We start from the raw sequence: 72,089 nt of genomic DNA, 5'->3' as shown, positions 1-72,089 counted from the left end.
GTCAGTAAAACAAACATAACTTTATCATATGGTTCGTTTCGGGTCTGTGAGTAATATTAAGTAAGCTTTCCATGGATTAACTACACATATAATTCGTGTTGGATTAAGTAATTCAATGTGGTATAAAAAAATTGTATATCCTAGCAGATCACTGTTGTGTTTCTATGATTCTGGACCTAATACTAATGTTGCAAAAAAATTCTGAAATTCTCTATCTAGATTCGGAAGCTAAGAGTATATATCGTGTCTAAGTTATTTTCAACTTTACTAGATTACGAAGCTGCTTGCTTTTTTAATAGGGGTTGGTGGTTGCTCAGTTTTTGACCATGCTAGTGAATTAGTGTGTAGTGTAGTATTTTACTGGTAGTTCTACTTCACTAATATACAGATGACTTCTACTTAGTGGCAATTGTGTCTTTCTGCCCCCTTCTGTTCATCTGTGTTCTTCTTAGGAGTGTCATGTAACATAAATGCTGAGGTGGAGAAGAGAGAAATCATAAGAAAATGTTTGTCTTCTCTTATTTAAGAGATGATCTCTTAGCATAATATGTGTCGCCACGTTTCTAGGATTATCTAGCTATTGTAGATAAGCCTAAAAGATAACCCATTGTAGATTTTATTATCATATCTAAATAAGACTGTCTTATCAATCATTGTACATGCTCTAAGATGTTCTTGCCCAAATTTTTATCAGATTGATAACTGTTCTAAATTTTTTAGTTAAAGTATCTTTTCGACCTTGGAGAAAACTAGATTGATAGTCTAGTTAGACGAATAAGCATTGAGATGAACTATGGCACGGAGCCCGTTGTGCTGGATAGCACCTGGACATGTCCACGTTATTCAGTATTCTCCCGGCTGGAGCGGTTGGACAGTGCAAACTATGGCCATGTTGGAAGACAACATGGTGTGATGGAGGACGTTCGTTCTATACTATTTACGATAAGTATGTGTGATTATCTGATTGAGGATTCGGCGGTAGATATGACACTATTGGAACATCCTTGTGGTGGTCTGATGAAGAAACCGAGAAGTTTGTATTCAATTGATAATCAGTTATTACATTTTCCCTCAAAAATCAACTTCCAGTTTCAGTGGCTAATTAAGTAGGTATTGCATAACAAATGTATGAAGCTAGTTCACACAGTTATTTGTTAGTGTGGTAAAACATAGTATGGCTGCTCGATTCAACACTGGCATTCTTGATTTACATAGTGACCGTGCATTTTTTTTCTTCTAGTCGATCCTATGTCCATGAAGTTCTTTAATTCAGATGTTACCGTACTTCGAGACCAAATCCATATGTTACTGGTGCCTTGGAGTTCGTAGCATCTGAGGTCCCTTTCAAAAGAAATTCCTAACGTTACAATGGTACTGAAATATGCTCGTATTTGTATTATCTCTAGCAGATTGTGATATGGCATTTCTGGGTCAGCTTAGTCTTCCAACTCCCGTCAGTATGATATATGCAGGATTATTAAGCTATGTCACAACTGTTCACGGTCTACAGTTTAACTTTAGACTTCTACATAGTATTTGTCTCCCAAAGATAGTACTTCTTTCGCCCCACAATATAAGAGCATTTTTTACACTACACTAGTGTAAGAAATGCTCTTATATTATGGAAAGGAGGGAGTACCAATTTACTCTCGGAATTTCGGGTTGATTCATGGTGCTAAATTATGTGTAACTTTTCATTACAACAATAGTGGAGAGGACATGTTTGGTAATGTTTCACGTGTCAGCTTGGGCACAAACAGGCCACGAAATTAAAAGTTTAATACTGTCAAGAGAACAAAATAAAAAATTAAAAGTTTAAGGTGATGACAGTGTTGTGGGCTACGCCGCATAGCCTGGGCGATCATTAAATGCCCAGTCCTTGGAGTGCGCCACAATGGCCGCCTGCCCTTGCGAAACGTGTATCGGATACTTGGGGCTTCGGTTGCTAATGTCATCATTGCTGACGCTCATTCCCTGCCTGGCGATCTTCTGTGGCTTACAACGTCGTTGTGGTTGTGTACGTCTTTGTGTAGTAAATAATGATTAGTGGTAAAGAAACATCTCTAAGTTATGATTTGTACGGTTTTCCCAAATGGGCCCATTTGCCATTTACTAGGGATACCCCCCCATTTCCAATACTCTATCATGGCCCTGGGCTAAAGAGTTTAAGGGCGAGAGTGAGACCTACCAAGATGAATTTGTGTCAGCTTGGGTGTCGCATACCTTTGTTCAGGAAGAAAACCTTGCCGATAGGTGGGTCACGAAAGTAGTGGGGCAAAGGAAGCCTAAACTAGGGAATTTTTCATTTTGTATTGAGCATTTTGCTAGACTTACCTCTTAAGATTTAGCAAAACAATTGGATAGTCATTAAGACTTACCAAGACTACATCTGGATCCACCCATGGCTTTTCACACTGTCACATAAGATAACATGTTTGTCGCCGTTGGATCAAGTGAGTGTGGATGAAATGATGAAGCGGAACCAGCACATCTGAAGTTACACCAATTAATGAGAATTTAATTAGGTGCTTCATATATATCACCACACCCATGCAACTGGCACCAGCCTCCGGCATTCACTCATTCTAGTAACGCCACCTTGTCGTCTTCTTATCTTCTTTGCTTAACTAAGGAAGCAAAGTAAGACCAATCCAGACGCAACTGCTCATCTGAGTACTAACAAGGTGAAACGCCACCTTGTGTTCTTCCTCTCCTATTTGCTTAACCAAAGAAGCAAAGTCATACCAAAGCAGACACAACTGCTCTTCAGGGTACTATTTCTTCATCGAGGAAGGTGAGAAACTTCATTGACCAAACTAGTTGCATCGCTCTATTTGATGAATTTTTATTTGGTTTCTTTCTCCGTCTATTTTGGGGTTTCTCCTCCATATAACACACACTAAAATCCACCTCCCCCGTCTTTGTTTCCAAATCAGTCGGAATAGATTCACTTCACCATTCGGATGCTACCATAGCTATCTATCCTCATTGATCTTCCTCCAAGTATTCCACGGTAATATGTCTATATGCCCAATTTCCTTACTTGTTTCTTTGTCTAAGTATACTGATTGTGGGAATGCACTAGTGGTTTTTAAATGTCGTTAAAAGACAACTGAGACAACATACATTTCCTAAATTTATTATTTTGACTGCACCAAATATTTTTCTTAAATTTGAGTAAAATTCAACCAAAGTCTGAGGTAGTTTGATCATTCTTTGGACTCTATTTTACTCTGATCAAATTCATGTCCCACAAAAAATATTTAACCAAAGTACAGACAAAAAATGTATGTATAATTTTGATTTGGTAAGTTTCATTGGAAATGAGAACCCAATCTTCACTTTTTTATCGCTCCCAGACTCTACTTCATAGGTATACATATCCTAGGATTGTTACATCAAAAAGTTTAACTGAGCTCCACCATCACATACTAACATTCATCTCTTTTTAGTTGGACATCAATCAAGGATCCAAGGAATCCATGGCCATGAATGATAGCAACTATGCAACTATCCTTGACGATTTGCCCGAGGCAATCATCATCGATGAGGTACTCCTTAGATTACCAGCAAAGGATGTTCTCCGGTGCCGCATGGTCCGCAAGTCATGGTGTCACGCCACCTCCACCAAAGACTTCCTCGTTGCGCACCACAAGCGCCAACCCTCGCTTCCAGTCATCAAACAAATCAAGTACATCAACAACCACTATATTTTTGCCTTATGTGACTCTAGTACCATTGCTGCAAGAAGCAAGCTTTGTTGTCTACCCATCTTCCGGTACCCTATCCCACACCTTGATAATGGAAGATTTTTTATCTATGCTATCTGTGATGGCCTCATCATTGTGCCTGTCTGTGAAGAGATGGGACTCTTCGATGTTTGCAATCCAACTACTCGTCAGCATGCTCCCCTACGGTTGCTTCGGGGACACATGCTACCAAATAGATCCGTTCAGATATCCGCATTGTACCAACATCACCCATCGGGAGAATACCGGGTGCTCTACTCGATATGGACAAGAAATGAGGTTCTTCAAAATTGCACAATTGATTTTTGTGTCCTCACAGTGGGATCCAATAAGCCCAGGCCCATCGGACAACCCCCAGTAGAATATAAGTTATTGAATCTACTCACATGTTCTTCGAATGCCCCAGTACTACACCGGGGTAACCTACATTGGAAGTTGGGAACATACTCATACTATGATGCTGGCAACATAATGGTGTTTGACACTACAGCCGAGGCATTCCGGTGGATGCTCGGTCCCACCCATACCTACATTTCAAAGTCATTGTTGGAGATGGATAGTGCTCTTGGTATGTGTTGTAGTCAGAATTTCATTGTCACAGATATTTATGTTATCCAGGACTATGAGGCTGAAGTTTGGGACTTCATGTATCGGATTAACATATCAGAATTGGAGGATTCACCGCCAATCGATTACCGCATAAGATGTGTTGAAAAGATTGCTATGCTCAATGAGCGTGAGTTACTGATCGAGCTATTGGGTGGGAGTGTTCTACACTGCGACATTGATGGCAAGTTTCTAGGAATTATTGAATGTGATGAAGGTGAAAAAAACAGCATGCATATTACGACATTTCGCTTTCGGGAGAACATTATTCCACTTCCATTCTTTGAGATGCAAGATGGATTTGGGAAGAACATGTAAGATATGCGTTATTCCGCATGGACATAGAATATATTCTTGAATTGTTGTATTTTGGTATCTAGAGGTGAGGTTCTGCTATGGTAGGACTGGACATTTTGGATGTTATTTGTATCATCAACTTCTATCATTTTCATATGCTAAATGTTACAAACTAAGATTTTATGCAACTATTGCAGTTTTTGCCCATTTAATTTCATCATGGCCTACTGTGTTGTTTGAACCTGACTCTAGCAGAATTAGAATCATAGATGAACAAATAGAAATGCATGTATAACTGTAATCCACGCTTTCTAACTCCATATGTGCTTCTGAATATAGTGCTAGCATGTATCATCTTGGATGAACCCTTGCTTTTCTACAAATTCGGCTAATTTGTGATGAATTCACACTTCTTTGTAATTAGGTCACTAATCCTCTATTCTGTTCCTTTTACCATCTTTTCATGATGAAGATAATAAACCTCCGGAAATAGAGCTAAAATAGCGTGAAACATGGCATGTTTCATGTGGCATGGCTGAACATCGGGGCAAAATTTACTAATGTATGTTAGTAAACTAAAAACACTACCAATTTATTGCGCTATACTAGATGACTACTTGGAATGAGAATAATTGAATGAGGCCATCTAGGAGATACTCCTACGCTTGCCGGTCAGTGACAGGTCTGCTACCGCATCCTTCGAAACTCATTCTACTGTGTTGTCTGGATGACATGGCTCCGTGTGACCTCCACTCACAACTTCCTTCTCGCTCACCACCATCACCATCGGTCGCCCCTCCACATCATCAAACACTTTTCGGACGATGGAGCTACATCAGATGACCCTTGTCTCATCGCCTTGTACGGTTCCAGGAGCAATCGCAACCCGTCTGATTTCTACATCCTGACATTTGGATCCGGCAAGCCGAGACAATTCATGGGAAGGCCACCCAAGTCGTAGCCACCTTTCATTGAACAGGCGGTGCTGAAGGGGCTACCTTGTTCCACTTCCACCGACGGTGCACTGGTCCTCTATCATGGAAGCCTATTCTGAGACATTTGGCGTTATCAGTGACACTACACCATGCGATTGACCGACAAATGTTGTTTGAGGGCAATGAACTGCTATGTGCATGGCGGCAAATTTTGTATGTAAGCAGCCATACTTCTGTTGTCATATTTGGTGCTTATTATGCAGTATTTCAGTGTCAGGTTAACATTCTAGATTATATGAAGTACACGTGTGCTATGGAACTATTCTACTCCATCCAATCCAAGTTAATTGACACTACTTTAGTACAAACATCATCTAGTTTGTACTATAGGTAGCTTGGATGGCTGGCACAAAATGCATGTAACATTCAGTGCTTCAAAGGAAAAGCAAGACTGGTTCGGACTGTCTGTGAGACATGATGCTTTGAAATGATCGCAATGCAAAAGAACGCAATTTTTCATTACATGAAGGAGGGGGGAATGGGTATCTTTACAACGTACTCATTTAGGCTCGTCAGTCAAAGAACCACAAGCCTTCCAGTGTGTACCTGCTTCTTCAACGCTTTTGTATGGATGTTCCATTTCACGAACTCGGACTCCGGCCCACTCGATGCTCCCCGCCATAGTGGTCTTCCAGCATGGGATGGTGGCATCCTTTCGCTTGTTCAGCAGGCCGGTGCATTGATTGACATGATGGCGACTAGCTGACAACAGATGCTTTGCCCCTCTTGTCTTCGATCTGAATCTGCGACATGGATTTCCAATTGCAATGAACTTTAAGAGAGTATTTATAAAACCAAAAATGTGGCCGAGCTACTACTTGCAATTTAATTGTGATACAAATTGGTATAAAATTGGAAGAGATAGCAAATATACAATGACAAGAGGCCCATAGGTCTGACCTAAGCAAGGTAAAACAACTAGCATGGAGTAGAGAAACTGGCCTAGTTCAGGAATGGACAAATATCAATGGCCAAAACACGTGGATGAAACCCCACGTCGATGAAAGCGAGTTTTGAATAATGAAGCTGCCAACATCTCAACAGTTCGGATGCTCTGACAAGTTAACAGAGTGAAGCATACTCAAATTGTGCGATTGATTTTTCAAGGTTCTTTACTTCTTTTTTATAAAACCACTCTGTCTAACAAATAAAAAAATTGGAGGACACAGTCATGTAGTAGGATAGGATCATGTATATAAACATGTCTGGTACTCTGGTTTTGATATGATTTTAAGATGTACTCTAGTCAGGTTCTTCATACAGGGAATAAGAGTCGCAGAAAAATTGTAACTTTTCACACCATGGTTTGTTAGCTCCTTGATTCAAATTATACAAGATAAACAACAACATCAATCGAAATGTGGAAGAAATACAAAGAACAAGGAAAAAATGCTGAAGAACAACATGATTAAAAATGTGAATTGCACCAAATAAGCAAAACTCCTACCAAAATAAAGTCATGTCTAGCAAAAATGATATGCCAAAAGTATAAAATCAGGTGTAGAACCCGATTGACCCGAAGGAAATATTACAGTCTAATTTGATGTGCAAAAACTAATTGATTACATGACCATCATAGTTCGTAAACAAAAGAAGAAGAATAAAAACTGAACCTTGGGGGCGTTCTTGCTGACAGCAAACACAGACTTATACATGACTAGAAACCAATATCATCAACAGAGAACGAAGATCGCTCACTCATGTTACAATGCATTGTAACTTGAAAGCCATGGACAAATACATCCCCTAACAGACTAGCTCAGACTTGTTATCAGGAAGCACCACCACAGTTGATAAACCATGGAACAATTAGGTTTCATCCACACCACCATTACCTTCCTGTAGGAAGAAGACATGTCGCCTTGCAGCTCCCCTCTCCCCTCCCTTTTCCCCCGTGCAGCGGCACCGCGCCCATCGAGGCACCCCCGCTAGCCGCCTCCACCCCCCCCCCCCTCGAGCAAGACCCCCCTCCCGCCGCCGCCGCTAGGGGCGTGATATGTTTCCAACATATCTATAATTTATAAAGTATTCATGCCATGTTTACAATGATTTTATATGGTTTTGGTGCACTTTTATATGATTTTTATCAACTAAACTATTAACTTAGTGCCTAGTGTCAGTTCATGTTTTTTGCATGTTTCTATGTTTCAATAAAAAACATACCAAACAAAGTCCAAACGCGATAAAAATTTATGGTTGTTTATTTTGGAACATAAGAGACCCCCGAAGCTTCGAGGAAGGACCAGAAGACCCACGAGGATGGCACAAGCTCACACGATGCTCCCTCCCCCCTAGGGAGTGCCATGCAAGCTTGTGGGCTCCTCGGGACTCCTTTTGGCATGATTCGAATGTTGCCTTATAAATTGAGGAACCCCCAGAAAGAAACCTAGAATTTTTATGTCGCTGCCACAAGTCTCGGTTCCCAAGCGATCTCTTCTGAGGGCCTTCTCTAGCAAGCTGGTGGAGGGGGAAACCATCACTCGAGGCCATCTTCATCATCCCGGCAGTATCCATGATGAGGAGGAAGTAGTTCACCCTCGGGACTGAGGGTATGCACCAGTACCTATGTGTTTGATCTCTCTCTCCCGGGATCTTGATAGGGTACGATCTTGATGTACCATGAGCTTTGTTAATATAGTTGGATCATATGGTGTTCTTCCCTCTCTATTTTTGTTGTGATGAATTGAGCCTTGCCCTTTGAGGTTTCATTATTATCAGATGTATGTCTTGCATGTGGATACCCATGGTGACAATGGGGTATTCTATTGAGTCACTTGATGTATGTTTTGGTAATCAACTTGCGGATTCCCGAGGTGACATCGGGGTAATCTAGGCACATAGGATGATACATGTTTTCATCCTACTTTCTCTGATAGAAACTTTGGGGTAATCTTTGAAGTTCTTTGTGTTGGACTGAATATTATGAATCTGAAATTATCTGGTGTACATTGAATAATTGACTCACAGATACTTGTGGTGACATTGGATTATATAGGTGACATTAGAGTTGAATTATGCGTATCATATGGTGTTATTGTAGTACGATCTCTAGGGCTATTTTTGACACTTATAGAGATGGCTCAATAAATTGATCGGAAATATAAATTTGAGGTTCGCTACCTACAACAATTTAATCTTATGTTCTCCGCTATTGATAAGAACTTTGGAGTGATTCTTTGTCGCACGTTGAGGGATTGTTATATGATTCAATTATGTTAGCACTGTTGAGAGATTGCACTGGTGAAAGTACGACCCATAGGCCTTGTTTCCAAGTATTGCAATACCATTTGTGCTCACTTTTATTACTTGCTATCTTGCTGTTTTTATTATTTCAGGTTACAGAAAACTATATCTACTATGCATAATACATTTTTATCACCATGTCTTCGCCGAAATACTAGTGCACTTATATAATTGACAACTATATTCGGTGTGTTGGGGACACAAGACGCTCCTTGTATTTTGATTGCAGGATTGTTTGATGGAGCCCATCTTCATCCTACACCTCCCACGGATTGATGAATCTTAGGTCATCCACTTGAGGGAAATTTGCATTGTTGTCAGGACCCCGATCCTAAGTCACATCGATCCAGCATGTAACACATCATATCACTTTGCGGCCTCACGCACGGTACTCCCACGGGTGCCACCTTACCTGGCCCGGGACCGTTTGCGCCTTTTGGCTCACGTATATGATAGTGTCGCTAGCATCCATATGACAGAGAACCGGGCCGGCATGGCTAGTCGTGAACCCAAAGCGGCGCTAACCCATGAGGACAGGCATACATGAATCACATCGAGCATGTCGGTCATCAACGTATTTATCCGGGCTGTAGCGCTAGGCTAACAGGACTCCGGTAACCCGGGCTGTAGCAGGCTAGGCAGGACTCCGGATAACAGCGCGTGACATTTCCCAGAAGGGACAGACACCGGAACGACGTGAAACACATGCCGGCCAGTCAAGTGTTCCGAGCAGTAGTGCTGGGCTAGCAGGACTCCGGTGAACCGGGCTGTAGCGGACTACTATCGCTCAGAAGCACTAGACTACATTTCCCCATATGATAGGCTGCCAAGGATAAACAACTAGATAGTCGGATCCCACACAGACCAAGCATTTCAATCATACACACAATATGCTCGATATGTGTAAATACAACATGGCATCACAACAAGACTCTACGACTCAAAGTATTTATTCATTAGGCTCCGAAGAGCCAGATATTACAAACATGGGTCTCATGACCCAACATTCAGAGCATACAAGTCAAAGCACATGCGGAAGCTTAACATGTCTGAGTACAGACATCTACAAATGAAAAAGGCTGAGAAGCCTGACTATCTACCAGATCCTGCCGATGCACAAGATCGTAGCTGAGGTATCAAGCTAAACGTCGAAGTCCACACGGAACTACTAGCGAGACTGACGTCTCTCTGCAAAAACATAAAATAGGCAAACGTGAGTACAAATGTACCCAGCAAGACTTACATCAGAACTATCTACATATGCATCGGTATCAATAAAGGGGTGGTGGAGTTTGACTGCAGCAAGCCAGCTTTGACTCAGTGGCTATCCTGAACTACGACTGCAAGTAACTCTTTTGAGGTGGCGCACACGAGTCCACATATTCACCATATCAATACACCACTATGGATCCGCTCTCGTCTCCCTACGAGAAGGCCATCCATAGCACTCACGCTTATCTTGCGCATTTTAGAGTATCCACTTTCACTTGTCTATGAACTATGCAAGGGGTCCAAGTTTCCATATCCGAGGAATCCGGCTATTCGAATAGATAATGATAACCCTGCAGGGGTGTACTTCTTCACACACGCTCTCGCCACTTACCGCCCTGTACACGTCATGTACCTCGGCAACCTTCAAGCGGAAGCCGGGCGAGGGAGTCGGCCACGACCTGACTAACCAACAAGTCTCTAGTCCAGGTTTATCGCCTATTCGGGTTCCATCCGCAAGGAGATCCGGCCGAGGTGTCGCTCACGGCCCCAAACGATGTGTACAGGGTTCCAAGCCCACCAACCGGGCGATGCTTGGTTTACCCGGCCACGGTGCCTAGTCTGTCCCAAGCCCACCTGTACCGGGTGCCACTTGGTAGACTACTAACACTACCTACAAACACCAGAAACTAGTTGCAAGTCCTAGACAGAGATCAGGTTGATTAATAAGTCGAGAGAGCTTGGAGTGCCCGGAGCCCAATGTGTGGTAGTAACTGTTCATGGATCACAAACACAGAACTCAGTTCCTGAGGACGGCTGCAATGAGACAACCCACCATGTACTCCTACATGGCCTCTCACCGCTACCTTTACCAAATCGTGTTCACACACTTAGCTCACACACAGTAGGACATGTTCATCACCATTCCAATTCATTCCCGATGAATCAGACCCGACTCAACTCTAAGCAGTAGCAGGCATGACAAACAAGCATGAATGAGTAGGCACATCAGGGCTCAAACAACTCCTACTCATGCTAGTGGGTTTCATCTATTTACTGTGGAATGACAGGTCATGCAAAGGATAAAGGGGTTCAGCTACCGCAGCAAGTAACAAATGAATCGTTGTTGTCCTAATGCAATAAAAGGGAGCAGGAGCGAGAGAGTGGGATCTTATCAGAATGAACAAGGGGGTTTTGCTTGCCTGGCACTTCTGAAGATAATATAGCTCTTCATCGGTGTCATCGATCACATCGTCGGAAACATCGTCGACTGAGAGGGGACAATTACCGGCAACTGAGAAAGAAACACAATCAATGCAATGCAACAATATGATGCATGATCATGACATGGCAATATGCTGTGATTTGAGCTAATGAATCTAGCTATGATTTAAATGAAGTTGGTTTGAATACATGATTCAAAATCCAACTCCATATATGATTATTTAAATGCCCTTTATTTGTCTTGTCCAAAACAGAGGACAAACATTGTTCAAACATGCATGAAAATGGTACAGATGGATTCCTTGAATTTTTCTAATAATTTTTCATATATAAATTATTTCATTCTGAGCTATAGATTAATTTCTATGATTTTTTGAAGTTTACACTATTTTCTGGAATTTCCTATATAAGAATAAATCCAAAAAAAGGTTTACTGCGTCAGCCTGGCGTCAGTGTGACGTCAGCAAGTCAACTGCGGCTGACCAAGTCAAATCTGACCAGTGGGGTCCACTGGTCAGTCAAACTGTGCTGTCTGTGTCACCGACAGGTGGGGCCGGGTCAACAACCACGTCAGCAGGTCAACGCTGACCTGTGGGGTCGGTCAACAGGTGACGTGGCGGGTCAAAGCATTAGCTTAATTAAAGCAGGGAATAACCCTGTGGTTAATTATGACGTGGTGCCCGGCTGTTTGTGAATCCTGGCTTAATTAGCAGGGTCATTAGTGGCTAATGATGGGCCACGTCGACATCGCCGGAGTTCGGCCGCCGGCGACCAAACCCGACGACGGAGACGCTGCGGGAAGGCGCTACAGGGGACGGTTTCGAGCGCGGTTTGCGGCTATGGGTTGCTGGCAGTGAGGCGCATCCAGTGGTGGTGGCGAGTGGAGCTGGGGTGGTCTGTGGCGGCGGCGGCGGTAAGTTGGGCGGCGGCCGGAGTTCGGAACACACGGGTGCGGGGTTTCAGCGCGAGCTTAGAGCAACGGTGTGGCGCGTTCGCTTCCTGGGGACGCGTTGAGCATGTTGGTGATGCTAGGGCGAGCGTGAGAGCGCACGAGCATGGAGCTCGTCGGCCATGGCGGCGGCCGGAGCTCGGAGCTCGCGGGCAAGGGTGCTACGGCACGGAAAAGAGCAAAACGAGGGAGGGGGAAGGGAAAGGAGCTCACGGTGAACTGGATGGCGTCGTCGGCGAGGTCGGGGAAGCACCCAAAAGAGCGGGGCGGCGATGGGGATCTCCGGCGTCCGGGGTTGAAGAAGAAGACGGGGGGAAGCACTCGGGGCTTCCGGCGTCACGTGGGTTGGTGGAGACGAAGAGGAAGGCGCGGCGGTTCCTCTGGAGGCTTCGGCGAGGCGAGGGGTGGACGATGGCCGCGGTGGTGCTCGTCGGTGCTCTCGGGTGGTCGGTGGTCGATCGCGGGAGGGAGAGACAGAGGAGGAGGAGGGGGTCCAGAGAGAGAGAGCGGTCAGGGGGGTGTCGTGGCGCTCGGGGCCGTCTCCAGCAGCGAGCAGGTAAGCAGGAGGTGGCCATGCGCGTGCCGGCGTGCGGTGGGCACACGCCCTCGCGTCCTTCTGTCAAAAGGAGGACGACGACTGGCAGATGGCTGCGTGGGCTGGGCTTCACAGTAACTGGGCCGAGGTAGGCTACAGGTAAGTTTGTGTTCTGTTTTATTTCCTTCTATTTTTTTGTTTTATTTAATCTCTTTTGCCACTGTTTTTAAATAGAACAAATACAAAACCAGTGACAAAAATCCCCTGAATATTTATATGTTGCACAGTGGAGTTATCCAAAAGCACATAAACTCATTCAGAGTTATTTGAAATTATATTCCATATGTTAAGAATATAAGTCCAAATCCAAATAAAATATTGATTTAAAATCAGAGCCCAAATAATTCCTTAGAAATGTTCCAAAATTTTGGTTTGATTTATAACTCTTTCCAAAATTCTCAGAACTATTTCTAGGGTATTTTGGATTCACTGATTACAATTTTAGGGTTCTTGCCCCTTTATTAAAGTGATTTATGAGGCTTTCAGCTTTCCCCAATTCAACTTTCAAAAATTTAAACATGATGCAAGCAAGGTGCAAACACTAGGCAGCGGTAGAAGCTAGGGATGTGACAATTGTCCTCCAAAACTCTATGCTTAGAGGCCCAACAGAGTCTACAAGAATAAAGGTGTGTTGTTGATTCTTGCTATGATAAATTGTTTGATTACAAAATCCCTATGCATAGAAAGTGGGGTTAGGCTTAAATTTGCTAGTCATATGCTTCATTGCTCCCTTTAAGTTTCAATTCTTTACTGTTTATATGTGTTCACATGATTTAACCTACTATATTAATCAGGTTTTCTATCTTAAATATCAATAAAGTGTCAAACAAATCTTTTATGATGATTTAGATGATTGTTGAATTGATGTTGTGCAGAAACAGAAACTTTTTGCGTTTCGTGTTAGAATTGTTATTCGGTACTGTAATATGATCAATTGCTGAATTTTTTACAAAGTATTGGGATACAAATTTTTTACGCCATTCTAATTTTTCAATAGCTTATATTGTCGGATATAAATTGTAGAAATGATAGAATAAAGTAAGAATTATCTGAGAACAATTATGAATCTGTTCTTGACAATACCAAAATGAATGATTTATTTTTATTATACTAAGCATCTCATGAAGTTCCGTTAAGGTTTATGTGATTGAAGTTTTCAAGTTTTGAGTGAGATATCGATATGAGGAGAATTGCAGTGGCGCACAGGGGTGACTAACCTAGGACGGGCCATTTGCCACTTCATAGTGGTAGCCGTGTTGTGCTAGCCGCTGCAACTGACAACTCCTCGTGTTAGAATTGCAACGCCATCCTTAAAGAAATATATAGTAGCGGCGAAAGTTAAACAACAGTCCACGACAAAATCAGTGTCAACAGTCAAACCAAGCACTTCTTGCAAGTGAGCGAAGCCACCAGAATTTCTGGGATTTCGTACATAACATAGCAGTTCGGCCTATATAAACATAAGCTGAAACATATTTCAATCATTTTCTAAATATTAAATGTGTTTTTCTTTTTTTAGTTAATATTTTCTGAAATGCAAACATTTTCATACTTCATAGCAAAAATTTCAAACTGAAACCATTTTTTGTATTCGCAAACAATTTTCAAAAAATGAACAAAATCAAAATGCAACATTTTTTCGGAATTACAAGGAATTTCTAGAAAATGCAAAAACCTTTTAGAAAAAAAATTGGAACAAAAATATGAAAGCTTGAACATTTTTCAAAATTACAAGCAAATTTTGCAAGATGCAAACACTTTTTGAATTACTAACAACATTATTTTTTAATTTGGGATCAAATTTTGGAAAGCATGAACATTTTGATGATGTGAAATTTTTCCAAAAGCGGGAACATTTTGTGAAATTCCTGAATTCTTTTCGAATTTGTGAACTATAATTAAAAACTATTAAAAACGGAATTCCTCAAATATTTTTTCAATTTGTGGACCAAATTTAAAAACGAACATTTCTGAAATTTGGTAAGCTAGAATAATTTTTGAAATTTCCAAACAAAATGAATTTCGAAAGCAGAAACATTATCTGAATTTGGGAACAAAAAATAAAAATACGCGCACATTTTGGAATATCAAACAAAATTTCAGAATATGAACATTTTTTGAATTTTTTTAAAATATGATATTCTAAATTATTTTTAGTTTTCTACTTTTTGTAAAAGAAGCGCACAACCCTTGAAATTTTAACTTTTTTGGAACTTCTGAGCAAAATTTCAAAGAGGAACAATTTTTAAAAATGAATAAAATTTGGAACATGCAAAAAAAATAAAAATTACGACCATTTGTTGATAAAAAAACTAATAAATAGAAAAGAAAAAGAGAAACACCAAAGAAAGGAAAAAAGAGAAGCAGCAACAGAAAACAGAAAAACAAATAAAGAAAAAATGAAAAATTGGGCGAAAAGAAAAAATGTAACAGAAAAAAATATAAAAGAAAAACCGAAAAATGAGAAAAACGGTTCAGAAACCATCTAGATGATTTCCAAAACATAAAACCCAGCTTTTTTAACCGGCTGAAACCTTCCAAGGTTCCAAATCCCTCGCTGCAGATGGCCCGGCCCGTGTTGATTGATCGGTTCCATTGCGCATGAGCGGCACCCCGACAATTTGACGCAAAATGCATCAAATAGGTTTTCCAGCCTATACAGCGTGCTGGTTGCCCGCGACGACCTGGTGCCCACACCCTCGCGCACTGGGCGTTCGTATGCCTCGGCCAATTTTCCTTTCTTTCCTTTCGTTTGGTCTTTCTTGTTCCTTTTCTTTTTTCTTATTTCCTTTCTGTTTTCCTTCTTTATGTTTTCCCTTTCTTTTGCAAATTTTTTCAAATCTGAGAAAAAAAATATGTTCATCGAATTTTAAAATGTTCATCAATGTAAAAAAGTGTTCATTGATTTCATTTTTATCGCATTTCAAAATGTTCATAAAACATCAAAATTTGTTCATTGAATTAAAGAAATGTTCATAAAATTTGATATTAGCTCATTCATTTGAAAAAATGTTTGTGAAATTAGAATTTTGTTAACTTAATTCAAAATGTATTCATCTATTTTTCAACAAAATGTTCTTGAATACAAATTTTGTTCATGAAATTCTAGAAATGTTCATCAAATTCAAAATGTGTTCATCAAGTACAAAAAATGTTAATCATTATAAAAAAGTTCCCATAAAGAAATTGTTAGTCAAAATATTAAAATGTTATTCTTTTGAAATCACGAACATTTTTTGAATTGAATAATTGTTCTTGAATTCGAAACATTTTTTTTAATCCATGTACGCTTTTTTAAAGTCATTTTTTTCAAAATCTTAAGAAAAAAACAGGGGGCACCTCGCGCCCACATGGGTTGGCCCAGAAGGTGCGGGAGGGGGTGCGTCTGCGCCCGGTCCTTGGCATGCAGGTCGCCAAATAGGAGCACCCTTTTTTCTTACTTATTTCTTTTTCTTCACAGCTATATGGTTTGGGCCAAAATCTGAGGGTCCCTAGGGGAAAGATGGTTTGACTAGCTTTCTCGTGATTCTTAAGTGACCCAAGGCTTCCTGAAAAATGTTTTAGAGCATCTCTATCAAGACCACGATGTGCATCCAATTTGTGTACGACACTGACGATCACATCGTCCATGCAAAGCACCATCGTGCAGCACATCGAGCTCTAGTCTTCGATGGTGCCGAGGTGCGCAAATGTGGCAGCAGTGTCGTGATGAGCGGCGAGGAGACGTCAGTGATGAGTTGGCATGGTGCAAAGGCCCCCGGAGCTCCCTAGATCGGAAGGTGGCCGGCGCGTTGCATGACCGCGGTTACCTGGTATTCCATGGTCGATGCATGCGGTGGAGCGAGGCAGGGCAGCAGCGTTGGAGACATGCATGTGGCCATCTTCGTCCGACGACTTGCATGCGTGCTTGCGCTGTCCCAACGCGGCCTTGTCGTCAAAAATCAACGGAGTTGGGAGCGCCTTCAGCATGGTGTTCTCAAACTCGAGTTGCGGCGAGGAGAGAGCTTCCGGTGCAAGAGAAGAAAACATCTACCAGGTCTCGCTCCGGTGTGACTTGACGTGGCGGCAGAGGCGGTATAGCTTGGCACTGCAGGATAAATCTAATTATAACTGGGCAGATTTAGGGGGGAGAGCCTTTCCCTTGGCAGTTTCAAAAGAATATAACTAAGCATAATGTTCAATTCTACAAATTCTTGGTAAATTAAAGAGAATGATAGACAGAGAACAACTCATACAGTTGTCCTATGGCGTTGGTGGTATACCTGGCCATTTGTCGGGCCGGGCCTACCAAAGCCCGATGCAAAAAACCCAGGCCCGAGCCCGGCCCAGCCGTCCGGCCTAAAAATCGGGCCCGAGCCCGGCCCATGATGCTAAAAGCCCGTCAGGCCTCGGGCCGTGAGCCGGGCCTCTTCGTTAATGCATGAATTTGACGGGCTCGGGCCCGGCCCGGCTGCCGGACTTGAAATCTATGCCCGAGCCCGGCCTGTGGACAAGGTCGGGCCGGGCCAGGTCGGGCTTTTTCGGGCCGGGCCGGGCTTCCCATGGCCAGGTCTAGTCGGTGGCCCTTGTCGCCGTCACACGCCGAGTCGCAGCCTAATTGCATCCGACACTCCGTGATATTCTTCCCTACCGGCAGTGGGTGCTCCACGTCTTGTAGAGTGCGTTTGGTGGCATTCTCAATCTAGCATGGTCGTTTTTCTTTGATACATGCTGACTGTAGACATCCAGAGTACATGCACTTGCTATCGTTTGGTAGCAATGTAAGTGTTGAGACATGTTGAGCTGAGACTTTATTTGGCAGCCTAAATCTGTTTAGACATGCCGAACATTTTTGAATTCCGAATAATTTTTTTGAATGGTGAATAAACTTTTTGAACATTGTTTGAAATTTTAAACCAATTTTTGGAATTTTAAAAAATTCTGTAGATATAAACAAATTTAGAAAATCTGAACTTTTTTAAATATTTTAAACAAATTTTGAAAAGCTGAACATGTTTCATATTCTGAACATTTTTTGAAATTTTCTATTTTTTTAGAATTTTGATTTTTTTTGAAAATTTAATTAAAATTTCAACTTCTATGCACTTTTTGTAAATTTAAAAAAAAATCATGTTCTGAATACTTTTTGAAAATTTATAGAATATTTGAAAATCTTAATATTTTTTGAATTTCTGAAAAAAATGGAAATATAAAGAAAATCTGAACTTTTTATAAAAATGACCTTTTGTAGCCTTAAGTATTTTTGAAATTTTAAACAAATTTGAAATTTTTAAAATTTATTTGAAACACTTCGCTCGTGTATACTGACCAGCCAACGGTTGTTGGGATGTTCTCTACACATGCATGCTAGGAGTTAGGTTGAGCTCGTGCATGCTGAGAAGGCCTCGGGCAAAGTACTAAACATCTAATAGTTGCCCTCATGCACCCTGCCAAACACACCTGTATAGATGAAGAGGCGCAACTATAGTGAATGTGATCGATCATTCTGGCTTATGATTTGACGAGAATACCCTGGCCAACTATGGCCCGAGAAAGAAATTGATAAATGGCCTATAGTCGCTCGTTGATGCGAGTAAGGAAACACACTCCGAGATTAAGGAGTCTTTCGGGTTTTTTTTTTCAGCACAGTTCTTCGTTTCCGACTGTTTCAACGATTTTTCTCACTCTGAGAGCTCGCTATAGTGCACGTACACGGAGTTATCAAGCATGGGCACATGCCGAGGGTACATGTATGGTAAAATTGCCTCTGGCTATCACCAACCGCCATGTGCCCTCACGGACCGACAACTTCAACTTTGCCGCAACATCATCAACGATCACCATTCTGGCGTATCGGTCAAGACCGCTATAAGCATGTTCGATGATTCCGTCGACACCAGGGAGCGAAGACATATACAAGAGAGAAAACGATCCTGAGAATATGGCCAACATGACAAGTTTGACACTGCCTACATGTCAAGTGTGCTTGAATTGACTGCCGCCAACGACCAGCCTTAGATGCATCACCGAAGACACCACCCCCACCCCGCCACCGTCAACTCTCCTCACCAGTCATATCACGACAACCCAGGTGCTCCAGTCTAGATGCCAAATATCCAAAATGATGCTTCCACCGCAGAAAATGATGCTAAGGGGAGCAATACTACACCTACGAAAGGTTAGGTAAGGAGTTTACGTAAATGATGATGTGTAATACTGTGATTGGGGATAGGGGAGAGGATGGGCCCCATCACGATGAAATTGAGGGCAGGGCAAGAGAATTTGTTGGAAGGTTACATAGGTGTCCACTAAGGATTACATAGGTGTAGTATTATTGCGCCGCTACCGTGGATCTGACAAGTCGGATAGTTAAGTTCTGGAGATGGGTTAGAGCAAGTACAATACTGAGCTTATAGCCCGCCCACATGTCATTTTTGCCTATATGAAAGAGAGAGTCATTCAAAAATAACGGCTGAGGGCTCTCATACAAGAACCTAGTTATATGCGTAGATGCAATAAATATGAAGGGAGTGATAGAGAGAAGATAAAAAAATACTCTCTCCATATAACATGGCAACGTCATGTAGCCAGCAATTGGCTGGGAAATACCCTTTGGCTCCCGCATGTATATACACCCTATATGGGGTATTTTTTTAATAATTAAACAAAAAGTCAAAAATAGTTCAAAAGTATTTTTAGATTAATCTTGACTTACTTGCACACTAGTATATAAATGTTCACAAAAAAACCAACGTTGACTTCACAGCGAAAAAGACAAAATTTATTTGCTACGTATTATAGGTCACTATTCATGCTATTTTGACCGAACATTTGTCTTTTTTGAAAAGAAGTGAAAAAGAAATTTTCTTTTCGTGAAACGTTTCTCACTAGTACAATGAAAGGTCATGTTTATTTCAAAAATATTTTCAATTTTTTTGACTTTTTGTTGAACTGCTAAATTCTTTTTTCATATAGGAAACATATGTACTCGGAAACCAAACGTTTTTCTCCGCAATTGGCTATACTATTAACCATGCTCGCTCTTAGAAATGCCCTTACCACTCTCTTCGAGGCTGGGAGATGGCCTCCCTGTTGATCCTCGAAAGAAAACCTTGGATTTCCGGCGTAATTAAAGCTAGGGGGGAGGAACAGAGCTTTGGTCCCTGATGCCCTCTTTTCTCTGCCATGCCCTCTTTTGCTGCCGTTGAATCATTGCAACTTCGAGATGCTCCGAAGGATTACATGCAGAGGAGTATGAAAGGTTAGCAAAACTTTGTAGTATTTGGCACGAACCAAATACAGTAACACACAAATTATTTGGCATAGGCTGAACCAAACAGACCCATATATATTTCATCATCATGTACGTATACACAAACTGAACACACTGATACACTTGTCACCATAGCTCTAGATCCATGGAAACCGTCCATGCACCGACGGCCACTGCCGATCTTCATCACTTGCGGCGCGACCCGACCCTGGAGAGCGCGGTCATCCGCTTGAGCACCCTGGAGATCTTGGACAGGCTCGGCTTGCCGCCGCCCAGGTTCATCTTCCTCGTCGAGAACTTGAGCGCCTGCAGGCAGCACAGCTGCCGCACCGGCCCGTCGTCCTCCTCGTCTTCTTCCTCCTCCTCCTCGTCGACAACGGATTCTTCTTTCGCCTTGCTGCCGCCGCCGCCTCGGGGCTTGGTGTCGCCGGCGACGGCGCTGCTGCTGCCGCCCCCGGTCTCGTACGCCTCCCAGAGCATGTCCATGTCGTCCGCGCACGCCCCGGCCACGGCGCCGTCGCGGCAGACCTTGAGCTGGATCCGCTCCTCGTACAGCTTGCACGCCAGCGTCCGCTTCCACTCCTTCCCCTTGGACGGCGACCCCTCGCCCGTGCCGGCGAGGCTCTCCGACGAGGTCCGCGTGTGCACGCGCCGCGCGATGGACGTCGACCTCAGGGGGCTCTTCCCGCCGTCCGCATGCTCTGACGCAGGCTGCTGCACATCTTCTTGGTGGTCTTGTCCGTCAGGCTGCGCATCTTCTTCGGCCTGCACGTCGTCGCTCCTCTGTTCTTGCGGCGGGTCTTCTTCGGGCTCACCAATAATGGAGGCGATTTCTTCAGCTTGCTGCAGGTCTATGATGCATTCTTCCGCCACCTTCGACTGCGCCGATTCTTCCTTGACATCTACAAGCTCCTCCTCTGGTAATTGCTTCCGGTCAGATTCTTCTTGAGCGAGCTGGTCTTGACTCTGTTTTTGGTCCCAAGATTCAGTCTCCAATGGCATGGCTTCCTCCACGACCTTGAATGATCCCTTCTCGAAAAAGATTTCCACCGGATTATCCTCGATTTCATCAAGAACTCCCTTCAAATTCCCACATTCCCATTGCCTTATTCGCTGAGAAATCGAAGAATGTGGCTTGCCGACCCGCTCAGGTTTCTTCGTCTCCATTGCTGACAGAGGAACAGGGTCACACTCCAACCTCTTCTCCTCAACCGAATCACTGCTGAATCCCTTTCTCTCTGGCAAGCTTACACTCTGTACATTGTTGATGGATTTCTCCCGCTCTTCCATCTCTGGTACTGGCATGAATGTCTCACCTGGAACTGGAAAGCAATGCTCGGAAGAAGACGATAAAGATTCCGGAGCCTTCTTCAGATCCTCGCAGACCACATTTTTCTCCTGAATTTCATCCTTGAAGCTGAAGATATCCTCTTCATAAAAATCCCCAGTGCTCAGGTAGCAGATCTCTTCTCCAGAGAGACTCTGCAATGGCAGCCCAACGGCGAACACCTCCCGGGCGGCAGGCAAGAAGCTCTCCCTCTCCTGCTCCAGAAGAAAGCAAGAAGCACCACCAGCGTCACGCACCTCACCCACGAACACGACCTCGCCGACGCCGGCCGGGCCGAGCACGAAGGAGCAGAGCTGGCCGAGCAGCCCGAGCCCGCCGTCGGGCCGCAGCCCGGCGCAGAGCGCGGCGACGGCGACGCCGCAGGTGCTGCCGAGGCACCGCGCCCCGGCCCGCCCCGGCGCGACGTACGGGGCGGCGGTGAGGAGCACGACGAGGAGGAGCGCCGTGGAGAGCAGCAGCGGGCAGAAGAAGGCGGCGAGCGCGAGCAGGCCGCGGTGGAAGAAGAGCGCGTAGGCGGCGTGCAGCGGGTGGGCCGCCAGGAACGCCGCCGCGCCCAGCAGGTCGTGGAGCACGCAGAACGCCAGCGCGCTGCCGGCGTCGATCCGCGCCATTGTCGCCTTCCTCCTCCTCGATCTCCGCCGCCCTCGCGCGCGTGGGTGGGTGGGGCTTGTCGTCTCCTGGCTGGCTCGCTGGCTCGCTGGCTACCGACGCGACGCCATTGCGTTCCGCCTTGGATGCTCTGTTGTTGGCAGCTAATAAAGCGGAGGCTCGGACCGGAGCGGGGGCGGTGCTCGCCGACGCTGACATGGTTGGTCAACAAGCTCTGCATGCACGTAGGAGTACGTCCACCTACGCGCTGCAGTACGAGCGCATTTCGTCAAGGGTGTCCTTACGAGGTCGGTAAACCCATCCCTCTGGAGTGATCACACTGCCGAAGTACACTGCTTGAAACACGGCGAAAACAGATCAATGCAAACCCGTGGACAAATATATATTGATTGTGTTTTTAAAGGAGGATAGCCCTATCTCCGCATCCATATATTATTAATTATCTGATAATAAATCGTCAATGCCCAACCAATTGCTTCATAATTTAATTTAGAAAGTCTTAGGTCAATCAAATCGAAGGCGAGATCATGGGTTTCCATCCGGAGAATTTGTATACTTGTTGTTGAAGCCACCATTGTCGGCAACCTCTCTAGCACCTCGCGCCTTCTTGTTAGACAGATCCTGGCGTTGGGTGAGCCCAAGGCCCGCTGTCCCACCGGAGAAAACGCCGGAAGTGGGTTTAGGACCTCGCCCTCTTTGCACCCAAGCATTTCAGGATTCCTGTCATCGGCAAAGGGAGGGAGGGTGGACAAAGGATCCACCATTGCAGGCACGTCGTCCATGCCCAAATGCATACATCGACCAACGGGCCAAGAGCCCAACTATCACCGTCGCTAGTCCCAACAGAAGGGAGGGGGAGGAGGATGGCGGTGACTACAAAGGCCGTGAGGGGCGCCACCGCTCCATGGCAGCCTCTATGAGGGCGAGAGCCGCACCGATCAAGACCACCACCACGCTATGGGAAAGAAAGCACCCCAGCCACAACCATTGACCAAGTACCCTCCTTTGGCGGCGAGGTGAGCGAGGGAAGATGAGGGCGGTGGCGGTGACGATGCCTAGGGCTTCGCACGTGCCGCCCATTGAAGGACGGCCAAAACTAGAACATTTTTGTTCCATTTTCATATACAAATTATCCTTGACTTTGTGTGTCACAATGATGCAAAGACATTTAAAAAAGAAAAACAATACAAATTGTCCTAAATTGTGTCCTAGTTCCGCCAGGACTTTGCGGAGCAATTATTCCTTTTTTCCACTCTCTAACCACCTTCTAGTACAAGCACAAGGAACGTTACACGGCTAGTAATTAAGCAGGAATTAGCTAGGGCGGCCATGATGATTATGCTCCCTTTGTCCTCGTCGCCCTTGTCAAAGCCTAGAGCAGCGCTATCCAAAAGCGGTTAGACAGACCTGCTAGGGCAGTACGGCGGCGTCTTGTCAAACTTGCTTTTGATCAATTATTATCACCGCGGTGAGTACGTACGGCAGTGAAAACGATGTGACCGGCGGTAAAGGTAAATCTCCAAAATCTCATGATTGAAGGAGTGGTACTCGACGCTGCCGCGGCCTGTGTTCGCTGCCATGCATGCATGCCGCACCTTGGCCAGCGGCCCGGCAGCGCTTGTCTCCTACCTCTCCTTCAATAATGATGGACGTGTACTTAACCATAAATCCGTCATGGAGCTATGATATCTACTGATATGTAAGAGCATCTACAGCCGGACTTGACAAATTCGGCCCTTCAACCGTCCATTGATGTGACCGGGCGTGTCCATGAGCACTGATCGGTCACTTTTCAAATTGTGTCCTCCACATTCAGGTATCTCATATCTAATCTCTTATGTTCATACTAAATCATGCAACGATCAAACTACATAGATCATCAAACGGACATAGAAACGGCCATAGATATGCGCAATATGTTCATCAAAAGATCACCGACGGTTCTTCAAAAGATCGCCAAAGTTCACATAATGCACATAAAACAACGGACAACTTTAAACCTTGCAAATTAAAGTGAAGAAAGCGAATCTTCATCATTTCCTCGCCGGCCCTTTTCCCTTCCTATCGGCGGCTGGTGGAGGATCGTCCGAGTCGTGGGATGAGGCGTCGTGGTCGTCAGTGCCGTCGTAGGAGGAGGAGAGGATGATGAGGCCTTTGAGGCGCCGGACGGCCTAGTCCTGCTGCCACTTAAGTTTTGCCAGCCGAGCCGCCTCCGTTGCTTTTTCCTTGGTCTCCCGCTCGGACTGCTCGATGGCGAGCCAGAGTGCTTGGCGTTTTTCCGGCGGAGCCGCCGAGCATCCGTCTCCGCCGTCGTATTTATGTCGGAAAAAAATAACAACAAGGAGCTCCCTAGGGCTCAGCGGCCATCATATGCACTTGCCGCAAGTAGTATATATGCGGTACTTGAGCATGCATGAGCTTGGTTCCAAAGCCGTTCCCCTTATGGTGGTATAGAGATTATCTCTCCCATATAATCATTCACTAGTCCTGCACAGACTCATGATCAACTTTCTCGAACGACGAACAATCTTAGTACCATCGACCTGCCAACCTACCAACCTACCAACGCTGGACTTGCATGATGGGCTCATCCACAACGAACTCGCCCAAGTTGGGATCCCTAATTTAACTCCTCGGGATGAACTGATATGAAGAATAAAACACGGGCATTCCTCGTCTCCTCAGATCATCAGATAGGCGACTAAGGTTCTGCATCCGAACGATCAAAAAATAGTTAGGTCAGTAATTTTTCAGCGTTTCGGCCGCCGGTCACTCGAGCAGAGCTGTTGCGCTTGGCTTGGAAGAGAAAGAGCACCTACCATACCATGCCCCAGCTTGAGCCCAAGCAACCGGCAACACCCAACCCAACGAACAGTGGGAGCCATAACTTTGAAGAACAGCCAAGCCAAACAATGGCGACCCTGCTGTGTAGTAAGTTGAAAACGATGTGGCGCCATGCCATGTATACACAGCGAATCAAAAACTTTGGGTGCCATGTGCCATGCCATGCAAATCACGTCAAAATTTTCTTGCCTCCTCTAGAGACTATAAAGTTTGAGAAGCCATAAAGTTGGAGGCTATTGATACTAGGAACATGCATGGTGGCACCCCTCACTGTCACTGTACCGGAGATGAACAGGACGGTGTCAGAAAAAGTTGCCTCAATCATGCATCTGCATCTCTCACTGAATCATGCAGAGAGATTCATTCATATATAGGTAGTAGTTCAAGTCTCCAATCCAACCACGCTGTAATATAGTCGGTGTGCATTGCTCAACCAAATCAATCAAGGGTTTAAGACTAGCAGCGGGAAGCTATATATGGCACGATAATTGAGCATTCCGGGAAGCGTTCGTTTTAAGCAAACGATTTGACGATTAGAACTCCCCCACTTTATATTATAAAGCAAACATCCGATACAGCCAACGATATGTGCTGGGGTGGAAACAACACAATCATGCCCAAAAGAAAAAGAGAGAGAAAATACAAAAAGAACAAATGCCGACAACGGCGGATCAACAAAAACAAAGAAGCCTCACGACCGTTCGCCCACCGGAGATCTCCCACCAAGCTCTTAGACTCTGAAGTGCCGGTACGCATCAACACCTTCAAGAAGAGGCGCGACGATGACGACGATGTTGCCAAGGGTTTCCTCCGGTACGCGACGAGGAAAAAGGGAGGGTAGCACCCGACGCCCTTCAGGAAGGTCTGTCAGCACCCTCAGGTGCCACCGCGTCAGTGTCGGACAGGCTGACAAGGATTTCTCCTGATTCCAACCATCACCCCGGGCGCTCCGGAGCACGCCACCATACCTTCCACCACCCTGCGCCAACACAGTCTTGAAGCCACCCCCGCTGTCTCATCACGGCACCGAGAAGTGGGACTTGCACAACGAAGAAGAGTCGGGCCTAGAGGCAGCAACATCGTCGGCACGCGGGAGGGCCCGACCTCCACCGTCAACGACGTTAACCAACCAGACGCAACATCAGGAGCATACCAGGCCCGGCCGGGCTTTGAGATGCATGTAAAGCTCCCGCCGTCGTGCAGCAGAAGGCACGCTGTCCCCCATCCAAGCCGCTCCTCCTCTTCACCGCGCCCCCATCCAAGCCGCTCCTCCTCTTCACCGCGTGTAGGCAGCGAGGCCGCGCCGAAGCCGGCCCGCTAGGACCCAGATGGGGCCCTGAGGGCCTAGATCTGGGCAGGGGACACGACGTCGACCACCCCGCGCCACCACGGCCCTTGCCGCCGGCCACCGCCGCCAGCCGAGCCTCACTGCCACCGACCCCTTGCCCCGGGAAGGAGGACCGCGCGCGGGGGTATAGAAGATCCCGCTGCCGCTAACACCACCCGGGCCAGATCTGGGGGCGCTCGCCGGCAGTGGCGGGGGAGGGGGAGGGGGTAGGAGGGAGGAGGGGGTGGGGGAAGGGGGGCGAGCGCCGCCCCGGCCGCCTCCCTAGAAGACGGCGCTAGGGCGGGGTCGAGAGGGGGCTTAAGCAAACGATTTGGCAAGTTCAATGAAACATGCGCATTTGTTCATTCGATCATCGCAGGTTCATTCGATCATTCGATCAAACGATTTGGCCTCTACTCTTTCGGGTTTCGTCTCTTCCGCTTAATTTCCTGTCATCAGAAAAGAGTAACGAGGTTGCATCATAGAAACAGCGCCCAAACCACATTTGCATCCCCGTGATCACGTAAAGACCAAAGAAATGCACACCTGCCAGGCAGCATTTCAAGTGCAAATGCGGTAAAATCTCCCGGCATAAAAAAACCTACTGCTACTACTTTATTCTGCAGAAAAAAGTGTCCTGCTCCAATACAGTGCCAGACCCAAGCGGCATGACAACACAGCAGGGTCAGCCTCAGCCGGCAGGGACAGGACATACACTGTGGAACTTTGATGAATTTCACATTGCTTAATTCCAGACGATAGCAATGGACATCCTTAATTCCAAAGCCGAAGAACAACATCCTTAATTCCAAAGCCGAAGAACAGAGAGAGACAAAAGAATACAACAAGTACGAGCTGTTGTTGTCGCTGAAGCCAAAAAAATAAAGTGCTTTCATTGAGAGTTGAACTCAAGACCTCCCGCTTACTAAACGGGTGCTCTAACCAACTGAGCTATGAAAGCATCTTCGGCATTTGTTTTATAGAAGAGTTCACTATTCAAGCCCATTTCTATTTTGTTTGAAATACTCAACCCCCATAATTTGATTCAACGTTTGTACATATATTATCACAACATATTATTTCAAAACTTGGAAATTCAAATACATAACAAACTTTAATGTTTTCAAACTTAACCATTTGAATTCATACATAAATATGGTCCAAATAAAACATGATAAAAAGCACAAGAATCAAGTGCTATGAAGTAGCCAACGATGATCAACATGATCTTATTGGAGTTGGTTGAGAGCTTCTCGGCTCTTGATCCTTCAGTGTGCTTGAAGGAATGTTTGTGTCCTATTTGAGTGACGTTACGGCTCCATCCTGGCACCATTGTAGACGAATTGCATGTTCTCCAGGCCATCTCTCTTGTTTTTTGATGTCATGGTGAGGAAGATAACAAAAAAAAATAGTATGTAACATACAGACGCACACATGCAGATGCTTAAGGCAATGTCGTGCTGGGCTTGGCCCATTTTGTAGGTGCTTGAGGCGAGGCATTCTTTGGTCTCGCATACAAGCGGGCCCAGGTGGAAATGCAAGCCTGGTTTGATATAGAGGGCCCCAATGATTCTTGTGTGCGCGGATCGAATGGCCCAGTGACCTTTGCTATCCGAACGACAACACTTGCATTCCTTTTTTGTGAAAATAAACTTGCCCTCCTTTTGTGTTTGATTGTTATGGGATGTGCTATATATACCGCCATAAGCGATAGTGCGACTAGTTTCACTACAGTGCCCATTCATGGCCCTGGTCCACCAAAGCGAAAGGAGGCATGCACGGCCAACCGACACCACTAAAAAACAATGGAACAACTAGCGGAAGCGCTCACACGCTTTAAAAAAGATCAAAAATATATTATAAGTTCAATTAAAAAAATTGTGGTTTCAAAAATGTTCAGGAACAAAAAAACTAGACATTTAGAAAAATATCTAAAATTAGTAAATTCTTCCAGAATTAAGTTTGAACAAATCAAGGAAATTGTTTGTGACCTATTTTGAAACATTAAAAAATAAGCGCACATTTCTAAAAGTTGAAACAATTCAGGAGAAGATAGAAAACTTTATTTTTTATTGGGACAACGCTTAAAAAGTTGAAAATTTTCAGAAACATAAAAAATATTGATGAAAAATCATAAATAACTATTTTCAATTTTTTTTGCAGAATTCCATAAAGTTCATGGATTGGAATTTTTTTAACAAAACAACTCACCAAGAATATGAAATTAGAAAGAAAAAGATTCGGAAGCTTCCCAAAACCTGTTGAGAAGCTCCCAGAACCTTCAAAAAACTGGTCCCACACTTGGTAGTGCTTAATGGGCTGGCCCATGCCTTGCTCACGTGAGAGATTTCATTGATATATATTTGGCGGCAACAACTAGTTAACGAGCGCTCCTTCGGGAGCCTCGCAACGATCAGCGTCACCTGGTGCGCTCTCAGCCATTCGCCACGTGTCACGCTCTGGACGCTCCCTTTGGATTTTGTTTTTTTATTTTTCCGCACGCGTTTTCGGCTTTTTACACGGTTTTTTTTTACGTTTTGGTTTCCCCCCGGTCTTTCTTAGCTTTTCGATAAAAAACAAATTCGTGAAAAAACGCGTTTTCTTTTTTTTCCTTTCGCGAAAGTCACGATTTTTCTTCCGCGAGAGGCACGATTGTGCTTTAGCGAGAGTCACGGCCGTTCCTTTCGGAAACGGAAAAAAAACATGTTTCCTGTTTTTTCTTTCTTTCGCGAGAGTCACGGTTTTGCTTCCGCGAGAGGCACGGTTGTGCTTTCGCGAGAGTCACGGTCGTGCCTCTCGGAAAGGGAAAAACAAAACGCGTTTTCGGTTTTCTTTCTTTCGTGAGAGTCACGATTTTGCTTCCACGAGAGGCACGGTTGTGCTTACATGAAAGTCACGGCCGTGCCTCTCGGAAAGGGAAAAAATACGCGTTTTCTGTTTTTTTGATCTTTCGCGAGAGTCACGGTTTTGCTTTCGCGAGAGTCACGGCCGTGCCTCTCGGAAACGGAAAAAAATTAGATACATATCGAACATTACTCAAATACATGATGAACATTTATTCAAATACATATTTATTTTTAAAATAAAATTTAATTTTGGAAATAATCATTTTACATTTTCACAGGTGCAAAACATAGTTTTAAACCTACGTAAACATTTATTACATTGTATAAATATTTCCTAAAAGTTCCACAACATATTCTTGAAATGAGTGAACATTTTTAGAAAATGTCACATACTACCTTTTTTGAATCATACAATACTTATCTTAAGCTATGAGAACAGTTTTTGCATTGTAAAAACTTTTTTGAAATGTTTGAACATTTTTCAAATAATACATTTATTTTAAATTACACGAACATCTTATCACATTGTGTAAATATTTTTTCAAATTTTCTATAAACATTTTGTTGAAGCACATGAACATTTTCAGAATGGCATGAGCATTTCTTTTTGAATGTTATCAACCCTTTTTAGATGTTGCATGAACAGTATGTTCACACAACATTTAAATTTTTTAAATGTGCGATGAACACTTTAAAAATTTAAGTAAAGTAATTCTGAAAAATATGCATATTTTTGTGGAATACAAACAAAAGTAAATAAATAAGAACAAAACGAAAGAAACAAAACAAACGAACTAACTAACTAGTGGCCAACCCAGTACAACGTCTCGCAGAGGCAAGATGGATGTTCCTTTTGTTGCCAGAGAGACATGTCTAGTCCCATATGTATCGCCGAGTATTACTACCATATCCACTTACAACAATGTACATAGGCTCCATTCAAAAAGTAAATAGGTTGATTTCAAGTGCTCCCAAGAAAACATATTTGTTCCGAATTCATCAGTATATTAACTACAATTAAAGCAAGTGTAACTGACGATGATGAGAGAAAACCATACTAATGTCGCACTGGTTGCTAATGACAAAACTGATGGCCACCTTCATGCTAATTACATGCACATGAGTTGAATACCAGCGAGCACAAAAAAATTACGCCCAATGTAAGCAAAGCCTAGAAGGTTTATGGCTGGACAATACCATCTCAAATGCGAGTAAATAGCGTAAAACTATCACAATGGGGCTTCCCTCCCCAAAAATGACGACATTACATAGACCTAACCAAATGTTCTTTTGGTTCCGTTTTGCAAAACACTAACAATTTGAGTTATTTGCTGCTTCGACCGTTTTAAGCAAGTTTATGATAGGGCTGATCCTCATCTGACATGCCATGTTAGTAGGCTGCGACGAATATACACCCGTTAGTGCTGCGTCGGTCTCGGGCTTGGTCGGACCAAATCGCACCATCAGTCAAAAATGAGCTCACTCACTCTGCTCCGAGGTCACTCCCTCTTGTAGCTCACTCACTCTGCTCCGAGCTCACTCCCTCTCGCAGCTCACTCTTCTAATGTATATACATTTTCCCAAAATGATGTGTAGTCTGCCGACTTCACAGCTAGGCCTTGGCGCCGCCACTGTGTGCCACCTCAACCCGTAGGTTCCTACTTGCACAACACCGTTGCGAACCCATAGTCCCAGTCATCGACCTAATAAAGCATCAGGTCCAAGTCTGTAACCGCCATCTATTTGTCCTTTGCAATTGTGGTGCCCATCAGAAGCTCTTGTGTCAGCCCGTCCTTTGGTATCCTTTCCCCGACCCTGACAAACACAACTCCATGACCACGATGTGTGGGATAGCCTCCTCATTGTGATGGATGCGTTGTCCAACCCTACTTTATCTTCAGACATCAGCGTGGAGATGCTTAACAAGCTTGTGACGTGTGGCGGTTCTGATGACATCATTTTGTAGATGCTTTTTGTGATGTGGGATTACGAGGCAACGGTTTGGGCCTTAAGGTCTCGGGTTGATTCATCGGCATCGGAGGTGTCACCACAGCTTGATAGCTTGATTTAAAGGTGGGACGTCTAAGAGTGATTGCTATGCTCAACGAGTGTGTGAGTTGCTGATCGAGCTTTATGGGCGTGTTTTGCACTACGATATTGATGACAAGCCTCTAGGATTTTGTGGAATGCGACCAAGGCAAAGACAAGAACAACACGTGAATTACTCTGCATCATTTCCGACAGAACAATACGGATGTACATAGACATATTTTAGAATATTAATTCACCTATTATGTTTCGTATGTAGCTAGCCTGTATTGAAATCTCTAAAAAAGACTTATATTTAGGAACGGAGGGAGTAATATATTCTTGAAATCTTTGTCCGGTTTGTTGCATCCTTCTAGTGCTGTTCAATTATGCCATCTAAAGTTAATTGATAGATGTACTTGGCTATATATTTGGGTTGGGACACGGTAGGATTATTTTCGGTGCAATCCCAAGGGACATGTCACTTTGAGTGCACGATCTGATTACGGCGAGTCGTTTCGTTGGAGCATGCGTCACAACTCGACACTGGAGTGCTTCATTTTTATATATGTGCAGGGAGATGAGTTGGATTCACACTAATTAGTTTAGGCGCCACGAGATCCTGCTCCCTCCATAAACTATAACGGCTCCATGTCGTCATCGCACCAACCGGCTTCTTCTCTACCCATACATAGCCAAGATGGCCAGCTTTGCCTCCCCTCCCACACCAGCCATGGCCCAACCGGCAGCACCAGCTCCACCGATGAGTTCACCAGAGCGCGCCACCGCCACCGAGAGTTCACCGGAAGACGCGGAGGTCGAACAAATGTCCTCTCGGGCATGATGCGGAGTAAGATAGATGAAGATGAGATGTGTTATTCTATTTGCAATGCCGGAGAAGGATATGATTCATCACTTGTATATATTCTTGAAACGATTTGTCCTGGTTTGTTGCATCCTCCTAGTGTTCACTTCAATTATGCTATGTAACCAGTAGATGTACTTGGATATATATTTTGGTTGGGATACATTAGCTTTATTTTCGATCCAATCATCTCAAGGGACATGTCACTTTGGAGTGCACGATCTGATTAGTGCGAGTCGTTGGAGCCATGCATGCATGCGTCAGAATTAAGGATGTGTCGTGTTCTAAATTTGTAATTAGTTTAGGCTCCACGAGATCCTGCTCCCTCCATAAACTATAACGGCTCGATGTGGTTACCGCACCAACCAGCTTCTTCAACACCCATTCAAATCATAGCCAAGACGGCCAGCTTCGCCTCCCCTCCCACACCAGCCATGGCCCAACCGGCAGCACCAGCAGCTCCACCGATGAGTTCACCAGAGAGTGCCACCGCGATCGCCACCGAGAGCTCACCAGAAGACGCCCTATCCGGAGAGAGCCTCAAGGACTTCATATCCTCGCTCCCGTCAAGGGAGGGGTGGGCGCAGCCGCTCATCCGGTACAAGGGCTACTGGTTCAAGCCGGGGATCCTGGAGGGGGTCCTGCACGCCAGCCGGGCCTTCGCGCCACGAGCCGCCGACATCGTCCTCGCCACGCAGCCCAAGTGCGGCACCACCTGGCTCAAGGCCCTCGCCTTCACCATCGTCAACCGTTCACGCCACAGCCTCGGCGCCCACCACCCGCTCCTCACCCACCACTCGCAGCACCTCGTGCCGTTCATCGAGATCCCTGGCGCTGCCGGCGGCCATGTTGACCTCGGCGCACTCCCGTCCCCGAGGCTCCTCGCCACGCACATGCCCATGTCGCTGCTCAGGCCAGAGACGCGGTCGCTTGGGTGCCGGGTCGTGTACCTATGCCGGGACCCCAAGGACACGCTCGTCTCCAGGTTGCACTTCGAGAACAAGCTGGTGGCGTGGGGCGGCGGCGCCTGCCTGTCGATAGACGACGCCTTCGACATGTTCTGCGAGGGGTTCTCGCCCTACGGCCCCTTCTGGGACCACTGCCTCGAGTACTGGGAGGAGAGCGTGGCGAGGTCGGACACCGTCCTCTTCCTCAAGTACGAGGAGATCAAGTCGGACCAGATGCAGGTCGTGAGGAGGCTCGCGAGGTTCCTCGGCGTCCCGCTGACCGAGGAGGAGGAGAGGTCCGGCGTGGCGGAGGAGGTTGCGAGGATGTGCAGCTTCGAGACGCTCACGGGCCTAGAGGTGAACCAGGTCGGCGGCGTCAGTCACGGGAATAAAGTTCACGTTGATAACTCCGTGTTCTACAGGAAGGGCGAGGTAGGGGACTGGGCGAACCACATGAGCCGCGAGATGGGGGAGAAGCTCGACCGCATCATCCAGCAGAAGCTCCAGGGGTCCGGGCTTGTGTTTTGAGCAAGTGTCATCTGTCATCTGTTGTGTTTTTCCTTTCCACTCTGCTTCTTCTTGTTGGGGAGAGCCCTATGTTGGTTATTGTGGTTTAATTATGGGAATAAGAATTAAACAGTCAAGCATATGGCCTCATCATAGGCTGGGATATCGATTCATTTACAACTAGTTGCTGTGCAGTTGTGATTTTAGTGGTATCTGAAACTAGGGTGAATTGATGAAGTGATAGCAGGTTGATAGTGAAATGAAGTGACGTGCTCCTGGGATATCAAGTTTACAGTGAGATAGGATTGTAAAACAAATGGGGCTCAAAGATTCTGGGAGAAGCTGGGTAGGGGTCGGATTCTGGGAGAATCTCCAGATTCTGGCAAAAGAACTGGGCCGAAGTGATGTGCCACATATAATCCTATTATTGTATCTGGTTCTTCATAGAGGGGACAAACTTAGCACAAAATACTGATTTTTTTCAACGACAATTTCATAGGTGGTAGAAAATGAGAACAAAAAAGGGGCTAAACAATAATATGATCTAAAGCATCGATCGGATAGGACACTAAGGAAAACAAGCAGAACGTCTACTGAAAATACACTTGCAGCGACAATTAATATAGTTTAGGCTACAAAAACGTCAATATTTTGGTATGGAGGTAGTATCATGTATGCCCTGAAACTATAAGATCAAGTGTATAATATGATTATCTCAAGGCAAATACTATCATCTCAAGGCAAATACACTAAGGACAATCAGCACAACACCTACTGAAAGAGACAGTTCACAGCAAAAAGAATATGCCCCAAAACTATTAGACCAGCAGGTGTAGAATATGATTATCTCAAGATAATTATTTTCATCTAATTTGCTATCGAGCTGCTTGCAATTGCTTATAACATAAACATTTTATTTCAGAAGACCAAGTTTTGGTGAATTCTGCTTGACACTAGACACAGATAATAACCAGGAATAATAAAGATCGTCAACTAAGAGCCTAGAGCTACTCACTTGGGTTTTCAACAAGAATGAACTTGGCTGGCATGGATTACTAAATCTGCTTCCTCAATCTGGCTCAGAATTATCATCAGGAAGCAACACCACAGCTGACAACCCATTGAACAATGGTGTTTCATCGACACTACCATTACCTTCGGTCGGGAAGAAGGCATGCCGGACAAGGCTTTCTTTGAACCTATGCCGCTTAAGATTGAGGCGACCGCTCCATTCATAGCGTGTCAACACACTGCCATCGGTGCCCGATCGACAAGTGCCGCAGGCGCTGCGACATAATGCCCACGGTCCCCTTTTTCTTAGAATTAATGAACACATCTCCTTGGGCGTCCTGCACCAGGAAAAGGACCGGCCTCTGCACCTTGATGCGGTGCTTGAGCGACCAGACGTTGTTCTGATAGTCCTCTAGCACCCAGAGATCACCCGTCCGGAAGCCATTGTAGTTGTACAACCCAAGCTCCCCCTTCATCTCAAAGGGGTCAGCCCAGGGGCCCTCGACCGGGGTCTCGACATGCCGGAAAGACTCAGCGACGGTGTCGAAAACCAGCATGTTGTTGTATTTTCGGCCAGGCAACTCGACGAGGCGCCAGTGAAACCTGCCCTGCACGAGGACGTGCGGGTGGAAGAGCTCCAGCATTGGCATCACCTCGGCGATGTCCCCGGTGGCCCACGGCTCGGGGGGCTCGCCGACGCACCTGACCTCGGTGGATCCCACGGTGTGCACGTAGTAGACGGCGCGGCCGTCGGCGGTGTCGTGGGGTTCCTTCCTCCAGCACAGCACCCGGTAAGAGTACGACCAGGACGCGGCGTGAGGGTAGAGGCCGGAGATGTGGTAGGCGTGGAGCAGCGGGAGCGGGGCGCGCTGGCGGGTGGCCGGGTTGCAGACGTGGAGGGCGCCGTAGGCGCAGACGACGAGGAGGCCGTCGCAGGCGGCGAGCAGATCGAGGTCCGTGGGGGAGGCGGCCCGGTCCGTGCGGGCGACGGGGCGCCGCTCGCCGGCGCGGGGGTCCAGCGCGTCGATCCTGCCCTCGAGGGCGTCCCCGGTGGTGACGAGCTGGAGCGCCGGCTGGCGGCGGTGGTGTGCGAGGAGGAGGCCCGTGTCCGAGGTGAGGCTGCGGCGCCAGGATGTGCAGACGGCGCGGCACCGTAGGAGGGACTTGGCCGGAAGGCGCGTCAGGATCTCCCAGAGGACGAGCTCCTCGGGGAGCCGGGGCTCACCGCCGCCGGCGGATTCAGCCATGCCCATGGGTAGAGTGCGATCGATCTGGGAGGATGAAAACTGCTTCCTTTGACAGCGTTTGACAGATCCGCTAAAACCGCCTCCTCTAAGAAAACAGTATACGATTTTACCCTAAAAATGAATTTGTGAGAATTTACTATACCATTTTATTGTCAGCGGAATAGATTCCGTATAAACCAATTGAATTTACAAAAGGGTCCCTGCAAAATAGCACGAAACACCATCACACATAAAAAGAAAATGCAATTGAATCCTCACGCGGCGTGCAACGACGGAAGCAGCTATGCCACTTCCGTCATCTCGCCGCCACTTCCGTCCTCTCCTCCTAGGGTCCGGTGGTCGCCGGCGTCGAGGTATTCCGGTGAGGTGGCATGGAGGCGCCCGGGGAGGATCGAGCAGACGCGGCAGGGATCGCCGAAAGACCATGGTGGGAGATGAAAGTTCACTCCCTCCAACCATTTCTTGTTAAACTGCCTTCAATCCGGAACATCTACGGGACGAAGCCTATATTTTAGGGGGGGCTGTAAAACTTTTATGAAGGACAAAGTTGGCCCCGTGAACTAGGCCGACAACTCGGAGTCCACATCCTACACGGGGTAAATCATCAGTTTGAGTGCAAGACATGTATATTACCAAAATTATTAGATCTAGCTGTAACCGACTGTGACATATATTTGTAAACAGTGAAAGATCTTAAAAGAATTCGCGGTTTCGAATTGATATGTGTCAGTTAATCACTATTACCAAAATTTCTTTCACTTTGTCCATTTCTTCGCCTTCTTAGATCCTACAAGCATTTTGGAATATATATGTTGTTAATTTCAACAAGAATGACTAGAAACTTACCTGAATAACAAAGAGAAACTGAATAAATTCAAGGATAAATTGAGTCCAGTTGTTGTAGAACAAGAAGGATTCCAATACTGATATATTTTGCAGGTAAAATTAACTTAAGATAAGGGGCTTCAGATTGTATTAATTTGAGAACACATCTCTTGCTTCCAGAGCATCTACTGCACATAGTCTAATTGCTTATCTTGTCAGCATTATCTCATCTCACCTATGGCTAGAGGTGGAGCTGAGTAGGTCACATTTCCAGCAATTCCAAAATTCGCTTGATTTGTTGCAACAACGTTATTTGAGATTTTCATGTGGTTATGGAACTTAGAAAATGGAATTTAATTCCTGAGCTTGAAGAATTGTTTTTCTCCGTAGCTGAAAAACATAGAAGAGAAAGGCTACTGCCCATATAGTAAATCAAATTACTAGTGGCAGCGTCAAGGTATATATTCTTCTGGTGATGTTTTCTGATGGACTAACACACTTGTTGAACTAAATTCATATATAGTCTGACGAAACTGAAAATCCAAAATTGTATGTGCTCCGAACTGTTTCATCTAAATATTTTTTCAACAACCGGCAAGAAAGCTGCCTAAACATCAAAAGATGCAAAGTGGCTACCATCGCCCAGAGATAGTCTGAACTTGCTTTAGCAATACATCAAACTGGTGCAGCAGGGCTGCAGGAGTGAGTCAGACAAACAAGCACCAGAGAGAAGAACTTGAGCAGAGTATAGGGACTACCACCTTCTCACTCTAACACAACATGCATGTAGCAAGCGAACATTACTACGTACATTAAGACATCCGATTATAGGACTGATTATTGAATATAAGCACTTTAGCAGAGAGGATGCACGTAAGGACTATGTATCTGAAACTAGAGGTCCTCTACTCACCACACTCATAAAAATCATTACAGCTCCATCGGTAACTTAACCTAGTATCCAGAAATTGTGTTAACACCATCCGAAGTGCCTCGCAGTTTTTCATCATTATTGAATCCTGCATCGTAGAGCCATTGTTTGGTCGCATCAATTACAGGGGCGCGTTAAGAAAACGGCTCACTGGACCTGACCGATGGAGTTTGACGTCCGCTGGCACGTCTCCTTCGCGGCGGACCTGGCGTCCGCACGCACCGTCCACTTCACCGATGGCGAGATCCTCCTCCGTCGAGGAGCGCTCCGGATCGTGCTGATCAACGACAAGGGAGTGACGGTGGATGCGCGCTACTTGTGCGAGGGGGAAACCATCCATATTGGTCAGGTCATCTCCTTCCCATGCCACTTTGCTAGGGTTCGTGACCGTATTCCGACGAACGACACAGGTGCGGGTACACGGGGACATGCGGCGCGTGGTGGTGTGTGCGGTGCACCGAGCCACATCCGGACGGGCAATGGCGGGGCCCTGGAATTCTGGGGCCACATCCAGGCGCGAGTGAGGCGGCCGCCATTGATGCCCGACACGTGGACGGAGACCCGCGCGGCCATGGGGCACGAGAGGATGTTGTGGGTACAAAAGCCGCTCCCACCCCGATCCGTGACCTAGACGCCGCTCTTTCCCACTTTTGGGAGACCCCGAGAAACCCTAGATCGAGATTCCCCTCCTCCTTCCTCTGGTGGGAGGGGAAGATTGGAGGCGACCACAGATCCTACGCAGCGGTGGCTGCTTCCCCAAGCGAGCCAAGCGAGATGGAGAACCGTGGCGGCCACGCCTTCCGCGGAAATCGTCGGGAGGGCTTTGGATCTGGGCGGATGGGGCGTGGAGCTGGTCGATTCGACCGAGGGCGAGGTCGAGGCCGCTAGTCGTGGTCCAGGGACGTCGACGGCGACGACCTCTCCACCAACAAGAAGACGGCGTCGGCTTCGGACGACACAGAGCGGTGGGACGAGGCTGCAGAGAGAGCCAAGCGGGCCAGATCTGGGGGGGTGGGTGGGTGGAGAAGAACCCTAACCCTCCTGGTCTCAACGCTCCTGATATCCACAGGAAGAAGCAGAACTACGATCCCGTCGTACGTGCCGAGTCCTCATCTCATGTGCCCCCACCCAAAGCTTATGATCCCTGCTTAATCTGCAAAGCTACTAGTCATACTCCTGCTAGTTGTCCGCAAGCCTTTTGTGAGAGATGCAATAAGATGGGACATCTAGCCTCGGTTTGTGTTACTTTCCTGCCATGGGAGTGTGTGGCACCGATGTGTGCTTTTCAGGCCAAGGGCTAGGGTTTTTTCTATATCCCAGACTCATGCACTGCTAAACAATTAAAAGAGAGAGCTACTAGTGTTGTTGTCACAGTGATTGAGGGAGAGGCTAGTGTGAAGGATCTTGAGGATGCTTTCTCTGACTACATTGGGACCAAATGGCACTGTACTGCTCGCTCTATTGGTCCCAATACATATGTCATGCGCTTCCCAAATCAGAGAGATGTTAAAAAAACATGTTATAATGATAAAATGACGTTGAAATCTTGTGGAGTTGTTGTGAAAATTGTCCCCTGGTCGGCTAATGTTGGGGCTAACGGTGTGATGGAAATTGCTTGGGTTAAGGTTGCTAACGTTCCATTGGAGGAACGAGAGAAATTTGGCTTATGTTTCATCTCTGGTAGGTGTACCACTTGAAATCGACATGGCCACCCTACATAAGCCAAAATTTGTACGGGTTCGGCTGGGATGTCGCAATGTGGATGAGCTACCTGGTGTTGCAGAAGCAGTCTTGGGCACACATTTCTTTGACTTCTTCTATGAAGTTGACAAGGTGTTGGTGAGAGATCCAGAAAGAGAACTTAAGAGTGCCCAGGTTGGCAATGTAAAAGGAAACTCATCAAATGATAAGCAGTTCTCTTGGACATGCCCCAAGTCTAATGAAAAAGAGAGAGGGAGTGGACCAGTAAATTTATGAACAATGGGAAAAATACCCCGATTGAGCCTGTGGAAGAGGAACAGATGAATCTGAAGAAACTGATGATAATACTCTCCTGATTGAAACTATTGCTGATGAGGCATGTGAGAGAGATGACCTGTTTAAATCCATTACAGTTCCTGCTGCAAAGAACTTTGAGCAGCATATGGATGGGATACAGGTAGTTAAAAGTCCTTCTGGTAATGACTTGATTTCAAAAGATATATCTGCTTTGCATATATCTCATTTGGATCATCAAAAAAATGAACAGGTCAAAGAGCTTGAGGGAGAGGAGTTTGAGAAGGAAAGGGGGAAGACTGATTGTATGGTACAGTTCCCTGCATCCTCAGATGATATGGGGGAAGTGGTTCCTACTCCTCCTCTTATCCCAGAAGCTGGCCTAAGGCTTAGTGTGAGGACTATGCAGAAAATGGAGGCCAAGGTGCAGGATAAAGCTATTGCTATCTCCAAAAAAAGAAATCTGGAAGGTAATGAACCGACCCATAACTCTTTTGAAGTTTTGTCTAATCATGAGATGATGCTTAGGGCAACTAAAATGGGAGTGTTGATCCCTGATAATAATTTTGCTAGTATTGATATCTTAAGAGAGTTGGAAAGGATCAGGAGTGAGGAGGAAAAAACAGATACAATATCTGATAATGGTGTAGAAGGCAAAATGGTATACATCACTAATGGTAAAGGAGATATAACTCCTGTCAGTGATGAGTGGGCAGAAGGTATAGAGGAGTTAGAAGAGGAATTTACCTTGGTCGGGTCTGTTGGGGAACGTAGTAATTTCAAAAAATTTCCTACGCACACGCAAGATCATGGTGATGCATAGCAACGAGGGGGAGAGTGTTGTCTACATACCCTTGTAGACCTGAAGCGAAAGCGATCACAACGTAGAGGAAGTAGTCGTACGTTCTCCTCGCGATCCGACCGATCCCGGCGCCGTTACTCCGGCGCCCCCGAGTTCTTGGCACATGTACAACTCGATGACGCTCCTCGGGCTCCGATCCAGCAAAGGTCCGGAGAGAAAGTTTCGTCAGCACGACGGCGTGGTGACGATCTTGATGTTCTACTATCGCAGGGCTTCGCCTAAGCACTGCAACAGTACGATCGAGGTGGAATATGGTGGAGGGGGGCACCGCACACGGCTAAGGAACGATCTCAAGGATCAACTTGTGTGTCTTGGGGTGCCCCCTACCCCTGTATATAAAGGAGCAAGGGGAGGGGGCCGGCCGGCCACAATAGGCGCGCCAGGGGAGTCCTACTCCCACCGGGAGTAGGATTCCCCCCCCCCCCAATCCTAGTCCAACTAGGTTTCCCGGAGGGGGAAGAGAGAGAGAGGGGCGCCGCCCCTTCTCCTAGTCCTACTAGGACTAGGGAAGGGGGGAGAGGCGCGCGGCCACCTTGGCCCAGCCCTTCCTCCTTTTTCCACTAAGGCCCATATGGCCCATTAATCTCCCGGGGGGTTCCGGTAACCTCCCGGTACTCCGGTAAATTCCCGTTTTCACTCGGAACCATTCCGAAGTCCAAACATAGGCTTCCAATATATCAATCTTTACGTCTTGACCATTTCGAGACTCCTCGTCACGTCCGTGATCACATCCGGGACTCCGAACTCCTTCGGTACATCAAAATACACAAACTCATAATAACCGTCATCGAAACCTTAAGCGTGCGGACCCTACGGTTCGAGAACAATGTAGACATGACCGAGACACGTCTCCGGTCAATAACCAATAGCGGGACCTGGATGCCCATATTGGCTCCTACATATTCTACGAAGATCTTTATCGGTCAGACCGCATAACAACATACGTTAGTTCCCTTTGTCATCGGTATGTTACTTACCCGAGATTCGATCGTCGGTATCCAATACCTAGTTCAATCTCGTTAGTGGTAAGTCTCTTTACTCGTTCCGTAATACATCATCTCACAACTAACTCATTAGTTGTAGTGCTTGCAAGGCTTATGTGATGTGCATTACCGAGAGGGCCCAGAGATACCTCTCCGACTATCGGAGTGACAAATCCTAATCTCGAAATACGCCAACCCAACATCTACCTTTGGAGACACCTGTAGTACTCCTTTATAATCACCCAGTTACGTTGTGACGTTTGGTAGCACCCAAAGTGTTCCTCCGGTAAACGGGAGTTGCATAATCTCATAGTCATAGGAACATGTATAAGTTATGGATGAAAGCAATAGCAACACACTAAACGATCAGTTGCTAAGCTAATGGAAATGGGTCATGTCAATCTGATCATTCAACTAATGATGTGACCTCGTTAATCAAATGACAACTCCTTTGTCTATGGTTAGGAAACTTAACCATCTTTGATTAACGAGCTAGTCAAGTAGAGGCATACTAGTGACACTCTGTTTGTCTATGTATTCACACATGTATTACGTTTCCGGTTAATACAATTCTAGCATGAATAATAAACATTTATCATGAATAAGGAAATAAATAATAACTTTATTATTGCCTCTAGGGCATATTTCCTTCAGTCTCCCACTTGCACTAGAGTCAATAATCTAGATTACACAGTAATGATTCTAACACCCATGGAGTCTTGGTGCTGATCATGTTTTGCTCGTGGAAGAGGTTTAGTCAACGGGTCTGCTACATTCAGATCTGTATGTATCTTGCAAATCTCTATGTCTCCCACCTGGACCAAGTCCCGGATGGAGTTGAAGCGTCTCTTGATGTGCTTGGTTCTCTTGTGAAATCTGGATTCCTTCGCCAAGGCAATTACTCCAGTATTGTCACAAAAGATTTTCATTGGACCCGATGCACTAGGTATGACACCTAGATCGGATATGAACTCCTTCATCCAGACTCCTTCATTAGCTGCTTCCGAAGCCGCTATGTACTCCGCTTCACATGTAGATCCCGCTACGACGCTTTGTTTAGAACTGCACCAACTGACAGCTCCACCGTTTAATGTAAATACGTATCCGGTTTGCGATTTCGAATCGTCCGGATCAGTGTCAAAGCTTGCATCAACGTAACCACTTACGATGAGCTCTTTGTCACCTCCATATACGAGAAACATCTCCTTAGTCCTTTTCAGGTACTTTAGGATATTCTTGACCGCTGTCCAGTGATCCACTCCTGGATTACTTTGGTACCTCCCTGCTAAGCTAATAGCAAGGCACACATCAGGTCTGGTACACAGCATTGCATACATGATAGAGCCTATGGCTGATGCATAGGGAACATCTTTCATTTTCTCTCTATCCTCTGCAGTGGTCGGGCATTGAGTCTTACTCAACTTCACACCTTGTAGCACAGGCAAGAACCCTTTCTTTGCTTGATCCATTTTGAACTTCTTCAAAACTTTGTCAAGGTATGTGCTTTGTGAAAGTCCAATTAAGCGTCTTGATCTATCTCTATAGATCTTGATGCCCAATATGTAAGCAGCTTCACCGAGGTCTTTCATTGAAAAACTCTTATTCAAGTATCCCTTTATGCTATCTAGAAATTCTATATCATTTCCGATCAGTAATATGTCATCTACATATAATATCAGAAATGCTACAGAGCTCCCACTCACTTTCTTGTAAATACAGGCTTCTCCAAAAGTCTGTACAAACCCAAATGCTTTGATCACACTATCAAAGCGTTTATTCCAACTCCGAGATGCTTGCACCAGTCCATAAATGGATCGCTGGAGCTTGCACACTTTGTTAGCTCCCTTTGGATCGATAAAACCTTCTGGTTGCATCATATACAACTCTTCTTCCAGAAATCCATTCAGGAATGCAGTTTTTACATCCATTTGCCAAATTTCATAATCATAAAATGCGGCAATTGCTAACATGATTCGGACAGACTTAAGCATCGCTACGGGTGAGAAGGTCTCATCGTAGTCAATCCCTTGAACTTGTCGGAAACCCTTTGCGACAAGTCGAGCTTTGTAGACAGTAACATTACCGTCAGCGTCAGTCTTCTTCTTAAAGATCCACTTGTTCTCTATTGCTTGCCGACCCTCGGGCAAGTCAACCAAAGTCCATACTTTGTTTTCATACATGGATCCCATCTCAGATTTCATGGCTTCAAGCCACTTTGCGGAATCTGGGCTCACCATCGCTTCTTCATAGTTCGTAGGTTCATCATGATCTAGTAGCATGACTTCCAGAACAGGATTACCGTACCACTCTGGTGCGGATCTTACTCTGGTTGATCTACGAGGTTCTGTAGTAACTTGATCTGAAGCTTCATGATCAACATCATCAACTTCCTCACTACTTGGTGTAGATGTCTCAGAAACCGGTTTCTGAGATAAACTACTTTCCAATAAGGGAGAAGGTACAGTTACCTCATCAAGTTCTACTTTCCTCCCACTCACTTCTTTCGAGAGAAACTCCTTCTCTAGAAAGGATCCATTTTTAGCAACAAATGTCTTGCCTTCGGATCTGTGATAGAAGGTGTACCCAACTGTCTCCTTTGGGTATCCTATGAAGACACATTTCTCCGATTTGGGTTCGAGCTTATCAGGTTGAAGCTTTTTCACATAAGCATCGCAGCCCCAAACTTTAAGAAACGACAACTTTGGTTTCTTGCTAAACCATAGTTCATAAGGTGTCGTCTCAACGGATTTTGACGGTGTTCTATTCAACGTGAATGCGGCCGTCTCTAGAGCATAACCCCAAAACGATAGCGGTAAATCTGTAAGAGACATCATAGATCGCACCATATCTAGTAAAGTGCGATTACGACGTTCGGACACACCATTACGCTGTGGTGTTCCGGGTGGCGTGAGTTGCGAAACTATTCCGCATTGTTTCAAATGTAGACCAAACTCGTAACTCAAATATTCTCCTCCACGATCAGATCGTAGAAACTTTATTTTCTTGTTACGATGATTTTCAACTTCACTCTGAAATTCTTTGAACTTTTCAAATGTTTCAGACTTGTGTTTCATTAAGTAGATATACCCATATCTGCTCAAATCATCTGTGAAGGTGAGAAAATAACGATATCCGCCACGAGCCTCAACATTCATCGGACCACATACATCCGTATGTATGATTTCCAACAAATCTGTTGCTCTCTCCATAGTACCGGAGAACGGTGTTTTAGTCATCTTGCCCATGAGGCACGGTTCGCAAGTGCCAAGTGATTCATAATCAAGTGACTCCAAAAGTCCATCAGTATGGAGTTTCTTCATGCGCTTTATACCGATATGACCTAAACGGCAGTGCCACAAATAAGTTGCACTTTCATTATCAACTCTGCATCTTTTGGCTTCAACATTATGAATATGTGTATCACTACTATCGAGATTCATCAAAAATAGACCACTCTTTAAGGGTGCATGACCATAAAAGATGTTACTCATATAAATAGAACAACCATTATTCTCTGATTTAAATGAATAACCGTCTCGCATCAAACAAGATCCAGATATAATGTTCATGCTCAACGCTGGCACCAAATAACAATTATTTAGGTCTAAAACTAATCCCGAAGGTAGATGTAGAGGTAGCGTGCCGACCGCGATCACATCGACTTTGGAACCATTTCCCACGCGCATCGTCACCTCGTCCTTTGCTAGTGTCCGCTTAATCCGTAGTCCCTGTTTCGAGTTGCAAATATTAGCAACAGAACCAGTATCAAATACCCAGGTGCTACTGCGAGCTCTAGTAAGGTACACATCAATAACATGTATATCACATATACCTTTGTTCACCTTGCCATCCTTCTTATCCGCCAAATACTTGGGGCAGTTCCGCTTCCAGTGTCCAGTCTGCTTGCAGTAAAAGCACTCAGTTTCAGGCTTAGGTCCAGACTTGGGTTTCTTCTCCTGAGCAGCAACTTGCTTGCTGTTCTTCTTGAAGTTCCCCTTCTTCTTCCCTTTGCCCTTCTTCTTGAAACTAGTGGTCTTATTGACCATCAACACTTGATGCTCCTTCTTGATTTCTACCTCCGCAGCCTTTAGCATTGCGAAGAGCTCAGGCATAGTCTTTACTAACCCTTGCATATTATAGTTCATCACGAAGCCTTTGTAGCTTGGTGGCAGTGATTGAAGAATTCTGTCAATGACACAATCATCCGGAAGATTAACTCCCAGCTGACTCAAGTGATTGTAATACCCAGACATTCTGAGTATGTGCTCACTGACAGACCCATTCTCCTCCATTTTGCAGCTATAGAACTTATTGGAGACTTCATATCTCTCAATCCGGGCATTCTGTTGGAATATTAACTTCAACTCCTGGAACATCTCATATGCTCCATGGTTCTCAAACCGACGTTGAAGTCCCGGTTCTAAGCCGTAAAGCATGGCACACTGAACTATCGAGTAGTCATCAGCTTTGCTCTGCCAGACGTTCATAACATCTGGCGTTGCTCCAGCAGCAGGCCTGGCACCTAGCGGTGCATCCAGGACGTAACTCTTCTGTGCAGCAATGAGGATAATCCTCAAGTTACGGACCCAGTCCGTGTAATTGCTACCATCATCTTTCAACTTTGCTTTCTCAAGGAACGCATTAAAATTCAACGGAACAACAGCACGAGCCATCTATCTACAATCAACATAAACAAGCAAGATACTATCAGGGACTAAGTTCATGATAAATTTAAGTTCAATTAATCATATTACTTAAGAACTCCCACTTAGATAGACATCCCTCTAATCATCTAAGTGATCACGTGATCCAAATCAAACTAAACCATAACCGATCATCACGTGAAATGGATTAGTTCTCAATGGTGAACATCATCATGTTGATCATATCTACTATATGATTCACGCTCGACCTTTCGGTCTCCGTGTTCCGAGGCCATATCTGCATATGCTAGGCTCGTCAAGTATAACCCGAGTATTCTGCGTGTGCAAAACTGGCTTGCACCCGTTGTAGATGGACGTAGAGCTTATCACACCCGATCATCACGTGGTGTCTGGGCACGACGAACTTTGGCAACGGTGCATACTCGGGGAGAACACTTCTTGATAATTTAGTGAGAGATCATCTTATAATGCTACCGTCAATCAAAGCAAGATAAGATGCATAAAAGATAAACATCACATGCAAATCAATATAAGTGATATGATATGGTCATCATCATCTTGTGCTTCATGATCTCCATCTCTGCAGCACCATCATGATCACCATCGTCACCGGCGCGACACCTTGATCTCCATCGTAGCATCGTTGTCGTCTCGCCAATCTTATGCTTCTACGACTATCGCTACCGCTTAGTGATAAAGTAAAGCATTACAGGGCGATTGCATTGCATACAATAAAGCGACAACCATATGGCTCCTGCCAGTTGCCGATAACTCGGTTACAAAACATGATCATCTCATACAATAAAATTTAGCATCACGTCTTGACCATATCACATCACAACATGCCCTGCAAAAACAAGTTAGACGTCCTCTACTTTGTTTGTTGCAAGTTTTACGTGGCTGCTACGGGCTTAAGCAAGAACTCATCTTACCTACGCATCAAAACCACAACGATAGTTTGTCAAATAGACTCCGTTTTAACCTTCTCAAGGACCGGGCGTAGCCACACTTGGTTCAACTAAAGTTGGTGAGATGTCTCCCGCAAGCCATCTGTGTGCAAAGCACGTCGAGGGAACCGGTCTCGCGTAAGCGTACGCGTAAGGTTGGTCCGGGTCATCTCATCCAACAATACCGCTGAACCAAAGTATGACATGCTGGTAGGAGTATGACTTGTATCGTCCACAACTCACTTGTGTTCTACTCGTGCATATAACATCAAACCATAAAAACCTAGGCTCGGATGCCACTGTTGGGGAACGTAGTAATTTCAAAAAATTTCCTACGCACACGCAAGATCATGGTGATGCATAGCAACGAGGGGGAGAGTGTTGTCTACATACCCTTGTAGACCTGAAGCGGAAGCGATCACAACGTAGAGGAAGTAGTCGTACGTTCTCCTCGCGATCCGACCGATCCCGGCGCCGTTACTCCGGCGCCCCCGAGTTCTTGGCACACGTACAGCTCGATGACGCTCCTCGGGCTCCGATCCAGCAAAGCTCCGGAGAGAGAGTTCCGTCAGCACGACGGCGTGGTGACGATCTTGATGTTCTACTATCGCAGGGCTTCGCCTAAGCACTGCAACGATACGATCGAGGTGGAATATGGTGGAGGGGGGCACCGCACACGGCTAAGGAACGATCACGAAGATCAACTTGTGTGTCTTGGGGTGCCCCCCTGCCCCCGTATATAAAGGAGCAAGGGGAGGGGGCCGGCCGGCCACAATAGGCGCGCCAGGGGAGTCCTACTCCCACCGGGAGTAGGATTCCCCCCCCCCCAATCCTAGTCCAACTAGGTTTCCCGGAGGGGGAAGAGAGAGAGAGGGGCGCCGCCCCTTCTCCTAGTCCTACTAGGACTAGGGAAGGGGGGAGAGGCACGCGGCCACCTTGGCCCAGCCCTTCCTCCTTTTCCACTAAGGCCCATGAGGCCCAATAAGCTCCCGGGGGGTTCCGGTAACCTCCCGGTACTCCGGTAAATTCCCGTTTTCACTCGGAACCATTCCGAAGTCCAAACATAGGCTTCCAATATATCAATCTTTACGTCTCGACCATTTCGAGACTCCTCGTCACGTCCGTGATCACATCCGGGACTCCGAACTCCTTCGGTACATCAAAATACACAAACTCATAATAACCGTCATCGAAACCTTAAGCGTGCGGACCCTACGGTTCGAGAACAATGTAGACATGACCGAGACACGTCTCCGGTCAATAACCAATAGCGGGACCTGGATGCCCATATTGGCTCCTACATATTCTACGAAGATCTTTATCGGTCAGACCGCATAACAACATACGTTAGTTCCCTTTGTCATCGGTATGTTACTTACCCGAGATTCGATCGTCGGTATCCAATACCTAGTTCAATCTCGTTACCGGTAAGTCTCTTTACTCGTTCCGTAATACATCATCTCACAACTAACTCATTAGTTGTAGTGCTTGCAAGGCTTATGTGATGTGCATTACCGAGAGGGCCCAGAGATACCTCTCCGACTATCGGAGTGACAAATCCTAATCTCGAAATACGCCAACCCAACATCTACCTTTGGAGACACCTGTAGTACTCCTTTATAATCACCCAGTTACATTGTGACGTTTGGTAGCACCCAAAGTGTTCCTCCGGTAAACGGGAGTTGCATAATCTCATAGTCATATGAACATGTATAAGTTATGGATGAAAGCAATAGAAACACACTAAACGATCAGTTGCTAAGCTAATGGAAATGGGTCATGCCAATCAGATCATTCAACTAATGATGTGACCTCGTTAATCAAATGACAACTCCTTTGTCTATGGTTAGGAAACTTAACCATCTTTGATTAACGAGCTAGTCAAGTAGAGGCATACTAGTGACACTCTGTTTGTCTATGTATTCACACATGTATTATGTTTCCGGTTAATACAATTCTAGCATGAATAATAAACATTTATCATGAATAAGGAAATAAATAATAACTTTATTATTGCCTCTAGGGCATATTTCCTTCAGGGTCTAGGAAAAAGAGAAGCCCCAAAAGCCCATGTGGTTATCTCTAGGCCAGTGACTAGGAGTCAAAACCCTGATAGGGGTGAAAATAAACCTGGTAGCCCTGTCCATCATTCCAGGGCCGCCAAGGGGAGGGGGAGAAAAAAAATCTGGTATTAAATGATAGGTCTCTTTTGGAATTGTAGGGGGTAGGAAAGAAAGGAATGAGTTCCTGTCTCTCTCACATTATTAGAGATCATTCCCTGGACTTTAATGGTCTACAAGAGACTCACAAAAAAAGTTATATGGATAGCTTCTTTAGAAAAATTGACCCATACCAGACATATGAATGGAATTTTGTTCCATCTATAGGCAGATCTGGGGGAATCTGATACGTCTCAAACGTATCTACTTTTCCAAACGCTTTTGATATTGTTTTGGTCTCATTCTTGCATGATTTGAGCTAAACTAACCCGGACTGACGCTGTTTTCAGCAGAGCTGCCTGTATGGTTTTATTGTGTGCAGGAAAACAGATTTTTAGGTATCTCGGAAAATTCCACGAAAAATCACAGAAAATCCACGCACCCGAAGGAAACCAGTACCAGAAGAAGGGCCAGAGGGGAGCCAAGGGGGGCCCAGGCGCCCTGGTGGCGCGGCCCAGCCCCTGGCCGCGTCGGGGGGTCGCCTGGGTGGGCCCCACCTCCTCTGCTGCCCTACCTCGACTCATATTTTATCTCGTGACGGAGAAATCCCAGATCAGAAGTTATCCTCCAGTTTCCGTCGCGGAGCCGCCGCCACCCTCTGTTCTTCCTCGGGAGGGCTAATTTGGAGGCTGATTTGGCCTCCGGAGAGGGGAGATCGTCGCCATCGTCATCATCATCACCACTCCATCACCACTCCATGACTTCCTCCCTCCATGTGTGAGTAATTCCCCTGCTGTAGGCGAAGGGGATGGTAGGGATTGGATGAGTTAGATCATGTAATAATCTGTCAGATCGTTGGGGGCATGTTGCCTATCATCTACTATGGTGTTTATCATCTTTGCTTCAACTCGTTATTCTTAATGCTTGACACTAGGGCCCGAGTGCCATGAATTCAGATCTGAACCTTATATGTTTGCGTGAATATATTTGTGTTCTTGATCCTATCTATGAGTTGTTTGCACCTATTACGGTTTGGAACCGGCGATCCCAAAAGTGACAGCTTGGGACACCAAAGGGGATGGATCCGTAGTTTGAGGATTACATGTATCCATTGAGTTTATTGCTTTGTTCCGGTGCTCTTTGACAGGAGCACCTTAATCTCCATAAGTTCCTTTTGGCCCCGTTCGTAGCGGGATGGTAGGACAAAAGATGTTGTGCAAGTTCTTATTGCAAGCACGTACAACTACCTACGGGATACATGCCTAATGTTTGATATTTGCCTAGATGATCATTACTTTTCTGTGTGCCTTGCCCCAAGTTGGAATCATGATATATCTCATCCATGCAGCGCCCAACCATCCATCTCCCTAGCCTACAGTGTTTTAATACTACTGGTTACTAGTTGCTACTTTCGCTGTTTACTTTTGCTGTTTACTTTCACTTTCACCACTTCCATATTACTGTTGCCACTTTACTTTTGTTGCAAGTAAGTATATTTCAGGTGCAGTTGAATTGACAACTCAACTGTCAAAGCTCATAAATATTCTTTGGCTCCCCTTGTGTCGAAATAATAAATTGGGTTATTCCTACCCGCGAAGACTATCTCGATCCCTTACGGTTGAGGGTTATCAAGTACCGTTTTCTGGCGCCGTTGCCGGGGAGCATAGCAATATTTACGAGTCTACTTGAAGTATTCTACCTGCTGCACTTCATCCACTATGGGTAAGAAAGAAGACCCCAAGGTTCCGATCTTACTATCCACTACAAGAAGAGGTATTGTCCTGAGCACTAGCGCTACACTTGATTCACCTTCTGTTATGAGTAAGTTTGCCTCACCACCATCACATGATGCTCCTACTGAATCTGTTATTATGTCTGACACTATTGATGATGCCTCTACTACTATTGATGATATTACTTCACTTGGTTATGCTCTTGAGAAACAGGTTGCTGCTGCTACAAAAAGGTCTGAAATCGAAACCCTGTTACTTGCTACCCTATTGGTGAAACATATGGTTATCCTGATTTGAGTAAACTCAAGGAGAGATCCTTGATGATGATTACTATGTGCTTGATGAAGATTTATGCAGGGAATTGACAGAGTTTTCCGGCTCTGACCCTGCGGAGATTAAGAAAATGTTTGAAAAACACTCTTTGAAGAACAAAGCTGTTCTTGATCCTAAATTTGCTACATCTCCTATATGCATCGATGATCCTGATTATGATTTCTCTGTTGATCTTTCACTTATACCTATGGTTGAAGCTGACCCCTTTTATGGCAGAGAAAATGATGATGCTATAGCACACCTGACCAAACTCGGTGAGTTAGGTGGTCTGTTTACTACAGATGAGAAGAAACAATGCTTTTATGTGACCAAGCTTCTTCCTTTCTCCTTGAAGGAAGGTGCTAAAGCATGGTATGATTCACTTCCGTACGGTTCTATTAAGAGTCCTCAAGATTTAGCTCACTCTTTTGTTGATAAGTACTTTCCTGCTCACATGCAACATGCTGCTTTACAAAGAATTTATAACTTTAAACAGTTGCAGGATGAGTCCCTCCCTAAAGCTTGGGGGAGGTACTGCAGTTTAATTCGGGCTAGACCAGGACATGGAGTTCCTAAGAATGAATTAATTGATATATTTTATGCTGGTCTAACTAATGAATCCAGGTCCTATTTGGATAGTTGTGCTGGTTGTGTTTTCAGGAAGATAACACCGGAGGATGCAGAAGAATTGATGGGCAGGATTGCTAAAAACCATGAAGATTGGTCCGCCCCTAAGCCACCTCCACCACAAAAGAAGAGGGGCATGTTTGTTCTAAGCCCCGAAGATATGCAAGAAGCAAAGAAGTCTATTAAAGAGAAAGGTATTAAAGCTGAAGATGTAAAGAATCTACCCCCTATCGAGAAGCTGTCTGAGCCTATCACTCACCACCCTATGGTAGAGGTACACTCTCTTTTAGATTTTAACGCAAGTGACATCCCTCATGGTAAGCCTCCTGATCAATGTTTAGATGAGTTTGATAATTTTATTATGAAGCAGAATCATTTTAATGAGAGGATACAAAGTCAGTTGCATGATAATTCCCTTGCTATCAAAAGTTTGCTAGATGTTCTAGGTAGGACAGTTAATGATGTTCAATGTCTTGTGAAACATTTTCATATGGTTCAAACTCAGCTTGAGCAGATTTCTGATGTACAAAAAGATTTGCTTGCTAACAAAGCCAAACAAGATGATTTGCAGGCTTTCGGGATTCAAACCCGAGGAGGCACTAGCACTCAAGATCCTCTCTATCCAGAGGGGCACCCGAGGAGAATTGAGCAAGATTCTCAAATGCAGGAAGAAGGAACTGTTGGCTCTCCAAAAAGAAGAAAAAGAAACATAAGGAGACTGAAAATTCCAATGATCCTATTACAGATGAAGAGCCAGCTGTTGATCCCAACAGTGTATCTATCTCCGATGCTGAGACTGAAGACGGTGCTGAACCTGAAGATAAAGATAATGAGAAGAATGATCCGCCTGAAGTTCGAGAAGAAGAAGCACCTGACAAACGTAAGAGGTACACTAAAGAAGACTTCATCGCAAGAAAACATGGGAAGGAAAGAGAACCATGGGTGCAGAAACCCATGCCCTTTCCAGGTAAATCTCTCAAATCTAAAGAAGAAGAGCATTACAATAAGTTTTGTGAGTGGATTAAGCCTCTTTTTCTTCAAATCCCTTTGGCTGATGCTATCAAGTTACCTCCTTATTCAAAATATATGAAAGATAATGTCACTAATAAGAGAAAAATTCCTAATGAAGCAATATCTACTATGCTTGCTAACTACTCTTTCAGTGGCAAGATTCCTGAGAAGCTCGGTGATCCAGGTATGCCCACCATTCCTTGCTCCATAATGAATAATTATGTCAAGACTGCTTTGTATGATCTTGGAGCAGGAGTGAGTGTTATGCCTCTCTCTCTTTACAAAAGGCTTTGTTTAGAGAAACTAATTCCTACAGATATCTCTCTTCAGATGGCTGACAAGTCAACCGCCATTCCTATAGGTATTTGTGAGGATGTTCCCGTAAAAGTTGCTAATTGCTTGATTCTTACTGATTTTGTTGTGCTTGACATGCCCGAGGATGGAAGCATGTCCATTATTCTTGGTAGACCTTTTCTTAACACCGCAGGTGCTATTATTGATTGCAATAAAGGGAAGGTCACCTTCCATGTGAATGATAAAGAACACATGGTGTATTTTCCAAAGAAGATCGACAGGAGGCATGGCCTCAACTCTATAGAAAATATAGAGACCGTGAAGATTGGAGAATGGGACTGTCCACTACATGTGCACCACAAATACAAAACTATTATGGTGGGGACAATGGCCATCAAAGTAAAGGTTCAGTAATTACTTCGTAAGAGGTGAGGCTTTTTGTTCTATATATCGCTTGTTTGTTGGTAAGACTTGATCAACCTTACTAATAAACATGTTTTATGTAGATAAAAAGTTGAGCTTGTTATATTGTCTTTTATTTTAGTCTTTACTCTCTTTGCTGTACCAGATGTTTATGTTTTGAAGCTTCACAATACTAATCATTGCTTCAAGTTTTCAGAAGTCTTGCAGCCTTTTGAACTTCGAAAAAATTTCAACAGTGAAGTTTTCAGAAAAATTCCAGAAAAATAAAAATAAAAATTTCCACGTAGGGAATGAACCAGAGGTGCCTGGGACTAGCCAGGGGGACCCACCAGTGGCCCAGGCGGCCAGCTGGCGCGGCCCAGCCCCTGGCCGCGCCCACAGGGCGCCTGGGGCCCACATGGCCCCCCTCCAGGTAAGTATTCTTCCTCTCTCTCTCATTTTCTCCGAAAACACGAGTTCTGCACCTGTTCTTGCGTTCTTGCTGTTCTTGGAGGCGAATCTTCGATCTCTCTCTACAGCCTATCGTTTGGGCTGAGATTTTGAACAAATACTCCCTGGTATGTGACTCCTCCACCCCTCCAATTAGATTTCTGATTGGTGGCTTCATTTGTGAGTATTTAGTAGTTCTTGGTGCTGTATAGATGAGCTTGCATGCATGTGTAGAAAGTTATTTTCCAAGTTTTGATGCAAGTTTATGCCTTGGGCAAGTAAGTTGAGTAGTTTGCCTCAACTCCCCTTGTTTAATCCTTGTTTTTGGTAATTTGTCAAAAATTTCAGAAATGAGTTTGTTAGGAAAGGCAAAGGGGTGGCTTGAGAAGAGGAAACCCGCACACTCCGATCGAGTTACTAGAGCTGCAGCTTCACCATCGACTGCTAGGGTGAGCTATAATGAAGATCATGTGCCCCTGGAGTTGTTGGAAGACACAAGTCCAGCACGTGCAATGACGTTTCCATGTGATGAATTCCTTGAAGCTGCAGGAATTAAGGATGAGTTTTATAATCTTTGTGCTAATGCAGGTTTGACACGGCTAGTCACATGCCGTGTTACTCAGTATGAAAAACTCACCTCCCGTTTCATTAACAGTTTTAGATATAATCCCGATTCAGGTGCTATTGAGTTTAAAATTTATAATGATCTTATCACCATGACTTTGGAGAAGTTTTGTGAAATAATAGGTGTGCCGAACGTTGGGAGGACGGGTAGGATGGCCTCTCAGCCCTCCGAGCTGAAAACCGTCTTCAACTCTCTCTGCAACATGGACACGAGGGGTATTCGTCGATCAAAGATCTCGAGCATCTTATTCCCTCACCTCAGGTATTTTGCATATTATATTGCTAGAGGGGTGTTAGCTCGAGACAACACAAGCAACATTTCTGCACCGGATATTGCTATCCTGGCAGCAGCCCTCTCAGGGAGGTCTGATTATAATCTGGGTGTCTTAATTGCTCGACGCCTTGCTATGAACGGTAACAAGGGAGACTTATATGGTGGCATTTATGCCACACTTATCTTAGAACATTTTGGAGGCACCCCACATCCTGATGATAATCCTTTTACTTATTTAAGTTTTGATCTTGCTGCTATGAAAAGGCATAAATTTGTTACCATGGATTCTGAGCTTGATAATCTTGTTTATATCTTGCGTTTCGGAACTACCGCGGAACGCAAGATCCGTCTACCTGCACCTCTTTTGTTTGATTTTTCTAGCAGGAACGGATGGTCCTTTGATGTTATCCAGTTCGATGAGTTCATGGTCCGACATCAGTTTCATAACCCCATGGAGGGGTTGTGCCCGACGAGGGGGAGCACGGTGAGTTACCACCTTTTCAGGAAGAAACCGCCACCGAGTTTGGTGAAGGGCCTTCCTCTGCTTTGCGCACGGACCCTTCCTCGTGGGAGACTCCGAGGAGTTCGGTGTATGCGCCAGCATCCTTCTACGATCCTTGGACTCACCACTATTCCTCCGGAGCAGGCGGCTCCTGGGGGCAGTAGTTGCTACCAACTTAGGCCAAAAGCCTAAGCTTGGGGGAGTACGTTCCCCTCTCACTTTTCCATTGTACTATCCATTTTATTTGCTTTGATCTTTTCGAAGTTTTTGCCCGTCCTTCTTTATTTCTCTCTTTGCAAAAACAACAAAAAAGATTCCTTTCTCTCTTTAGTTTGCTTTGTATTCAGAGTTCAGCTCAAGTCCGTGATGACATTTACTTATATTTCCTAAGTTCGATCGTGCAAGTGACAAGGCAGTAATGACGAAGATCGACTGAAGGGAAGCAACAAGGAAAACCGGTATGAACTCTTCTTGTTTCTACTTTTGTACATATGCCTGTATTTATGATCTAGAGACCAGCTTGTAGCGACATAGTGCTACGTTTACAATGCTCTTCCAGTGGTTCATGCTTTCCTTGTGGCTAGTCTCGAATAGCTAGAGTATATAATGTGTTATTGAAATGATTTACATGCATTGCATTGTTCGTAGTCTGGTATACTAAGGTGGTATTTCCCTTTGGAGAATTCTTGGATTGACTTGGCACATGTTTACACATGTTTAAGACTAAAAAGTTTGTTATGCCTTGATGATCTTTGAGTTTCAGAATAGTTATATCACTTTCATGCCCGATTCAATGTTGCTTTGTCGCTCTGCATGATTATGACCGTTATTGCTCTCTAGTTGGTCGCTTCCCAGTCTTTTGCTAGCCGCCACCTGTACTAAGCGGACTGACTGCTTGTGCATCCATAATCTTTAAAACCAGTTATTCCCTATGAGTCCACCATACCTGCCTATACATGGTATTTACCTGCCATTCCTAACGAAGACTTTCGTGTACCATATCGAAATTAATCAAAAGATTTCTCTTTTTGTGCCTCTGTTTTAGCTCATGAGGAAGTAGTAGTTAATTCATGATATTTTTTGAGTCAGACAAGTTTCACCACTGGATTGCATGTATAATGTGCAAACCCTTAATATGAGTAGGAGCTGGCTTAGAGTGCGCCCGGCTCATAAAAGATAATACAACAAACGAACCCTCCTTCACGCTTTGTTCATGAGAAATCAGAAAACTTTGGCAGTGATCAACAAAGGAGATTAAGAGGATGTTATGATCCTCATACGGGAGCCGTTCCTCGAAACTTGTCTGGTTCAAAAAGTGATTGAGTTACCTGCTAGCATTCATTGACGAAATATGCACCTCTCAAAAACATAATTTTCTCCTCTGTTTTTAAAACCAAGAGCTCTGGTACATGTTTAGTTTTTGTTTCCGACTACGGGTTTTCAACCTCGCCATAAAATTCCACGGTTCGAGAGTCTCCACCTTCTTTCTTCAAAGCACCGACTAGGAGAGCATAATTGTCATTCTGAGTGTAATGTGCATTGTCCCAAAGTATTACATTGTTTTCTGCATGCTTGTGATATTATTCATTCTGAAATTCTTAGTTCTAGTCTCCTTTAAAACTCTGGAGGAGTCTCTGCATTTATGTTTTGCTTCACTCATGGAGGCTAGCGAGATACCACCCTAATATGCTCAAGCTATGTGCAGTGTAATCTTGTCTTGATTTTCAGTAATATATTATTCACTTTTAGATATTTGTGATTGGTCACTTGAAAGAAGGATTGCTCCGTGCATTGTCCTCATAGTACTGTTTCAATACTTGCTAGACTCTTTTTCGTAGTACATGCTTATTTACATCTAATGAAGCAAAAGAGTTTGTCAAAGTTTTCTTTGTCGCGTCCAGTTCGTTGAACTGAATTGCTTGAGGACAAGCAATATGCTAAGCTTGGGGGAGTTGATACGTCTCAAACGTATCTACTTTTCCAAACGCTTTTGATATTGTTTTGGTCTCATTCTTGCATGATTTGAGCTAAACTAACCCGGACTGACGCTGTTTTCAGCAGAGCTGCCTGTATGGTTTTATTGTGTGCAGGAAAACGGATTTTTAGGTATCTCGGAAAATTCCACGAAAAATCACAGAAAATCCACGCACCCGAAGGAAACCAGGACCAGAAGAAGGGCCAGAGGGGAGCCAAGGGGGGCCCAGGCGCCCTGGTGGCGCGGCCCAGCCCCTGGCCGCGCCGGGGGGTCGCCTGGGTGGGCCCCACCTCCTCTGCTGCCCTACCTCGACTCGTATTTTATCTCGTGACGGAGAAATCCCAGATCAGAAGGCTCTCTCCCAGTTTTCGTCGCGGAGCCGCCGCCGCCCTCTGTTCTTCCTCGGGAGGGCTAATCTGGAGGCTGATTTGGCCTCCGGAGAGGGGAGATCGTCGCCATCGTCATCATCATCACCACTCCATCATCCCTCCATGACTTCTCCCTCCATGTGTGAGTAATCCCCTGCTGTAGGCGAAGGGGATGGTAGGGATTGGATGAGTTAGATCATGTAATAATCTGTCAGATCGTTGGGGGCATGTTGCCTATCATCTACTATGGTGTTTATCATCTTTGCTTCAACTCGTTATTCTTAATGCCTGACACTAGGGCCCGAGTGCCATGATTTCAGATCTGAACCATATGTGTTTGCATGAATATATTTGTGTTCTTGATCCTATCTATGAGTTGTTTGCACCTATTACGGTTTGGAACCGGCGATCCCAAAAGTGACAGCTTGGGACACCAAAGGGGATGGTCCGTAGTTTGAGGATTACATGTATCCATTGAGTTTATTGCTTTGTTCCGGTGCTCTTTGACAGGAGCACCTTAATCTCCATAAGTTCCTTTTGGCCCCGTTCGTAGCGGGATGGTAGGACAAAAGATGTTGTGCAAGTTCTTATTGCAAGCACGTACAACTACCTTCGGGATACATGCCTAATGTTTGATATTTGCCTAGATGATCATTACTTTTCCGTGTGCCTTGCCCCAAGTTGGAATCATGATATATCTCATCCATGCAGCGCCCAACCATCCGTCTCCCTAGCCTACAGTGTTTTAAATATTACTGGTTACTAGTTGCTACTTTTGCTATTTACTTTTGCTGTTTACTTTTACTATCACTTTCACCACTATCATATCACTGTTGCCACTTATCTTTTGTTGCAAGTAAGTATATTTCAGGTGCGGTTGAATTGACAACTCAACTGCCAAAGCTCATAAATACTCTTTGGCTCCCCTTGTGTCGAATCAATAAATTGGGTTATTCCTACCCGCGAAGACTATCTCGATCCCTTACGGTTGAGGGTTATCAGAATCCTGTGTGGTGTGAGAAAAGAAAGGTTTGAGGGAGTAGTATGGAAAAAGGGCAGGTTTTTCCTGCAAGCTTCTTTCTTTGATAATAAAGAAAAAAAGAAGTGGACACTTTGCACTGTATATGGTGCTGCACATGATAAAGATAAGGATGATTTTTTAACTGAACTTTCTAAGTTCTGCAGTCATATATCATCCCCTTTGCTTATTGGGGGAGCCTTTAATATTCTTAGGCATGCTGGGGAAAAAAAACCATGGCAACATTCCACTTACTCTGATTTGTTTAACTCAGTGATCAATGCTATGTGTTTGAGTGAGGTTTATATGAGTGGGGGGATGTACACATGGACCAATGGCCAATCTCATCCAACTCTGGAAAAGTTAGATCGTGTCCTTATGAGTAGTGACTGGGAGGACATTTTCCCGCAAGTTAACATTAGGAAATTGGTCAGAGATGTTTCAGATCATAATGCCCTCTTGTTGTCCTCTGACAACCATGTTGTTAGATCTCCACAGACAAGAGAGTTTAGGTTTGAATTAAGTTGGTTGAAATCAGATGAGTTTCTTCCCTTAGTGGAGAAAATCTGGAATCAGTATGTGAAAGCTACTGACCCAATTGATATTCTAAATATCAAATTGAAACGGTTCAAATTTTTTTAAAGGATGGGGTTCGAATAAATTTGGTCATGAAAAAATCAGGAAAAGGGAAATCAGAGAAGAGTTGAGACTGATTGAGGAGGAGGAAGAGAAAGGAAATATTGATCCTGGTACCTTTTGTAGAAAAACAGAGTTGTTGGTCGAGCTAAATGAGATTCTAATCAATGAGGAACTATTTCTACTACAACAATCTAGAGAACGATGGTTGCTTAATGGAGATAGTAATACTGCCTACTATCAAAAAATTGCTAATGGGCACAAGAGGAAAAACACCATTCACTCTATGAATGTGGGTGATGTTACCATTGAAGGTACAGATAATATTTTGAGGCATGCCACTGACTTTAATAAGTCTTTGTTTGGACCAGCCCCTGGGAACCTATTTTTACTTGACCCTGATATTTGGGGAGATAACGAGAGATTAGACGAGGCTGATAATTTGATCTTGACTAGACCTTTTTTTGAGGAAGAAGTTAAAGCTGCTCTGTTCTCAATGAACAGTAATAGAGCCCCAGGGCCTGACAATATTTCCTGCTGAGTTTTACCAGCATTGTTGGGAGATTGTTAAAAAAGATATAATGAATCTCTTCTTAGCATTTTATGAGGGGAGGTTGGATGTACATAGGCGTAACTATGGCATTATCACCCTGCTTCCTAAAGTTAACGGAGCTAACAAGATTCAGCAATTCAGACCCATATGGTTGCTTAGATGCCCCTACAAACTGATCACTAAAGTTCTAGACAATAGAGCAGCTCCCTTCGCTGATGTATTGTTCAGTAAACACCAGAATGCCTTCATTAAAAACAGGCACATCATGGATGGGATCATGTCCCTCCATGAGATCTTGCATTACACCCACATTAGGAAGAAAGTAGGGATTGTCATTAAACTAGATTTCGAGAAAGCCTATGACAAGGTGAATTGGGAATTTTTGCTTCAAAGCTTAGAAAATAGAGGCTTCGACGCCACTTGGTGCGGATGGATGAAGAAGATCATTCAAAATGGCACGGTTAGTGTCAAATTAAACAACACTTTGGGCCCATATTTCCAGAGTCACAAAGGGGTTAGACAAGGAGATTCTATCTCTCCCTTCTTGTTCAATATTGCAGCTGAATGTTTGTCCAAAATGGTGCGTCAAGCGCAGAATAATGGACTGATTACTGGGCTTGCCCCTGAATTAGTGTAAAATGGAGTGGCCATCTTGCAATATGCTGATGATACGGTGATATGCATTGAGCATGACCCTGAGAAAGCTTTAAATATGAAAATGTTGCTCTATATGTTTGAATTAATGTCAGGATTGAAAATCAATTTTCAGAAAAGTGAGATTTTGTGTGTTGGTGGGGATGATGATATCCTGACAACATACGCTGATATGTTTAATTGTCAAATTGGACACTTTCCCATGAAATACCTGGGGGTACCAGTGAGCTACTCAACTTTAAGAGGAGTGGATTGGGATTTTTTGGAAGAAAGGTATATTAAAAGATACAAATCCGGCTTAGGGAGTAATGCCTCTTCGGGAGGTAGACTTACTTTGCTTAATGCTAATATCTCTAGCATTGCCTTTTACTATCTATCCATGTTCTTGCTGTCAAAAACTATGATTGCAAGACTGGATAAACACAGAAGGAGAATTTTCTCGCAAGTTTCTAAGAATAGGAAAAGGTATTATTTGGTCAAATGGACCAGGATCTGTTGATCTAAAAACAAAGTGGGGCTGGGAGTTAAAGACTTGCATAAACAGAATCTCAGTTTGCTCACCAAGTGGTGGTGGAAACTAGAGACTAAAAAGGGTTTATGGCAAGATATTATTAAGGCTAGATACTTTCAGAGAGATACTATTGCCTTGGTTAAAGGGAAAACCAGTGACTCCCCATGTTGGAAGGCGATAATGAAAGTAAAAGATCTTTATATGGCAGGTAGATGTGTGGTGATACAATCTGGTAATATTGCCAGACTTTGGAAGGATCCTATTGGGGATCAAGTTCCATTTTGTGAACAATTTCCTAGACTGTTCTCTATATGCATTTATCCTGAATGTGCTATCAATACTTGTCTTACGGCTGATCCCATGTCTTTCTTTCGAAGAAGGCTAAACTATGAAATGGGGGAGCAGTGGCATCATATAGTAGACACAGTAAGTAAAATTTGCGTCTCTAGTGAGGATGACAAAATCAAATGGGGGCTGGGATCTAAAACCTACTTCACCACCCACTCAGTTTACACTTTCTTGGAAAGGCATATTGTGGGGTGTGACTATAACTGGATCTGGAGGGCGAGTATACCTCTGAAGATCCAAATTTTTATGTGGCAACTATCACAAAATGCTATTTTAACTAGAGATGTAATGAAGCACAGGGGGTGGAAAAAAGACCCAAAATGCTCCTTCCGTGCAGCAAAAGAGACACCCCAGCATCTCTTTTTTACCTGTACAGTGGCCAGGGTAACTTGGAGAGCGGTGGCTTGTATGTTTGGGACTGACTTATGCCCAAATAATCTATGGCAAGCATATGTGTGGTGCCACTCGTTTTTCCCAGAAGGGGAAGTTTTTTACACAGTGGCATTGCTGCCTTTTGTTGGGCGATTTGTGAAGGAAATATGCCCTAGAGGCAATAATAAAGTTATTATTTATTTCCTTATATCATGATAAATTTTTATTACTCATGCTAGAATTTTATTAACCGGAAACATAATACATGTGTGAATACATAGACAAACAAGAGTGTCACTAGTATGCCTCTACTTGACTAGCTCGTTAATCGAAGATGATTATGTTTCCTAACCATGAACAAAAGAGTTGTTATTTGATTAACGGGATCACATCATTAGAAGAATGATGTGATTGACATGACCCATTCCATTAGCTTAGCACCCGATCGTTTAGTATATTGTTATTGCTTTCTTCATGACTTATACATGTTCCTATGACTATGAGATTATGCAACTCCCGTTTGCCGGAGGAACACTTTGTGTGCTACCAAACGTCACAACGTAACTGGGTGACTATAAAGGAGCTCTACAGGTGTCTCCGAAGGCACATGTTGGGTTGGCGTATTTTGAGATTAGGATTTGTCACTCCGATTGTCGGAGAGGTATCTCTGGGCCCTCTCGGTAATGCACATCACATAAGCCTTGCAAGCATTGCAACTAATGAGTTAGTTGTGAGATGATGTATTACGGAACGAGTAAAAAGACTTGGGGTAACGAGATTGAACTAGGTATTAAGATACCGACGATCGAATCTCGGGCAAGTAACATACCGATGACAAAGGGAACACCGTATGTTGTTATGCGGTCTGACCGATAAAGATCTTCGTAGAATATGTAGGAGCCAATATGAGCATCCAGGTTCCGCTATTGGTTATTGACCGGAGACGTGTCTCGGTCATGTCTACATTGTTCTCGAACCCGTAGGGTCCGCACGCTTAAGGTTTCGATGACAGTTATATTATGAGTTTATGAGTTTTGATGTACAGAAGGAGTTCGGAGTCCCGGATGAGATCGGGGACATGACGAGGAGTCTCGAAATGGTTGAGACGTAAATATCGATATATTGGACGACTATATTCGGACATCGGAAAGGTTCTGAGTGGTTCGGGTATTTTTCGGAGTACCGGGGAGTTACGGGAATACGGGGGAAGAAGTATATGGGCCTTATTGGGCTTTGGAGGAGAGGGAGAGGCAGGCCGCCCCCCCCATTGACTAGTCCGAATTGGACTAGGGGGAAGGGCGGCGCCCCCTCCTTCCTTCTCTTCCCTCTTCCCTTTCCTTGTCTCCTACTCCTACTACTTGGGAGGACTCCTAGTTGGACTAGGAAAGGGGGAGTCCTACTCCCACCAGGAGTAGGACTCCCCTAGGGCGCGCCATAGAGAGGGCCGGCCCTCCCCTCCTCCACTCCTTTATATACGGGGGCAGGGGGCACCCCATAGACACACAAGTTGATCTTCGTGATCGTTCTCTTAGCCATGTGCGGTGCCCCCCTCCACCATAATCCTCGATAATATTGTAGCGGTGCTTAGGCGAAGCCCTACGACGGTAGAACATCAAGATCGTCACCACGCCGTCGTGCTGACGGAACTCTTCCCCGACACTTTGCTGGATCGGAGTCCGGGGATCGTCATCGAGCTGAACGTGTGCTAGAACTTGGAGGTGCCGTAGTTTCGGTGCTTGATCGGTCGGGCCGTGAAGACGTACGACTACATCAACCGCGTTGTCATAACGCTTCCACTTTCGGTCTATGAGGGTACGTGGACAACACTCTCCCCTCTCGTTGCTATGCATCACCATGATCTTGCGTGTGCGTAGGAATTTTTTTTGAAATTACTACGTTCCCCAACAATTTGGACGTGTCGTAACAGAGCTACATTCAAATTTGTACGTCTCAGAAACCCTTTTGAATGCATTTTCTCTGCTTGTGCTCTCCTTTGTTACTGGGCAGGGTTGATGAAACAACAAAAGGATGCAGAGGACCTGAGGACTGGAGCAAACATGCTGAAGAGCAATGCTTCAAGACTGATGCAGATCTGTGCCGTGGCGCATCGGGATGATGGAGTCTGCTGAGGCTAGAACAAATGAAGAAGATCAAGTACAAAGAGGTGGTTCCTGCTGCTGTTGCTGTGAGAGGGAAGCTGTTTATGCTGGTTTTGTGTGGGTTGGGTGCTTAGGCCCTTTTATCCTTACTTACTAAGACAGTCTGGTGGTTTTGGTTTGATGCTATGATGTAATGGTGTCGCCGGGTTTTCGCCCCACAGTAGGTAATCTCCATGGCGAGTGCTTACAGTGGGTTTCCCGGCGATGCCTGAACTCGCTTTCCCCTTTCCCGCCTCTTTCTCTGGACATTTGATGTATTTCCGTTATGTCGCAGTAATGGAAAGGGGTAATGCCCGGTTAAAAAAAACGGCTCACTGGAGTGTTGGGTTCAGGTATGGTAAAGTTTTCAATTTTGAAGATTTGACCCCACACTTGTAGTACCTATAAAGAGTAAGACACGAGGGTTTCAGCTAGTATTAAAGAGTGATCAGATAATAATGAGATAAAATCAAGAGAAACAAGAGCAAGGCTATACCAGCAGGTGCAAGCCAGTCCTGAATACAGAAAAGACTCTCAACCCGGTTTTTATTACCCGACTCAGACATTACTAGCCTCGTAGTTCTTGTTGATGCGGCCTTGCAGTCAGTACGGCGTGGCAGTGCCAATATATCGCGTGCCATCCAACCAACCGAAGGATAGGTCAGGCTATGTTCCTTCCACCATTGGAGCACACAGCTAGAGTCGCCTGCTGGAAGTGGTGCCTCTTGCAAGTAATCATCGAGTTCAGTGAGTGGTCGCTGACGATACGGATATTCGGTACATAGATATAACTCATGCAGAATATCTCTACCTATGAACTTTCCCATCCTAATTTTAGACCAAGAAGTGCAGTCAAGTTCTTGGGCCTGGTCTGAATATTCACCATAGAGGTTAAGCAGTGCATCATGCACCTCGCAAATAAAATCATCTATGTCGCCGTCCACAGTATAGGCACTTTGCACAGTGAAGGCTTGTATGTGTGACTTGATGTGTTCCAGACGGTATTTAGGATCCATGACCATAGGCATACAAAAGTGCAAGAAGCAGAGTTTCCAGTATTTCTTGAACTTCTTTTCCATATTCCGTCGCATAACTGAGATTCCCTCCTCCTCCTTGTCACGTAAAAAGACTTCGGCGAGTGTCTTGAACCTGCCAATGTCAGTATTGCGAAGCACCTTTTCGTTCACATTCCACACCTTATCAAACACTTTATCTGGGCTAGGCGATTTGGACCAAGTCCTTGTATCTATTGAAGTCTTGCAAGTATTTACAAATTTTCTGTGCTTTTTTCCAATCATCAGCTGATGCATATCTGCGCTTGCGATAATGTGCTAGTGAAGGGGTGGGATACATCCTGGAACACTTGCTGGTATTCTCCATGATTGTGTCAAGTTCGTCCAGCCCCACCTGAATAACCTCATCAAGTAAATGAGTTGCATAACGTGCCACAAACAAGCTCTGATTTGCAGCAACTTTGTTCCTTTTCTGAAGACTAGTTTTGACATTTAAAGCCACCGAATCATCAATGAATGCGTCATCCAGTATGATGCTGAAAACCTTGTCATCAAGACCCCATTCTCCAATAGCTCGCAATATGATACGGCTTAGTTCTTCCGCACTGCAAGAGGGGTCCACGGGGCTAAATCTGATGATATTTTTCTGCTTCTCCCATTCGTCATCGATATAGTGAACAGTCAAGCACAAGAATGGCTGCAGTGGACTGTGGTGCCACACATATGCACTCAGGCAAACACGGCATGGTAAAGCTGTTAACTTCTCCCTCAGCTTGGCCTTTTCTTGATCAAACAAGTTAAAGGTCTCATTCTTCAGGCCGAAGCGGGATGGAATCTTGACCGCAGGATTCAGGTCAGCAACAAGCTTCCAAAAGTCACCTTGTTCCACCATCCTTGTTGCGTGTCCGTGCATGGCAAATGTCCTGACGAGTTCTTCACGAGAAATGTTCTGATCGGTCCCTTGATTCTTCGTATTCTGATCAGTTGAAAGAACTGGCAAAGCTAGATTCTTCTGCTCGGGTGCTGCAGGTTCCTCGTGAGACCCATTCTGAATAGCCTCCTGATTCTTTTGCCTCTTCTGAGTCTGAATCTCAGGGCTGCACTTGGAAGTGAGTCCTTTCTTTGGCTTTGCGCCCAAGAGCAGTGGACTAGGGGCACTGTCAGTGCTCTCATCTTGTTCATTGTTGGCATTGCCAGCTGCATGTTCCACACCTAGGCATAACAAAGTATTATATTTCTTTTTATAAAAAATATTAGTATCTCAATATGAAACAAGTTGAGGTAAGTAGTATTTCAAGAAAAAAAATCTGCTTGGAGAGGTTAACTGAACGTCCTTTTGTTTTTCATATTCATATACAATAAGAGGGTTAACTGAGCAGAATTTCAGGTTTCAGCTGAGAGGTAAACTGAAAAGGCACAGTGGCTGGACATGAGGCGACTTGAGCAAGGATCTACTGCGAACCAGATATTGTCCTAGAGCAATTGAAGAATCAAACAGTGGCTGGACACTGAGACTAACCAATCAACTTTTTCATGCAGTAACAGGACTAATCAACAATTCAGCAGTGCTGTATATGTACAACACTATTGAACAACCAAGCAAAGAAGCCTAACAGTAACATTTGAGGGACACACATGACTGTCAGATCAATGCTAATGAAATGAATTGTCCATTTCTCCTTTCCCTGTATGCGGTCGCTGAGAGCCTGAGACTGTCGATTAATTTCCGTGTGTAATCAATGGATAGGGGAAAAGTAAAATCGAGTGAAGAAACAAGAGATTACGGAATCCGTCGCCTCGAATGGCCTCAAAAGGAACTCACCATTCACCATCCTCGTCTTCGGCGGTGCCGTGGCAGTCGGGATTGGGGCGGCTGTCACAATCTTGATCTATGCCTACAGTTGCCACGCGCGCGCTAGAGAGGGGCCGATCGGACTGCGGAGCTCTCGGCCGGAATCGGGGGAGATGGGGCGGGAGACGTGGGTGGCGGCGCCCTTGCCTCCGCGGCGGAAGAGAGGAGACGCCAAAAAGTGGAGGGGAGAGGGGCGGCCTTTCCCGCGGCATTTCCCCCTCCCTCCCCGCCAAGGCCTTGGAAGTAATTTCGTCGTGGGTGGGTTCCGCTAGCCCAGCAGCCCAATTTCGTCATTGGTGAGGCCACGCTATGGTCCATTGGCCACCGCTATCATTTTCATTCGTTTCTAAAAAAAATCATTTTCATTCCCTTAAAAAACATTACTCCAATTTGAACTAATAAAACCATGGCATTTATTATTTATTATGGATCGGAGGGAGTATTATTTTCATCCTCACACCGTCTCTCCCGCTACCTTGCAGCCCCCCCCCCCCCCCCCCCCCCCACCCACTGCGGCCTCACCCACACCCTAGTGTAATGCGGGGTATGTAGTGTAGTCATCCACGCCTCACCCACATCATACACACTCTTGGTGATGCTTATGTCCCATTGCCGCAATTGCATAGATGATTGGTGTGCCATTTCATCTCCAAAGTACTCTTGTCGCTCTGTCCTATACTCGTATATACACAAGTTTGTTCAATTATGATGAACAACGCACATGGCATCAATCAAAGTCCAAAGGAACACCAGCGCTATGATGGATAATGCTTGCATCAATGTAGAGGAAATGATTGATGGTCATTTGATGGATATACTCCATGTTCATCTCATTTGCATGTCATCAATATTATGTATACATGTCATGAGGACGAGAAAAAAACTTTGCATTAATATAAGAGAAATAAGTAAAGATGATCAAGCCACTCTGTTTCTAAATCCCTATGAAAACATATCATGTACCTCATCCTGGAGCTAAACCTTCGCTAATATGTGATAAGTGTATGTACTAATAGATGCATTTTATGAATATGTGTAGAAGATATGACTTTGTGGTTGCATCGCTTACACACCTATTAAAAACACATGAATGCACTAACTAGAACATAAATAATGTACTAGAAATTTGCTCAAACTCAACATCCTGACTTAAGTCAGAGTAAAAATTGAAACCATATACATCACACTCCAGTAAATATTAAAAATAAAAAGTTGGTCAAAGGTAGTTGTTTAGGCATATACATTGCTAGAAATCTACATGGCTTTTTAACATATAATGAATGATTTAAAATTTATTGTATTTTGTAATATAGTACAACGCAGGTGTCCACATACACACACAGGAAAAATTATTGCATAATTTTTACCAATTGTTATAACTCAACTAATGTCAAATTCATTACAGCTGAAGAGTAGAATGTAGAGATAAAAGAGACCCGAGAGGATCAAAGTATGAGATGGAGACAAATATTAGGGAGAGGCGGGATGTCGGATCTAGATCAATAGGCAAATGATTATTTGGTCATAAGATTTTTTTTTTAAAAAATGATCGACAAAGATATCAAAATCATTGTCGGAGTCATCAATTGCCTCTTTGCAGAACTAGGATGCGACAAGGTTAGTCGTTACAGTCGAGGACAACAACGGCAAATGCTTAGCGAGGTTGGGACTAAACACCATACAATTACGCCATCTTTTGTAATATTTTTGTCTCATATATATCAGGAGTTAATGAAAACTCGATCGGCACCTCTAAACAACTCGCTTTTAACTGTCCATTGTGCTTATTCTTGTTGTGTCAAATGTTGCCCCCTCACTTTACCTCAACCACTATATGATGGCGTACATGTTTAGGATTCAGATTGGTGGACATGATGAAGCCTAAGTCTGACAAAATGTTAGACACCAACGTGAATAAAAATAAATATAGTTATTTACACTAAATTTCATTATTTACTTGCAAATATTTTTTGTCAAATCACAATCATGGTAATGTACTATGGAAATTTTACATTTTATTGTCGGTGTACTAAAGTAGGGGTACCTTAGTACCCCGAACTTGTGCACGGGCAGTTGTAGCACCCTGCGGCAAGGCTTGCCAGGGGAGCGCCAAGAGTCTCCACGGCCCCTTTTAGGGCCGAGCGAAGACCAAGCATTCAAGACAAGAAGACAAGGCCCCCGGCAAGAGGAGCTTGCCGGGCCAAGAAGACAAGGCCCCCGGCAAGAGGAGCTTGCCGGGCCAATGAGGCAAGGCCCCGGCAAGAGGAGCTTGCCGGGACGACCGAGCCAAAGCACCAAGGCCCCGGCGGGAGGAGCCCGCCGGGAAGGCCGAACCAGGGCACCCCAAGAGAAGCCCGCCGCGACGCACCACGCGCTCCGGCAAGGCCTGATGAGCGGCAAGCTCTCAGCCGCAGAAAGACAACCACCGCGGCAAGCCACTTGCCGCGGCAAGTCGCCACCTCAGGCCCGCGCTCCAGCTCACCCGCCCACGCGTCGCTCTGGGGCTCCCCCAAAGGCACGTGGCGGGGCACCGCGCGGCCTGAGGTGTGCGGTGGCATGCAACGGCCATCGTGGCGAACGATGGCGCACCTAACGGTCCACCTCGGTGCTGTCCGAGCGACCGGGACGGGCATTTAATGCCCTTGTCCCCTGCCGTCAGAAGTAGGTATGATAGCACTGTGCAGCCCTGTGTTGGGGAACGTAGTAATTTCAAAAAAATTCCTACGCACACACAAGATCATGGTGATGCATAGCAACGAGGGGGAGAGTGTTGTCTACATACCCTTGTAGACCTGAAGCGGAAGCGATCACAACGTAGATGAAGTAGTCGTACGTTCTCCTCGCGATCCAACTGATCCCGGCGCCGTTACTCCGGCGCCCCCGAGTTCTTGGCACACGTACAGCTCGGTGACGCTCCTCGGGCTCCGATCCAGCAAAGCTCCGGGGAGAGAGTTCCGTCAGCACGACGGCGTGGTGACGATCTTGATGTTCTACTATCGCAGGGCTTCGCCTAAGCACTGCAACGGTACGACCGAGGTGGAATATGGTGGAGGGGGGCACCGCACACGGCTAAGGAACGATCTCAAGGATCAACTTGTGTGTCATGGGGTGCCCCCCTGCCCCTGTATATAAAGGAGCAAGGGGAGGGGGCCGGCCGGCCTCAAGGGGCGCGCCTAGGGGAGTCCTACTCCCAACGGGAGTAGGATCCCCCCCCCCCCCAATCCTAGTCCAACTAGGTTTCCGAAGGTGGAGAGAGAGAGAGGGGCGCCGGCCCCTTCTCCTAGTCCTACTAGGACTAGGGAAGGGGGGAAGTGGCGCGCGGCCCCCTTGGCCTGCCCTTCCTCCTTTTCCACTAAGACCCATGAGGCCCATTAAGCTCCCGGGGGGGTTCCGGTAACCTCCCGGTACTCCGGTAAATTCCCGTTTTCACTCGGAACCATTCCGATGTCCAAACATAGGCTTCCAATATATCAATCTTTACGTCTCGACCATTTCGAGACTCCTCGTCATGTCCGTGATCACATCCGGGACTCCGAACTCCTTCGGTACATCAAAATACACAAACTCATAATAACCGTCATCGAAACCTTAAGCGTGCGGACCCTACGGTTCGAGAACAATGTAGACATGACCGAGACACGTCTCCAGTCAATAACCAATAGCGGGACCTGGATGCCCATATTGGCTCCTACATATTCTACGAAGATCTTTATCGGTCAGACCGCATAACAACATACGTTGTTCCCTTTGTCATCGGTATGTTACTTACCCGAGATTCGATCATCGGTATCCAATACCTAGTTTAATCTCGTTACCGGCAAGTCTCTTTACTCGTTCCGTAATACATCATCTCACAACTAACATATTAGTTGCAGTGCTTGCAAGTCTTATGTGATGTGCATTACCGAGAGGGCCCAGAGATACCTCTCCGACAATCGGAGTGACAAATCCTAATCTCAAAATACGCCAACCCAACATCTACCTTTGGAGACACCTGTAGTACTCCTTTATAATCACCCAGTTACGTTGTGACGTTTGGTAGTACCCAAAGTGTTCCTCCGGCAGACGGGAGTTGCATAATCTCATAGTCATAGGAACATGTATAAGTCATGGATGAAAGCACTAGCAACACACTAAACGATCAGGTGCTAAGCTAATGGAAATGGGTCATGTCAATCAGATCATTCAACCAATGATGTGACCTCGTTAATCAAATAACAACTCTTTGTCCATGGTTAGGAAACATAACCATCTTTGATTAACGAGCTAGTCAAGTAGAGGCATACTAGTGACACTCTGTTTGTCTATGTATTCACACATGTATTATGTTTCCGGTTAATACAATTCTAGCATGAATAATAAACATTTATCATGAAATAAGGAAATAAATAATAACTTTATTATTGCCTCTAGGGCATATTTCCTTCAGTCTCCCACTTGCACTAGAGTCAATAATCTAGATCACATCACCATGTGATTAACATCGATAGTTCACATCATCATGTGATTAACACCCATAGTTCACATCGACATGTGACCAACACCCAAAGGGTTAACTAGATTCAGTAATCTAGTTCACATCGCTATGTGATTAACACCCAAAGAGTACTAAGGTGTGATCATGTTTTGCTTCTGAGAGAATCTTAGTCAACGGGTCTGTCACATACAGATCCGTAAGTATTTTGCGAATTCTATGTCTACAATGCTCCGCACAGAGCTACTCTAGCTAATTGCTCCCACTTTCAATATGTATCTAGATCGAGACTTAGAGTCATCCAGATCAGTGTCAAAACTTGCATCGACGTAACCCTTTACGGCGAACCTTTCTGTCACGTCCATAATCGAGAAACATATCCTTATTCCACTAAGGATAATTTTGACCGCTGTCCAGTGATCTACTCCTAGATCACCATTGTACTCCCTTGCTTAACTCAGTGTAGGGTATACAATAGATCTGGTACACAGCATGGCATACTTTATAGAACCTATGGCCAAGGCATAGGGAATGACTTTCATTCTCTTTCTATCTTATGTCGTGGTCGGGTTTTGAGTCTTACTCAACTTCACACCTTGTAACACAGGCAAGAACTCTTTCTTTGACTGTTCCATTTTGAACTACTTCAAAATCTTGTCAAGGTATGTACTCATTGAAAAAACTTATCAAGCGTCTTGATCTATCTCTATAGATCTTGATGCTCAATTTGTAAGCAGCTTCACCGAGGTCTTCCTTTGAAAAACTCCTTTCAAACACTCCTTTATGCTTTGCAGAATAATTCTACATTATTTCCGATCAACAATATGTCATTCACATATACTTATCAGAAATGTTGTAGTGCTCCCACTCACTTTCTTGTAAAT

At 44.9% G+C, this 72,089-nt stretch overlaps 3 protein-coding genes, 1 non-coding gene and 1 pseudogene across 4 annotated transcripts; 1 reads left to right on the top strand and 4 right to left on the bottom strand.

Moving 5' to 3' along the window:
• Window positions 1–20,162: 20,162 nt before the first annotated feature.
• LOC123187146 (uncharacterized) lies at window positions 20,163–22,446 on the bottom strand. The gene has a single exon (XM_044598920.1). The coding sequence runs from the start codon at window positions 22,076–22,078 to the stop codon at window positions 20,306–20,308; it is 1,773 nt and encodes a 590-aa protein (XP_044454855.1). The 5' UTR covers window positions 22,079–22,446; the 3' UTR covers window positions 20,163–20,305.
• A 4,688-nt stretch (window positions 22,447–27,134) lies between these two features.
• On the bottom strand, window positions 27,135–27,208 carry TRNAT-AGU (transfer RNA threonine (anticodon AGU)). Its single transcript has one exon. It is a non-coding gene; the product is annotated as a tRNA-Thr (tRNA).
• Window positions 27,209–31,920: 4,712 nt separating this feature from the next.
• On the top strand, window positions 31,921–33,580 carry LOC123184404 (cytosolic sulfotransferase 5-like). The gene has a single exon (XM_044596534.1). The coding sequence runs from the start codon at window positions 32,334–32,336 to the stop codon at window positions 33,459–33,461; it is 1,128 nt and encodes a 375-aa protein (XP_044452469.1). The 5' UTR covers window positions 31,921–32,333; the 3' UTR covers window positions 33,462–33,580.
• Window positions 33,581–34,197: 617 nt separating this feature from the next.
• LOC123184403 (F-box protein At3g07870-like) lies at window positions 34,198–35,763 on the bottom strand (annotated as a pseudogene).
• A 28,684-nt stretch (window positions 35,764–64,447) lies between these two features.
• On the bottom strand, window positions 64,448–66,921 carry LOC123184402 (zinc finger BED domain-containing protein RICESLEEPER 2-like). The gene is made up of 2 exons (XM_044596533.1): window positions 66,702–66,921; window positions 64,448–66,091 (listed from the first exon to the last, which is right to left on the bottom strand). The coding sequence occupies exons 1-2, from the start codon at window positions 66,709–66,711 to the stop codon at window positions 65,085–65,087; spliced, it is 1,017 nt and encodes a 338-aa protein (XP_044452468.1). The 5' UTR covers window positions 66,712–66,921; the 3' UTR covers window positions 64,448–65,084.
• Between the last annotated feature and the right edge of the window lie 5,168 nt (window positions 66,922–72,089).

This window comes from Triticum aestivum, chromosome 2A (assembly GCF_018294505.1).
Source record: "Triticum aestivum cultivar Chinese Spring chromosome 2A, IWGSC CS RefSeq v2.1, whole genome shotgun sequence".
Lineage (NCBI taxonomy): Eukaryota > Viridiplantae > Streptophyta > Magnoliopsida > Poales > Poaceae > Triticum > Triticum aestivum.
This window is presented reverse-complemented; position numbering and strand designations above follow the sequence as displayed.

What these genes read in the sequence shown, in the direction of transcription:
- LOC123187146 (XM_044598920.1), bottom strand. Translation starts at nt 22,078, where the DNA reads ATGGCGCGGATCGACGCCGGCAGCGCGCTGGCGTTCTGCGTGCTCCAC.
- LOC123184404 (XM_044596534.1), top strand. Translation starts at nt 32,334, where the DNA reads ATGTGGTTACCGCACCAACCAGCTTCTTCAACACCCATTCAAATCATA.